Source organism: Rosa chinensis, chromosome 2 (assembly GCF_002994745.2).
Source record: "Rosa chinensis cultivar Old Blush chromosome 2, RchiOBHm-V2, whole genome shotgun sequence".
In the NCBI taxonomy this organism is placed as follows: domain Eukaryota; kingdom Viridiplantae; phylum Streptophyta; class Magnoliopsida; order Rosales; family Rosaceae; genus Rosa; species Rosa chinensis.
This window is the reverse complement of record NC_037089.1, coordinates 34,617,120-34,689,208: the sequence shown is the minus strand read 5'-3', so window position 1 is coordinate 34,689,208 and position 72,089 is coordinate 34,617,120. Positions and strand designations below refer to the sequence as shown.

The 72,089-nt window shown below is 38.8% G+C and overlaps 2 protein-coding genes and 1 long non-coding RNA gene across 9 annotated transcripts; 2 read left to right on the top strand and 1 right to left on the bottom strand.

Annotated features, from left to right (window-relative positions):
• The first annotated feature begins 10,953 nt into the window (after positions 1–10,953).
• LOC112190807 lies at positions 10,954–15,663 on the top strand. 6 transcript variants are annotated; one of them, XR_005806020.1, is made up of 10 exons: positions 10,954–11,308; positions 12,894–12,983; positions 13,070–13,117; positions 13,387–13,507; positions 13,599–13,703; positions 13,804–13,868; positions 14,116–14,162; positions 14,532–14,770; positions 14,998–15,086; positions 15,291–15,663. It is a non-coding gene; the product is annotated as an uncharacterized LOC112190807 (long non-coding RNA). The 6 variants fall into 6 exon arrangements; XR_005806023.1 differs by having other exon boundaries at positions 13,589–13,703; XR_005806018.1 differs by having other exon boundaries at positions 13,387–13,703.
• Positions 15,664–31,967: 16,304 nt separating this feature from the next.
• LOC112189691 (2-oxoisovalerate dehydrogenase subunit alpha 2, mitochondrial) lies at positions 31,968–42,870 on the top strand. Of its 2 annotated transcripts, XM_024329037.2 has the most exons (10): positions 31,968–32,336; positions 39,701–39,719; positions 40,101–40,238; positions 40,344–40,526; positions 40,681–40,838; positions 40,935–41,034; positions 41,346–41,457; positions 41,568–41,707; positions 41,802–41,987; positions 42,545–42,870. In XM_024329037.2, exons 1-10 carry the CDS (start codon positions 32,104–32,106, stop codon positions 42,710–42,712), a joined length of 1,437 nt encoding a protein of 478 aa, XP_024184805.1. In that variant the 5' UTR covers positions 31,968–32,103; the 3' UTR covers positions 42,713–42,870. The 2 variants fall into 2 exon arrangements, with proteins under 2 accessions (XP_024184805.1, XP_024184804.1); XM_024329036.2 differs by lacking the exons at positions 39,701–39,719; positions 40,101–40,238; positions 40,344–40,526; ... (4 more) ...; positions 41,802–41,987; positions 42,545–42,870 and adding exons at positions 36,489–36,626; positions 36,732–36,914; positions 37,094–37,251; ... (3 more) ...; positions 38,253–38,438; positions 39,037–39,301 and having other exon boundaries at positions 32,008–32,376.
• A 494-nt stretch (positions 42,871–43,364) lies between these two features.
• LOC112189693 (SAL1 phosphatase) lies at positions 43,365–48,194 on the bottom strand. The gene is made up of 8 exons (XM_024329045.2): positions 47,942–48,194; positions 46,716–46,791; positions 46,088–46,161; positions 45,760–45,965; positions 44,722–44,932; positions 44,534–44,632; positions 44,290–44,443; positions 43,365–43,722 (listed from the first exon to the last, which is right to left on the bottom strand). Exons 1-8 carry the CDS (start codon positions 48,143–48,145, stop codon positions 43,556–43,558), a joined length of 1,191 nt encoding a protein of 396 aa, XP_024184813.1. The 5' UTR covers positions 48,146–48,194; the 3' UTR covers positions 43,365–43,555.
• Positions 48,195–72,089: the final 23,895 nt, after the last annotated feature.

Below are 72,089 nucleotides of genomic sequence, written 5' to 3'. Positions count from 1 at the left end.
TCTAATCCAGAACCAAAGAACAATCTCATCGACAAAGTAACTAAAACATAGAAATTTATTATGAAACTTGAATCATAGGTTAGGGCTTCAAACTAGCCTCTAACACAAAAGTATTGCTACTCATTGTTCTAAGGTAAACACATAGTAACATATTGAAAATAAGAAGACAAAGTCGCAAATAAAGGGAGTAAAGAACACGGTGGATGTTGCTTGAAGATGGATGTTCACGGTAGTGGCAGATGGCGACTTTGGCGGCTTCCTTTCCTTATGCTTGTATGGAGCTTCGAAAACCAGAGAGCTAGGGGTGTTTTGAGGCGTGAAATCTGTATATTATCGTCTCCTTCTGACGCAAAGAAGCCTCCTATTTTTTATGGTTTACAAGCCCCTAGTTTTCCTCCTCAAAACAGAGTTGAGTTCTCCTAATTCTTCTTCAATTCCACTTGCTTAGCTTCCACACAATCTTCTGAACCTTCCTTAAGTCTTTCTAACCATCTCTTGATAAGTATAACGCAGCAAAAATCCAATAAAATTCGTCCCAAAATCTACCTCTTATCTTCAGAAAATATAGCCTTTAATTCACTTTCCTTTCTCAACTAGGATTGATTTTCCTCTCCATGTTTAACAAGGGTTCCCAGTAGATATGAGGGTGATATTCTGCCACATAATACTTCTGACGTCACTCTTAAAAAACGTGCAAAAACCTTCTAGAAAGCTTCCTGAAACGTGGCCCAAAAACGGTCTTGAAAATGCTTCGCAGAAAGACTTGTCAGAAATTCCAGATTTTCCTTATCCTCTGCTCATCTTTGCAGCTCATATTTGCAGCATCATAACTTATGCATTCCACCACATTTCTGGATGATTCTTGATTTTGAACTGCTCTACAACGGGTGTGTGTGTTTGGTGGGGTGGTAAGGCTTTGGTCTCATATATAAGAGGTCAAGAGTTCGAGCCCCATCAAGGGTGGGAATGGGGTGGGGTTTTTTTTTTTTTAAAAAAAAAAAAAAAAAAAATAAACTGCTCTACAACATATATTCTTCAAATCTGGGCAGAGAACTTCATTATTTTCATCCCTTAAGTCCAGTATAAAGGTCCTTGAAAAAGCTTCCTGAAAAGCTGATGGAAACAGTTTTCTTGGGGTACCGACTTTGAGCGCAGCCTCCAGCTTCCTCTTTATCATTCTGGACCAAATATAATATTTGCTTTTAGTTATAGTATAACATGTGATCTTCAAATGTTGCTAGGCCTTTCTTCATAATTTCACTAGAAAGTTCTACAAAATAGCTTCCCAAAACAGAAGAAAATAAGGCAGATTCTAATACTCTGTTTTCTGCTTCTCTGCAATTGTTTTTTTTCATGGCAACTTTCTCCATCTTCTCTTGAGTTTTAGGACCAATGAATGGTCAGAATCCATCTTTTGCATCACTACTTCATGTGAAGTGCCTTGATTGTCCCACAGTAGCTCTCTTTTCTCCTTAATTGCTTCTCAAAGTACCTAAGAAAATAACAAAGTTAATAAATTGTTCTTTTTAAGGAATAAACTAAGCAAAACTATAAAGGTTTGAACTATAAATTCATCGCACTTTATGCTCCTATAACGTTCCTCCATATTCACCTTGTCCTCCGTGAATTCCCGTAATTTATCCTCCTTTTCCATTAGTTTTTTCTGCAAATTCTCTTTCTTCATAGTCAGACATTTATCTCCTCCTCCTTTTTTGTGAAGCTGTTTCTCCCACATGTCTTTTTCTTGTTTGTTGGACCTTGTTTTTGTCATCTTAGTTGCTCCCCGTTCAGCCACCTCAGCTTCGACATTATCCTCTTCCTCTTCAGAAGTCTGATCATCATCTCCTTGTTCCTCTTGTTGCGAAGCTGTCTTCTCTTCATCAAAACTAGTCTCCTCTTCCTCAAATTCTATTTGCACTCCATCCTTCAGCTTTTCAAATATTTTCTGAAAGAAACATATTCAATATGTTAGTGACATGCTATGTGACATGACCAATGACATGTTTACAATAGTTACGAAGACCAATGACATGAAGTATGACTTGGTCATTGACATGCAGTGTGACAGTGACTTGATCAGTGACTTTTAACCAAGATAGGACATGGCCAGTGATAACTTCTTTAACAGAGAAGAACTTACAGTCAGTTTTTTCAAGCTGTTAAAGCTTGTCCAATCCTGTATCAGCCTTTGGATGTCCCATTTTCTCATTTCATGCTCTTCCTTCTCCCTTTCAGATATTAGCTTGATTTTTCCAGTCTTTTGGCAGAACCAATACTACTTGCACAAAAAAAAAAATAGTCATAACAACTTAGTCAGTGACAAGCAATTTGAAATTTGACTTGGCCAGTGACCTGCAGTATGACTTGGCCAGTGACATTTCAGTCTGACAGTAACTTACCATTATTATTACAATGCAGTCCCCCATATTAGTATATGCGCCGGTGTTTGACTGCTTCTTTTTCAAAGTCTTCATAAACTTTTTAAAGAAATTTCCAGCTTCCTTTGCCCAGTCATAAGATCCAATTTTATCCAAATTTTCGCAGGCCTTGATGTAGTCCCATGAAATTGTTCCCCCTGCATTTGGGTACAGAAACTTGATTGACAAGTCCAACAAGATTAATCTTGCCACATTTTTGTCCTTCTTCTCAATCCCTTCCTCTGTTGTTGACTTGTCTTTTGAGGGCATCTTCCAGAGCTTTCTCTACAACTCTCTTATTAATCCTCGTTGTCTTTGGAAAAAACTACTGTACAAAGTCGGACTGATATGCACCTTCAGAAGTCTTTAGGACTAACTCACCTTTTGCTGGCAGTCCTAGGATCTTTGAAATATCTCTTGTTGAGATCCTGAATTTCTTCTTTCCAAAGATGAAGATGTCATTTTCATGGTTGTAGGCTTGCAAGAGGAGGGTAATCAAATCATCAGATTTCTTGGCTGACTTCTCCTCTACGTAGCCACCATGGAATGCATCTAACAATATTTCCAAATGGTGTCTGCCTAAGCAAAGCTAATGTTCTTGGACTCAGATTCTTCTTGTTATTTTGAATTGTGTTCAAAAAACTTATTAATGTGCACCTGTGTTGCACATGTCCTGGTTTCACATGTCTCTTCCTTTTTGGCGCAGCTTCAGCTTTTTCTTTTACTTCTCCTTCCTTTTTAGAATAATCTTCTACATGGTTTACTTTCTGTTTTTTGTTTTTTACTTTTGAATTCTTCTTCGAACCATTCTTTGGTGATGGTTCTTCTTTTTCTGCGTCTGAATCTTCTATATGTTTTACTTTCTGTTTTTTTTTTTTTTGAATGTTAGCTTGTTCGAACCCTTCTTTGGTGATGGTTCTTCTTCTTCTGTGTCTAAATCTTCTACTTCTTCCTGTTTTTTTCTTTTTGGTTTCCAACTCTTCTTCGAATTCTTCTTTCTCTGCATCGTTCAATCATCTTCTGATTCCACCTCTCGGTAGTCTTCGTCATCATGGCTTGGTTCCCTTTCTTTTCTTTTTGGTCTTACAATTTCTGATGTTTAAATTTTGTTCAAAATTTTTAAAATAAGAAGGTTAGCATTGAGTTTGCAAGTTACATGACTAGTAACTTGGCCAATGAAGTCACATGCCATGTCAATGACAATATTAGTGACATAATCAGTTACATGGTCAGTGACATACATTGTAAGTGACATGGTCAATTACATAATATGTGACATGAGGTTAACACACATGTGGCCAAGGACTTGGCCTTTTCCATGACTTCTCTAGCCAATGACTGATAGGCGCATTTTAATGTGATATTTTAAATGTTAATTTCTCACATTTTGCTTAGTTATTCCTTAACGAATCGATTTTTAACTTAATTTCTATTTTTAGGTACATTGGAGTAGATGAAGAAGAAATGAGTGTTACGTCCATAATTACCTAGAAATGATGGAGAAGAATGAAAATGCACTAAAAAGTCAACCTTGAATATTTTCTTACTCCGGCTAGGAGAATCACAACCAAGCAAGGAAGAAGGAGCGGCCACCTGACCAAATGAACTCGAAATGAGCTGAAACTCTCCAGATCCATTCTAGACACCCAAAGGATCATTTCTTATGAAGAGTGCCAGAGAAAAATATGAGTGGAAGGCCTGCAAACAATCAGCCCAATTTTCTACAGAAGCAAAACCGGAAAACTGGACCTGTAAGAGGTCCAGCAGCATTTCCGGCCCAACCACATGGAATAAAGCTCTGAAAATTTGTGAGGATGATATACACTCATAGTGGAACATTTTTTATGAAGAAGTCGAAGGCTCATTCTGAAGTTTTGATGGAGAAATAATTGAAGGAATAAAGGGGAAGAAACTGACCTGAAAACAACTCAACACCACATATTCATGTTTCCCACCCATATGAAGAAAGCATTTCTTTTTCCTTGGATACAATTTTTCTACCCTAAAAGATCATCATCACTTCCACATTTCTTCACCTTCATGCTTTGCTTTCATCATTACCTCATCTTTTACATATTTTACAAACCACTCTCATACTCCACTTTCATTATTTTTCTTCATCTCATCATTTCACTCTTCTTTTTCTTCCCTATTTAAACACCTTCTCCTCTCACTCTCAATCACCAATTTCTGAATCCATAACACAAATTCCTTCATCTATTCCATCTTCTTTGTCTCTCTATTTCCCTTCCATTTTCCCATCCATCCTCTAGTCATCTCCACGAGTTCAAGCAAGGCCAAAGGAAGAAGAAGAGAAGCCGTGAGCATCACCATCCATATCCATCCTTGAAGCTTGCTTTCAAGATTCAAGAACTCACAACGTTTATCATCCATCTCATCTTCATCCACGGTGTAATCCGATTCTCCTTTGTAACCTTTGCTTTGAATTTCGTTGGTTATGAACTAGTTGACACATGTGTTTGAACAAATATTAATTTCTGGAATTTTTATGATTAATTGAGAATTTTCAGATTCATATTATTGTTCTTCGAGAGTTGCTTATGTGGGTTTGTTTAATTAAATTTGCATTATAGATATCCTTTGTGTATTAATCTTATTTGGGTCGACACTTATAGGGTTTATGCATAATTGTTGCTAGGTTTAAGAACATGAAATCGATTTTTCGTTTTGTGTAAACTTGAACCAAAGTAGTAAAGATTTTGGACAAATATCGAATTTAATTAACAAGGATTGCAATTAGGTGGACTTTTCCATACTAAGTTGTACACTTGAGTTGATAGCCTTTCTCTATGTTTATTGCATTGAACATGTTATGATTGACTAGCTTTCTAGGGCTTGAATGCATGTTTGATAGGATTGATCTAGGTGCTTTCGCTTAGGTTAATTAGCATTGAAAAGTAAAATATGGGAAATTGTTTGCTTTTAACGTTTTACATGATCAACTCCTCTCTCATGACTTTGATGAACAATATTAGGGTTTGAATCAATTTTAATCATATGTTTCGGTTTTTGATCTTTGTTCTCTCATTCCACTCGTATTTTTATGTTTTTGCATTTTAATTATTTTGTTAACTCAGTTTTATTTTCGAAACTCCAAAAACAAAATCCCCCCTTTTTTGGTAAATAATGTTTATAGTTGTGAATATATTTGTGAATATTATACTTTGTTTTAATTTTAATTGTTTAATTGTTTGACAATGACAGGTGTACCCTCAATCCCCGGAATAGAACGATCCCTACTTACTTATATTACTAACGATATTTCAGGGTTAAATTATGCGCTTGCTTTAAGCGCATCAATTTTTGGCGCCGTTGCCGGGGATTGAAAAATCACTTGCTAAATTGTGTCATTTATTGTATATATTTGTTGTATATAAATTGTTTGAAACTTAGTTTAAATTAACTAGGATGTTATTTATATTATTGAACACCAATTTTAATTGTAGGTTGTAAATTGAGAGGAATATGTGAAGTCTCTTTTGTTAATATTGGCCTAAACCCCTTACTGGTACCTAGCTCAGGTCCCTTAAGGTTGAGGGCGGTCTTTATTAACACTTGTTGAACTGTCTTCACACTTATGAACTTTTTCATCTTAGTAAGTATAGCCTATGTGGAATGGTGTCTAGGAAGGGGACAACGTTCATGACGGGTTTTTGAATCCAGAAGTGCTTGCAAATGGGCATAAACCACAATGTGGGAGTAGCTCATGCCAATGGATTTTTCCTCTCGTGTTCGCCCTCCCCCACCTGGCCATTTCAGTAAGGTTGCCCAAACGATTTGAAAGGGAGTTTGTGTCTAGGCGACTATACTTGGGCCGCACGTCCACTTGATTTACCGCTTGGAATTTGATTCGATATCAATAATGTTTATAATAAAATAAATACTTGTGAATATTCTATACGTGTAAATTATTTTGTTGTTTCACACTTTAAACTTGTAAAAATACTTTTCACGTTTTATACTCACTTGAGTACTTAACTTGTGTTTTATGTACAATATACTTGTTAATTATACTTGTAGTTTGTAATTAATATTTATACTTGTTTTTATTTTGTATTTCTTTGTTAATTATAGTTACTAACTTTATTTAATGTAGGTACTGTCTGGCTGCAAGACGTAAAATACAAGCGCTACTTGGGAGGCAACCCAATTCAGAATATAATCAGATTTGCTTTCTCTTTCCCTATTTCTTTTTATTTTTCATTTTTTCTCTATTGTTTTTATTTTAGGATTTGTTTTCGTAAATGTCTTCCCTATATGCTTACTTATTTCATTGCATGCTTTTAATTGATTACATTGAAGATAATGCAATATTTAAGTGTGGGGGAAGAGATTTATATTTTTGTCTTTCATTTTGAGTCCAATATATATTTATATTTGTCTTTTATTTTTGAGTCCTTTATATATATATATATATATAAAAAAAAAACTGCATTCATTCAGTCTTATTAAATTCAGCTATTTACAAAAAAAAAAAAATTAAAAAAAAAATAATAATAAAAATACTCTATACTAAACCATGTCTGCATCTCCGTAGGAGTTGAGGCTGAGCTCAAGGGAAATGCGAGAGTCACCGCCATAGCCGCTACCTCCCTCGGAAGTAGTCTTCATGTTGCCAAAGATGTCATCACCATGCATGGGGAATAGTGGAAGGGTTTCAATCTCCTGGTGATCTCCTCCTCGTTGTTCCATGAAAGATTGTCCTCCTGTTGTGCCAAAGGAGGTAGTACTGGTATTAGTGTTGAAGGGTGAGGAGGAATATGGGTTAACACCATAGCCGACAAGTGACCCAAAGTTTAGATCAATGGATCTACCATCATCAGTAGAACTAGTGGATCTAAAATTTAGATCGAGAGATCCACCAACCGGAACGTTCCGAAATTCCTTCAACTTCTGCCTCTCACGAGCCTTGAGGTTCTGGAACCAAAAGAAGACGTTTTTGTCCTCGATCTGCCCATACTGTTTCAGATGGAGGCAGATCTCTTGAATCTGCTCTGGAGTTGGGTACTTAAAACCCTTATCATAGTAAAGGCCCTTGAGGATTCTTAGTTGAGGCGGTGTGGGAGCCCACCGGTTATTAGTCCCGGCTGCTTGGTTGTTTCCTCCATCCTCGATTTGTTGCTGGGTCTGTTGCTCCATTAGTTGCAGAGTTTGTGGTTCCATGTTGATGAAGAAAGGATTTGAGTTTCAAAAGAAAGGCTGAAGGGTTGAGAGAGAAAGACTGGAACTCGGAAGAATTTTCTTTTGGAGTGAACAGTCGCTCAGAATGCACCTATTTATAGAACGAGTGAGCAGATCTCCACCGTTGGATCGACGATCTCTGAGATTAAATCTACGCGTTGGATTAAAGTCACCCGAAAACACGGAAAAGCTGTTGGCTAGTGAAGGACACGTGGGGGAACCAAACTGATCTCAAGGAGCTGTGACAGATAAGCTACAGCCGAAAGCAGGTTTAATTGCCGTGAATCAAGGAAAAGAAAGGACGCGTGGGGGAATCAAACGAATCTCGAGGATCCGTGACAGACAAGCTATAGCCGAAAGCATGCCATAAATCCAGGAAAAGAAAGGAATATTTACACGTGGGGGAGTTTCTTGGGCCGTGAACTATCATAACTCTTCTCCTTCCCGGAGAAGCTTTGTTAAAACCGTGTGCCTGTTGAGATTTCTACCCTATTTTGTGCTTTACATATACATCCTTTTTTGTCTCCTCCAGATTTTACTAAGGTTTGTCTAAGCGTGCAGTTTCAAATTCCTTCTATTTCCTCATGGTTCGAACCAAGGTTACCCCTCGCAGGGGCGTCAATCAACGCCGTGTTCTCTCTTTGGAAGAAGAAGGTCGTCAAGCGGCCACTAGAGCTGGGCTTACTCGTCCATGGGACCATCGTCCTATCCGTGAGCATACCCGCAGTCCCCCTCCTCTGCCTCGTCGCTCTCCCAGACTGCATCCCAAAGAGTCTTCTTCCTCACCAGCTGCTCGTGCTCCTCGGCCTATGGCCACCCTGGAGAGCTTGTCGGATTTGATTGATGATTTGCGTTCCTCTCTCCGCGATGGTATTATGGTGACAGATTGGAGAGTCAATTGCATGATCGATTACATCTCTGAGATGAACTGCTCTTTGATCCGCTGTCACATTGCAATAAACAAGCTTGCTCAGGAAGTCAATAACTTGCAGAGTTATCCTCCTGGGTTTCCTCGCAAGGACGCTACTGCATCACAACATGAGGACCCACCTCCGAAGGCTGAAACCAGCAAGAGGGCTGCCACTCGCCCGCATACCGCTCCTCCAAAGGAGTAAATGGAGGTACAAGTCTAGGCTGAAAGACTTTAAACATTAAGCGCTGCATGGGAGGCAACCCATTTCAACCGTAGCTGTGGAGGAGACATCAAACGCAGATTTGCTTTCTTGAACTCTTCCTTCTATTTTATTTTCATGAATTTTAAGTTGTTTTAGGTTTCGTTGTGTTAACTTTCTCTTCTATGCTTGATTTATGCTTTGCATGATTTATATTTGTTTGTACATTGAGGACAATGCATGAATTAAGTATGGGGGAAGGGTTATTATTTATTGTGTTTTTAGTAGTTAGTATATAAAAAAAATGAAAAATAGTTGATGTTGGATTGTGTTTTTATTGTGTTTTTAGTTGATGTTGTGATACACTAAGGTATATTGGATTAAACATAGTCTTGAAAAAGGGTAGCTGTTTCAGTCCCATTGCACATCGAGACTCCCTGTTCCCGTACCTAAGTGTTGAAATTAAATTAAATTGTAAAAAAAAAAAAAAAATTGTTGGTTTAGAGTGTTTTTGTTTGTGTGTTTGAGTCTTAGGATGCTCCTAACGTCTAGGATGAACATGTCTCCGAATTCATGGCTGAAAGTTTTCACAATCAAAATAGGACTTAATTGAATTCTGTGGTTAATCGACATTGTGATGCTTGTATGAAGATTTGAGATAGGATTGTAACTTGGTTCATTAAGCATGCTAGGATTAAGTCTGATTCATTTGACCCAAGTGAGTTTTTGTGCTAAAATACTTTCTTTTCGAGTGCTTATTGATAATTCTAGAATTTCGTGGCTGTATTTGCAAAACCTCATCATTCTTTGGAAATCCAATGATCATGTGCCATAGATTTTAATGGACTAGAGAATACTAAAACTCGACTGTTGTGACTGTCAAAACTTGTATGCCATAATATGCACTGATCCTGGATAGGATAGAAGGCATTAGGGTAACCACCAAAGCCAAACAAGCATGTGTCCCCAATTGTGCCCGTCGTGGGACTCCTTAGAATGAACCCCTTTGAGCCTACGTTGAAAACCTTTATTTCATCACCCTCACTACCCTACCATGAGCTTAGTACAGGATATCTCTACCCTTGTCTTAAGGACTTAGTAGAGCATGACATAGTATGTAGGGGTGACGATGAAAGACAAGTGTGGGGTGGGGAAAATCCAAGAAAAAAAAGAAAAAAAATTTTGCCTTGAAAAAAAAAAAAAAAAAAAAAGAAAGAAAGAAAAGCGGCAAAAGAGAAGAAAAAAATTGAAAAGAAAACTCTTGGGAAAATGTTGAAGTGTGGTTTTGGACTTGTAAATTTGTAGAAGGCTCAAAGTTGAAAATTACGCCTTTGTCCATTCCCATGTTGGTTAGAGTGAAGGTTTGGCCCAAAACAATGATATTTGGTCTACAAAAATGATGACATAAGGTGGTCCTTATATGCTCTGCTCGGTCCTTAGGATTTTTTGTATCCTTAATCTTCATTTCGAAAACCCTAGCTTAGCCCCATTACAACCTGTTTTAAGTGCTAACTTGATCCTTGAGATGGGCAATCTTTGGTTAGTGGAGTCAGTTACGCAGTCGAGCTTATGGTTTAGGTCCATTTGTGCACTTAGTCATTTCATGAGGTCTTTAAAAATTCTTCACAAAATGTGTTTATTGATGAAATATGCAAGCTGTTTGTTGCCTTACAATTTGTTCTCTTGCATATACTTGAGTGTGAAGCTTTTAAGCATAGCCATTTCTGAGAGAAAAATCGAGAGTATGCCCTGTGAGTTTGGATTGGACTTGTTCGAAACATGCTATCATTCACTGTATAACTTAAGTTCTCCATATCTTGCTTAGTCATATGAATGTCACAGGTTTATTAACCATGGAATTATCTTTGTGATTTTGATTAAGTGTTTAACGTGAAAGCCATGAGTTTGGAGTCTCTGAGACAACAGTTAGGAGCAATAGAGTCATTTACTTGCTTTTTGTCAAGTCTTTGTTCTGTTTTGGATTTTTTTTGTTTTGTTTTGCTAAGGGACTAGCAAAAGCTAAGTGTGGGGGAATTTGATAGGCGCATTTTAATGTGATATTTTAAATGTTAATTTCTCACATTTTGCTTAGTTATTCCTTAACGAATCGATTTTTAACTTAATTTCTATTTTTAGGTACATTGGAGTAGATGAAGAAGAAATGAGTGTTACGTCCATAATTACCTAGAAATGATGGAGAAGAATGAAAATTATACTATATACTAAAGCCCGGTTACTGTTACTACTGTTCATAAGAGACTGAAAAGACGGTTCTGCCCTCATTTGGATTTTTTTTACGCTCTGCCACTGACCCTTTTTTTTCTTCTCTCTTCCTCCAGAAGCCTCCTAGACCGACTTTTTTGCTCTCTCCCCTGCTTTCTAAACAGCCTCCTTCACTCCCTCAGACGACTAAATCGGCGGAAAGAGAGTGTGAAAGTTGGATCTGCTGCTGTTGGTTGCTTTAAGATACAGAGGTTGGGTTGAAAATGAGTACGAAATTTCACCGTCTACGAGTACGACATCTGGGTTCAGAGTTGAAGCTATTAACTTGCTTCTTTCATTAGTTAATCTAACGAGGTAATGGTCTTCGTTCTTAATTTGGGTTCAAGATACTGGTGTTTTGGTTTTTTGGGTTCAAAATATTGGTGTTTGGTGATTGGGTTTTGGGATTTGTTTTGTGTCTTGCAAGTATACCTTATTATGTTCGTCCTTAGTTGCTTTGCTTTCGGTTTTTCAATTAACATTCTTGGTGTTCTGTTGTGTTTGTTTTTGGGATTTTTAGTGCAAAGCTTGGAGGTTTGAGGGTGTTTCTAATTTTTCTTTAATGGGTATATCTCTGTTTTGCTAAATGATGGCTATTGACTGGTTCTTTGTTTCATATGGGTTCAGAGTTGAAGCTATTGACTTGCTTTTTTGCTTTTGTTTATGTGAATGAGCTTAGAAATGAAAAACTTTTTGTGTTCATGGGTTTTGCTCACATCTGGTTTGATTAATCAAGTTTCCTCTTTCAATTTATCTCTGTTGTTTTTTTTGGGTAAATTATATGAATATCATTGTGAGATGTCTGGGTCAATTGCATCCAATTGTTGACTGTGAAAGTGGTATTGGCTTAATTCTTCTTCGTGAGTATTTCCAAAGAGTTAAAGATGGGCAACAGAGAGAGAGAGATAGTGAGGAGCAGCGGAGAAAGAAGATGCACTTTTTTTTTCCTCTCTTTTCAATAGAAAAGGGTAGAGTGAAGATTAAAATTTTTACAGAGAATCCCTTCTCAATTTTGTTTTTTCGCTCTGTATTCAATAGAAAAGGATAGAGTGAAGATTAAATTTTTACAGAGATTAGGGGATGCGTAAACTTCTCAATGAATACTTGAACCGAAAAGTAAATCTATAGAGACTTTTGGTGTGGTTTTCTGATTTTAAACTCCATGGTTAGCTTGGAAAACTGCCAGCAGTTGAGATGCATTCATTCTTTTGGCCGCTGAGCTCACTTTTCTTCAAATTTGACTTCTTTGGATGCAATTTTTTTTTTTAGTTTGATTTTTTTCTTCATCTTTTAATTGCTGCATGTATTTATTTTGTTTTCCTTTTTCTATTTTCATTTTCAATTATTTTCAGAATGAATGAATGGATCCATTTTTTTTCTAAGTTAATAGGTGCATATATTGGTTTACGGTATTGAGTGTCATGCTTTTCATAAGTTCTCAAGCAATATATATATAAAGGGAACTTACAGTGTATGTAGGAAGCAATATATTGGTCTAAAAAAATGAGAGAAACATAAAAATCGGTTCAAAGGTTTTTGCATAAAAGGAGATGAATAATATTTTTTCCATCCTTTTGACTTTAGTATATGTTTGATTACATTTGAGGTATCAAGATTAGTGATATTTGAGAGAAGTTAGGGAGGAGTTTGTTATAGCACCTTCTTTGTTTTTAAGGCGATGCTGTTCATTAGATTGAACTCATTTGTCTGCGAAGCTTTATTTAAGTGGCAGCAGTATAGTTTTTATGGAAGAACTTATAGATTTACCGTTTCTTATTGTTTTCAATTTTTTATTTGTTGTTTTGAGGCTCTGTTTTTGAATTCATAATTATTAAATGAGTTCAAGTGATTTTAACCATGACTTTTATGATTTCATAGTTGTTAGGTCTTGCTTTTGCAGATTTTATGCAAAAAAGTATTGGTACCGTCTTTCTGCTGCTGTTCCATTGTCTGTTACTCAGTATTATCTTGCTTTCCCATTTTGATTCAGGTATAGACTAAAATTTTTTATTACAGTGTTTGTTTATTGACTTTATAGTGTCTACAACTTTAACTGTTGTTATTTTATTTTTGCAGATTTTGGGAACAGTTTGCAGTCAGATTCCTTGAATCTTTTGGATCCAGGTATAGTTTTTTTGAAAACTATGAATGATCAGTATTCTTATTGTAATAGAGGGTGTAATTAAATTTTTAAATAAACAATCTAAACTCCTGTGTTTTATTTAGATCTCTGCATTTGGAATTTATCCATGATCAATATTTTGTAACTGCGGCATTTATTGATTGTATTGGGTTTGCTTGGGCTTTCAAAAAGGTTCAGGGTTTATATCAGTTTGTCATTTGTTGTACCTAGATTTTTAAATTTCTTATCTAACTGTTTTTTTTGGGTACAGAGTGTGTAATGCCAAGAGGTATATGTAAGGGTAGGAGCAGCTCAAGTTTAGAAAATTAGTAAATATTCAATTTAAGGGCAATGAACTCGAAACTTTCCGGATCCCAAGTTGACATGCTAAGGTACAACATACTAAAATTTCAAGCAAATTGGAGTTCAGCAAACATGGCAAAAGATGGATGGAAACAGACTGAATTGTGCAGTTTTCTTCAGAGTTTTTGTAGCAACCTGGAATGTAAGAGGGAAATCTCTCCATAGTGACCTTAATCTGCACGATTTTCTGCAGCTTGATAATCCATCAGACATATATGTCTTGGGGTATGGTTTCTCTGTTCTTTTTTTTTGTCTTCCTCTCTGATTTTCTTCAGGTTAATAATCCACCTTTCCTAACTCCTTTCGAATTTTGACTTTTTGTTAGCTGACTTCGATAAGATTGGACAAGGTGGTTTTGGGGCTGTTTACTATGCCGAGCTGACAAGCAAGGTACTTGCTGACTTTTTTCTTACCATTGTGAAAATTTGGGTAGAATTTGGAGAGAGATGTATGTATGCAGTTTTCTTTTATCAGTAAGACAAGTCATGGTACTTTTGGGTTCCTTTACTGATGCTTAAGTTTATTGTTATATAATTTAATAAATCCTCCTAATAAATCTTCCCAGCTGCCATGTAACTTTTGGTCTCTGGTTTTTCTTCCTTTTTAGTGAGACCTGTCTTCATTTATTTGTGTGCAGCTACTTTGTCTATGTAATTTTTCTGATGGAGATCTTCAACATCAGTGGTAAGTTGTAACTCATTTCATATAAGAACATGTTGTAGACAATGTCTATTGGAAGCATGTTGTGCACCACATTGTAGTATGTAAGGTTGTGCTGCATGGACATGCTGAGTTTGAGGCAAGTGATGTTATCTTAAAGTTTCGTTTAAACAAATATTGTGAATATGCAAAGAGGAAAACAGAAATTCTTCAAAATTTTTGAATTTCAGGCTCTTTTTTGCCCCCTTCAAATTTTGAATTTCAGATGCTTTACTACATATTTAGTTTTACCAATGTGTAGTGGTTTTCAAGAGGAAACATTAGCTAAATGCTTTTTAAATTCATTTTCAGTTTCTCCTGTAATTCTGATTTTTTTTTCTTTCATGTTAGTAGGTTATTTGTTTGGAACAAATAAACACTACAGACTGAAAGCACACTGGAAGATCACATGATGATAGTTACTGATATTGGATTTAGAACAAATCTCCTGAACAGAATAAGGACAAGTATGATCGTAGAGTTCTACGAGTTCAGAGTCGATCAGTAAAATAGAGGCAATGTTTGAAGCTGAACTTGAGAGGTTAGGGCTAAACAGCAGTACTTCTACTTTGGAGCGAAGATTAATTTGAGAGGTATAAAGCCTATGCTGATCATTGCAATGTTAAGTTTAAGCAGCACAAGTAATTGTTATGTTTTACTTGAAACATATAGTGAAAAAAAACCCTCATTTTTGTTCTGGTTTACTTGGTATGTTTATCTTCCTTTTCCCTCAATTTCGATAGCTCTGTTCTGTAACATTTCATATGATTATAAGCATCAAATAATTGTGTTCATCATGAACTGATTGAATTTGTTGCAGCTTCCAAACAGTGTTCATCAAGTTTCTGAAGACCATTTGGGAAAACTCTAATACTTTACAGGCCAGTGTTTACATCAGAGGAAGTCAAGGTAAAAAAAAATTATTGGAAAAGAGATGAAATTTCATTTGTGGTTAGATCCCTCCCAAATATATGTGATGCTTTATTTCAGTACAACCACATGTTCATAATGCATGCTATTTTACACACACAACTTCGATTTATGGTGTCCCACCGTCCTCACTATATACCTCACTATATACCTGGTGATAGTGATTTCTCTCAGTTTTGGCAGCCATAACATCAACAACTAGAACTTGCCTGGTGGCTCCAAATGATCACAGAACACTAAGCCTAGATGCTTTACAAAAGAATGCACCAACTGTGAAGAACAGACTGCTGCTGTTTGATTTGTAGCACCATCGAGGTGGAAGCAGCTTCTCAGGATTATGCTCATGTCAAAGCGTCCTAAAATCCCCCCTTCTGGCCCAAGCCACAGGACCAACAAGACACCTAATCCCTCGAGAGATTACTAAACACTTCTATTATTTGTATACAGAGAATAGCATTTCCAACTGAAGTTTGGTTGAATTTTTTGGCAAACTTCTTCATGTGTTTCTGATTTTGTTTGATGGGTTTGATTATTCTTCTAACGTTTCTTGAACGACTATATTCCCGCAGCAAAGCGCGGGTACGCTTTCTAGTGCACTAAAAAGTCAACCTTGAATATTTTCTTACTCCGGCTAGGAGAATCAGAGCCAAGCAAGGAAGAAGGAGCGGCCACCTGACCAAATGAACTCGAAATGAGCTGAAACTCTCCAGATCCATTCTAGACACCCAAAGGATCATTTCTTATGAAGAGTGCCAGAGAAAAATATGAGTGGAAGGCCTTCAAACAATCAGCCCAATTTTCTACAGAAGCAAAACCGGAAAACTGGACCTGTAAGAGGTCCAGCAGCATTTCCGGCCCAACCACATGGAATAAAGCTCTGAAAATTTGTGAGGATGATATAAACTCATAGTGGAACATTTTTTATGAAGAAGTCGAAGGCTCATTCTGAAGTTTTGATGGAGAAATAATTGAAGGAATAAAGGGGAAGAAACTGACCTGAAAACAACTCAACACCACATATTCATGTTTCCCACCCATATGAAGAAAGCATTTCTTTTTCCTTGGATACAATTTTTCTACCCTAAAAGATCATCATCACTTCCACATTTCTTCACCTTCATGCTTTGCTTTCATCATTACCTCATCTTTTACATATTTTACAAACCACTCTCATACTCCACTTTCATTATTTTTCTTCATCTCATCATTTCACTCTTCTTTTTCTTCCCTATTTAAACACCTTCTCCTCTCACTCTCAATCACCAATTTCTGAATCCGTAACACAAATTCCTTCATCTATTCCATCTTCTTTGTCTCTCTATTTCCCTTCCATTTTCCCATCCATCCTCTAGTCATCTCCACGAGTTCAAGCAAGGCCAAAGGAAGAAGAAGAGAAGCCGTGAGCATCACCATCCATATCCATCCTTGAAGCTTGCTTTCAAGATTCAAGAACTCACAACGTTTATCATCCATCTCATCTTCATCCACGGTGTAATCCGATTCTCCTTTGTAACCTTTGCTTTGAATTTCGTTGGTTATGAACTAGTTGACACATGTGTTTGAACAAATATTAATTTCTGGAATTTTTATGATTAATTGAGAATTTTCAGATTCATATTATTGTTCTTCGAGAGTTGCTTATGTGGGTTTGTTTAATTAAATTTGCATTATAGATATCCTTTGTGTATTAATCTTATTTGGGTCGACACTTATAGGGTTTATGCATAATTGTTGCTAGGTTTAAGAACATGAAATCGATTTTTCGTTTTGTGTAAACTTGAACCAAAGTAGTAAAGATTTTGGACAAATATCGAATTTAATTAACGAGGATTGCAATTAGGTGGACTTTTCCATACTAAGTTGTACACTTGAGTGGATAGCCTTTCTCTATGTTTATTGCATTGAACATGTTATGATTGACTAGCTTTCTAGGGCTTGAATGCATGTTTGATAGGATTGATCTAGGTGCTTTCGCTTAGGTTAATTAGCATTGAAAAGTAAAATATGGGAAATTGTTTGCTTTTAACGTTTCACATGATCAACTCCTCTCTCATGACTTAGATGAACAATATTAGGGTTTGAATCAATTTTAATCATATGTTTCGGTTTTTGATCTTTGTTCTCTCATTCCACTCGTATTTTTATGTTTTTGCATTTTAATTATTTTGTTAACTCAGTTTTATTTTCGAAACTCCAAAAACAAAATCCCCCCTTTTTTGGTAAATAATGTTTATAGTTGTGAATATATTTGTGAATATTATACTTTGTTTTAATTTTAATTGTTTAATTGTTTGACAATGACAGGTGTACCCTCAATCCCCGGAATAGAACGATCCCTACTTACTTATATTACTAACGATATTTCAGGGTTAAATTACGCGCTTGCTAAAAGCGCATCAATGACCTCACTGGCCAGTTTCATTATATGATCCTATTAAGTATGTATTTGAACTATCAGCACTTTTATTTTAGTAAAGCATACAACCTAAACAATATACAATCTAAACATCATCACACACATTCATTATCTCCATATATATGCCTATATTATTGTCCACGTCTCTATATCAAACCAAAATGAAAACACAGCCACACCAAAATCAAATCACAGCCACAAAATAGCCTATGTCACTGTGCATATTACTGTATCAAACTAAAATCAAATCACAGTCATACCAAAATCAAATCATAGCCACACAGTAGTATTTGTCACTGGCCATGTTACAGTATCAAACTAAAATTAAAAGACAGCCATGTATCATTTTCACTCAAAAAAGCTTTAAATCTTCATTCAAACCAAAAATTGGAATCTAATTGTTTTGTTTCATAATCAAAGCAGAAATAATTATATCATATTCGACTTATAATTTCAAAACTAAACACTATCTCAATGTATCACAATTAAGTAAGAGAAGTTTCTGAGAATCGAGGCTGAAAGATTACCCGGTCGAGGTAGACGACTGAAGGTCTGGAATTCTTCAAAACCCTAAAATTTGGGGAGCTGCTTCACCGTGGAGAAAAACAGTCGTCGGAGAATGTATGTGTCTGAGAATGTGTGCGCCATAGGTGAAGAGGATTGAGAATCGTCTCTATTTCGGAGTAGGTTTGAGGTGGTTTGAGTTTTGAAATTCCTAATTGTAAGGTGAAGAAGATAAACAGTAATGTCGTGCTAGTTTACTGCTAGGAAACTGCCAACGAAACTAAATATGGCAATTTTTGTAATTAAATTGAACTATAGTGGTAGGTTGTGAACATGTCACCTTAATTATTATGGGGATATTTGTGGTGTTTGAATTATAATAAGGTATTTCAAAATGACATCTTTTATCATTATACCTATATAATATCAAATCAGATAATCAAGCATTAATATGTTTCTCTTTCTCGCTTTAAATTTTTCGTAATTCAAAATTCTTGATAAATACCCGTTTTGAAATATGAAATCATCATCTTGATTGTCTTCTTTTAATCTTTTATTCGTAATCACATGTATTGATGACCATTTTATCCTAATGAACAAAAATTTAAGGGTTAAATATTATTTACTTCCTGAACTTTTACTTAAAAAATACTTCAGTCGCTGTTCTTCTAATTTCACACGTTTACTCCCTGTACTCTTAATTTTTTGACCATTAGATCCATTCCGTTGCTCTCCGTCTAAAGTCTCCATTAAATTGATGACGTGGCAATTCTTATACGCCAAAATATCTATTCTAACCTTACTCTTTCTTTTTTTTGAATCTCTTCTTCTTCTTCTTCTTCCGGCTATCACTCCTCTAGCAACCTCAGCACAACCCCCTTTGTCTCCTCCACAACCTTTCCCTTCTCCTTCAAAACTTTAAACTTCAAATTAAACTTCCAAAATCAACGAACAAAAAATTCTAATTCTAGAATTGACCCTATTAGATAACCTTTCTAACCAAGATCAAACCTTGACCACTCAAATCAAACACACATCTCACTTTCAAACCAAAAACGCATTTCAAATTATGAAGCAATTCAAACTCGAAACCTAGAAAATGTCTTCCTTTGAAATCCAATCTTAGGAGCTCTTGTTCCTTCCCAAATCTCCTCTCGGCATGCTTGAATTTCATCCTCTTCATTCTCTCTATCATATCTCTAGTCCCCACTATCCTCCTCTGAAGGCCCCCAACTTCAATGGGTATGGCGTATCTCATGATTTCTGGAACCTCCCTTCTCTCTTCATTCATAGGCTCCTGTTCTCACCTCTGCTTCATAAACCACATCTCCCTTCTCCTCACCTCCTTGATCGGACAAATTCTTGGCATGTGACAGAATTCTAGCACAGAACACTACAACTAAATGAAATTAAAGCAAATTAAGCAAACCCAGAAATCAAATCAAGCAGCACAGACATAATATATCCCAAATTAAGCAAACCCAGAACTCGATCAAATCAAGCAAACTGAGATCTTAGAGCTGTGCGTGACTTGAAACTCGTCCAATTTCAGACCCAAGGCCACCACGAGGTTGACGATGAAGAGAGGATTTGAACGACAGCGGTGCGCCGCTGTATTGTCGCCGGACGGAGACTGAAAGAAGAAAGAAGGTCTCGCCGACCTTGTTACTGGTGAAGGAGAAGACCGGGATGACGGCGAGCTCGGCGGTTATGGTTAGGGGTTTGGGGGATTTGAGGGAATTAGATCCTATGGTGGCGATGGGTTTGTGGGAAGATGAAGTGATGAAGATTGAGCAAATGAAGGAGTGATGAGTTTACCTAGTGTTCGAGAGTTCGAGAGAGTGAGAGAGCTGGAAGAAGAGGTAAACAACAGGGAAAAATTAATAATAAAAAATAAAAAATAAATAAATTTAAAAAATAAAAAAATAAATAAGGTTATAATAGACATTTTATCGCAAAAAGACTACCACGTTAGCGATTTAACGAAATTTTTGAACGGAGAGTAACGGAATGGACCTATTGGTCTAAAATTGAGAGTATAAGGAGTAAACATATGAAATTAGAAAAACAGATACTGAAGTGTTTTTTGAGTAAAAGTTCAGAGAGTAAACAATATTTAACCCAAAATTTAAACAAGAAAATGCACTAAGGATATGATGAATCTTGATGCGCTCCGTGTTCTTGGTAAGGAAACGGGTGAGAACATGCTCTATCAAGGACTTCCTCTGATCGATTAAATAAAATCTTTGCAGTAGATGAGTTTCGAAGGAAAATAATTAATCCTCTCATTTGCATTCCAAATAGGAGGGAAGGAAATCAACTATCCCAAAAATCTCTGTTTCTATTCTGTCCCTCCAATAAACTTTAGCCACCTATCTTCTCTAGTAACAGAGAATTAACTCTGTTAAACAATAAACAATTTTATTTTAGTTAACGATAAATAAAAAAACAACCAAATGGTTTCCTACGTGTTCATCACGGTGTCTCTAAAGGCTTCAACCATGGTCACTATCTGACGAATCCAAACTGGTTTAATCTCCTATTTTCTTTCTCACCAAACGCAGCTAGATACCAGCTAGAACAATTGAACCAATATCTAGCTAGGTCCAAATTCAACTATTCCATCTATTTATTTATTTATTTACACTACTACAATTATGGACAAAAGCCACACACAACATGCGTGACACAAAGACATCAAAGGACACACATGTATGTGTCTAACGACCATAGCCACGCTACAACCACTTTTAATAGAGTCAGTGCCCTGTAGAGGGGTGGCTTTCCCCTTAATAGTCTCGATTTGCATGTGTGTGGCTTCATTCTGATGTACTGGGACCACTAACAACAATGGTGGGTTGGAATCATTATTATAATAATAATAATTATTATTATTTTAATTTGGTTCTGGTCCAACATCGAGTCTAGGGATGGATGGCTGATATCCATATTATTTCATCTTTCTGGGGATGAATGGGTTTAATGATGATCGATTTGGGTTTAGTCACTCCCATGGTTGCAGCCTCTACTCAGTGATGAAATTTTAGATCTTGGATTCGAGATGATAGGTCTAGACCCATAATTGACACACTGAAACCAGATTCTAATGAGGTCGATCTGGTTCAGATCTAAAAGAAAATATAAATGGAACGAACTTTAATCGTAGCAAATTGCTAGCAGTTGAAAACAAGGTCAGAAAACTCATAAGCCAACAGAGCAAGGCCATCAATCGTAGCACTGATCATATGAGGAGTTCCACAAGCTAGGCCTTCGGCAACCTGTGAAGTTCAAAATCAAAGAGGTTGTATTAACATCAAAGCAAACTGATGAAATTAGGGAAAGAGTAAAGAAGAGAAATTACCTCTATGAATTCCAATTTCACATTGATGAAATTGGGGATCTTGATTAGAGTTGATAGGCATAAACCCATAAAAAATTGAGTCACTGAAACTAGATTCTGATGAGGTCGATCTAGTTCAGCTTCTTCCGATCCGGTTTAACCATCATGGCGGCCATCCTTGCATACTGATAGGAGCATTTTAATGTGATATTTTAATAGTTAATTCCTCACATTTTGCTTAGTTAATTCCTTAACGAATGGATTTTTAACTCAATTTCTATTTTCTTAGGTACATTGGAGTAAATGATGGTGAAATGAGCATTATGTCCACACTTACCTACAAATGGTGGAGATAAAATTGAAGTAAATGAGTAGGAAATCCATCATCATCATCACCCAAAAATATTCCATGTTTTAGGGTGTAATCATCATGTTTTCTCCATCATTTCTCACACTAATCCACCATCATCATCACCCAAAAACATTCCATGTTTTAGGGTGTAATCATCATGTTTTCTCCATCATTTCTCACACTAATCCACCATCATCATCACCCAAAAACATTCCATGTTTTAGGGTGTAATCATCATTTCTCTTTCTTTTCCATATTCTACAAATCACTTTCATACTCCACTTTCATTATTTTCTTCCACTCATCATTTCACTCTTCTTTTTCTTCCCTATATAAACACCTTCTCCTCTCATTCTAACACACATTCCTTCATCCATCTCATCTTCTTTGTCTCACCATTTCCTCTCCATTTTCCTTAGTTAACCAATTCCTTCATCCATTCCATCTTCTTTGTCTCACCATTTCCTCTCCATTTTCCTTAGTCACCAATTCCTTCATCCATTTCATCTTCTTGTCTCACCATTTCCTCTCCATTTTCCTTAGTCATATCTTCCTTCATCCATCTCATCTTCTTTGTCTCTCCATTTCCTTTCCATTTTTCTCTCCATTCTCTAGTTTTAAGTTTCTGCATTTTTAAGCAAAGAGAAGAAGAGAAGAAGAAGCCATGAAGCCTCCTAACCGTCATCATCCACCTTGTGCCGTGATAGTGAAGTCTTGCTTTAAAGATTCAAGATCAATGTATCAAGCTCTTCATCATCCACTCCCTTCATGGTGTAATTCTATCTTTTTCCTTGTAATTTCTTTTGGTTTTCTTTGTTTAAATTTGTAGAACTATGAATTCTAGTTAACAAATAATATTAAGGGCAAAGTTTAAAGCCCGTTTATATGTTTTGAGATAAAGTTGTGATTTCTATATGTTGATTTTTATGTTGCTTATGTGGGTTTGTTTAATTAAATTTGCATGATAGAAAACTTTTGTATTTTAATCTTATGTGGTTGCAAACACTTAGGGTTTTGATATAATTGGTGCTAGGTTTAAGAACATGAAATCGACTTTTCGTTTTGTGTAAACTTGAATCAAAGTAGTAAAGGTTTTGTGCAAAGACCGAATTTAATTAAAGAGGATTGCAATTAGGTGGACTTTTCCATACTAAGTTGTACACTTGAGTTGATAGCCTTTCTCTATGTCTAATGCGTTGAACATGTCATGATTGACTAGCTTTCTAGGGCTTGATTGCATGTTTGATAGGATTAATCTAGGTGCTTTCGCTTAGGTTAATTAGCATTGAAAAGTAAAATATGGGAAATCATTTGCTTTTGAATGTTTCACATGATCAACTCCTCTCTCATGACATTTAAAATCAACTATATGAATTGTAATTGGATTTCTTGCATATGGATGTGGTTTTGATCCACCCCTGTATATATGTTTTTACGTTTTCTTTATTTTATTTATTTTAATTTTAATTTTAAGAATCCTAACCCCCTCCCTTATTTGTGTTTACTTGTATATATTTATTCTTTATTTTATTTTTGTAAATAATACTTTTCTTTATTTGTTTCAAAATTACAAGTGTACCCTCAATCCCCGGATAGAACGATCCCTATTTGCTTATACTACTAACGATATTTCAGGGTTAAATTGTGCGCTCCCCAAAAGCGACATCAATTTTTGGCGCCGTTGCCGGGGATTGAAAAATCACTTGCTAAATTGTGTCATTTGTTGTATATAAATTGTTTAAAACTTAGTTTAAATTTTATTTATATTATTGAACACGAATTTTAATTGTAGGTTGTAAATTGAGAGGAATAGGTGAAGTCTCTTTTGTTAATATTGGCCTAAACCCCTTACTGGTACCTAGCTCAGGTCCCTTAAGGTTGAGGGCGGCCTTTATTAACACTTGTTGAACTGTCTTCACACTTATGAACTTTTTCATCTTAGTAAGTATAGCCTATGTGGAATGGTGTCTAGGAAGGGGACAACGTTCATGACGGGTTTTTGAATCCAAAAGTGCTTGCAAATGGGCCTAAACCACTATGTGGGAGTAGCTCATGCCAAAATGGATTTTTCCTCTCGTGTTCGCCCTCCCCACCTGGCCATTTCAGTAAGGTTGCCCAAACGATTTAAAAGGGAGTTTGTGTCTAGGCGACTATACTTGGGCCGCACGTCCACTTGATTTACCGCTTGGAATTTGATTCGATATCAATAATGTTTATAATAAAAGAAATACTTGTGAATACTCTATACGTGTAAATTATTTTGTTGTTTCACACTTTAAACTTGTAAAAATACTTTTCACGTTTTATACTCACTTGAGTACTTAACTTGTGTCTTATGTACAATATACTTGTTAATTATACTTGTAGTTTGTAATTAATAGTTATACTTGTTTTTATTTTGTATTTATTTGTTAATTATAGTTACTAACTTTATTTAATGTAGGTACCGTCTGGCTGCAAGACGTAAAATACAAGCGCTACTTGGGAGGCAACCCAATTCAGAATATAATCAGATTTGCTTTCTCTTTCCCTATTTCTTTTTATTTTTCAATTTTTCTCTATTGTTTTTATTTTACTTATTTCATTGCATGCTTTTAATTGATTACATTGAAGATAATGCAATATTTAAGTGTGGGGGAAGAGATTTATATAATTGTCTTTCATTTTGAGTCCTATAAATATAATTGTCTTTCATTTTGAGTCCTATAAATATTTTTGTCTTTCATTTTGAGTCCTATATATATTTATATTTGTCTTTTATTTTTTTTGAGTCCTTTATATAAAAAAATAAAAAAATTTAAAAAAAATTTAAAAAAAAAATAAAATAAAAAAAAATAAAAAAATAAAAATTTGCATTCATTCAGTCTTATTAAATTCAGCTATTTACAAAAAAAAAAAAATTTAAAAAAAATATATATATATATAATAATAATAATAATAATAATAATACTAAGCCATGTCTGCATCTCTGTAGGAGTTGAGACTGAGCTCAAGCGAAATGTGAGAGCCACCGCCATAACCGCCACCTCCCTCGGAAGTAGTCTTCATGTTGCCCAAGATGTCCTCACCATGCATGGGGAATAGTGGAAGGGTTTCAATCTCCTGGTGATATTCTCCTCGTTGTTCCATGATCGATCCATCAGCACCATAGCCGACACGTGACCCAAAGTTTAGATCAATGGATCTACCATCATCAGTAGAACTAGTGGATCCAAAATTGAGATCGAGAGATCCACCAACCGGAACGTTCCGAAATTCCTTCAACTTCTGCTTCTCACGAGCCTTGAGGTTCTGGAACCAAAAGAAGACGTTCTTGTCCTCGATCTGCCCATACTGTTTCAGATGAAGGCAGATCTCTTGAATCTGCTCTGGAGTTGGGTACTTAAAACCCTTATCATAGTAAAGGCCCTTGAGGATTCTTAGTTGAGGCGGTGTGGGAGCCCACCGGTTACTACTCCCGGCTGCTTGGATGCTTCCTCCCTCCTCGGTTGGTTGTTGGGCTTGTAATTCCATTTGTTGCTGGGTTTGTAACTCCATTAATTGCAGAGTTCGTGGTTCCATGTTGATGAAGAAAGGATTTGAGTTTCGAAAGAAAGGCTGAAGGGTTGAGAGAGAAAGGCTGGAACTCGGAAGAATTTTCTTTTGGAGTGAACAGTCGCTTAGAATGCACCTATTTATAGAACGAGTGAGCAGATCTCCACCGTTGGATCGACGATCTCTGAGATTAAATCTACGCGTTGGATTAAAGTCACCCGAAAACACGGAAAAGCTGTTGGCTCGTGAAGGACACGTGGGGGAACCAAACGAATCTCGAGGAGCTGTGACAGACAAGCTACAGCAGAAAGCAGGTTTAATTGCCGTGAATCAAGGAAAAGAAAGGACGCGTGGGGGAATCAAACGAATCTCGAGGATCCGTGACAGACAAGCTATAGCCGAAAGCATGCCATAAATCCAGGAAAAGAAAGGAATATTTACACGTGGGGGAGTTTCTTGGGCCGTGAACTATCATAACTCTTCTCCTTCCCGGAGAAGCTTTGTTAAAACCGTGTGCCTGTTGAGATTTCTACCCTATTTTGTGCTTTACATATACATCCTTTTTTGTCTCCTCCAGATTTTACTAAGGTTTGTCTAAGCGTGCAGTTTCAAATTCCTTCTACTTCCTCATGGCTCGAACCAAGGTAACCCCTCGCATGGGCGTCAATCAACGCCGTGTTCTCTCTTTGGAAGAAGAAGGTCGTCAAGCGGCCACTAGAGCTGGGCTTACTCGTCCATGGGACCATCGTCCTATCCGTGAGCGTACCCGCAGTCCCCCTCCTCTGCCTCGTCGCTCTCCCAGACTGCATCCCAAAGAGTATTCTTCCTCACCAGCTGCTCGTGCTCCTCGGCCTATGGCCACCCTGGAAAGCTTGTCGGATTTGATTGATGATTTGCGTTCCTCTCTCCGCGATGGTATTATGGTGACAGATTGGAGAGTCAATTGCATGATCGATTATATCTCTGAGATGAACTGCTCTTTGATCCGCTGTCACACTGCAATAAACAAGCTTGCTCAGGAAGTCAATAACTTGCAGAGTTATCCTCCTGGGTTTCCTCGCAAGGACGCTACTGCATCACAACATGAGGACCCACCTCCGAAGGCTGAAACCAGCAAGAGGGCTGCCACTCGCCCGCATACCGCTCCTCCAAAGGAGTAAATGGAGGTACAAGTCTAGGCTGAAAGACTTTAAACATTAAGCGCTGCTTGGGAGGCAACCCAATTCCAACGTAGCTGTGGAGGAGACATCAAACGCAGATTTGCTTTCTTGAACTCTTCCTTCTATTTTATTTTCATGAATTTTAAGTTGTTTTAGGTTTCGTTGTGTTAACTTTCTCTTCTATGCTTGATTTATGCTTTGCATGATTTATATTTGTTTGTACATTGAGGACAATGCATGAATTAAGTATGGGGAAGGGTTATTGCTTTATTGTGTTTTAGTAGTTAGTATATAAAAAAAAAAAAAAAAAAATAGTTGATGTTGGATTGTGTTTTTATTGTGTTTTTAGTTGATGTTGTGATACACTAAGGTATATTGGATTAAACATAGTCTTGAAAAAGGGTAGCTGTTTCAGTCCCATTGCACATCGAGACTTCCTGTTCCCGTACCTAAGTGTTGAAATTAAATTAAATTGTAAAAAAAAAAAAAAAAAAAAAAATGTTGGTTTTAGAGTGTTTTTGTTTGTGTGTTTGAGTCTTAGGATGCTCCTAACGTCTAGGATGAACATGTCTCCGAATTCATGGCTGAAGGTTTTCACAATCAAAATAGGACTTAATTGAATTCTGTGGTTAATCGACATTGTGATGCTTGTATGAAGATTTGAGATAGGATTGTAACTTGGTTCATTAAGCATGCTAGGATTAAGTCTGATTCATTTGACCCAAGTGAGTTTTTGTGCTAAAATACTTTCTTTTCGAGTGCTTATTGATAATTCTAGAATTTCGTGGCTGTATTTGCAAAACCTCATCATTCTTTGGAAATCCAATGATCATGTGCCATAGATTTTAATGGACTAGAGAATACTAGAACTCGACTGTTGTGACTGTCAAAACTTGTATGCCATAATATGCACTGATCCTGGATAGGATAGAAGGCATTAGGGTAACCACCAAAGCCAAACAAGCATGTGTCCCCAATTGTGCCCGTCGTGGGACTCCTTAGAATGAACCCCTTTGAGCCTACGTTGAAAACCTTTGTTTCATCACCCTCACTACCCTACCATGAGCTTAGTACAAGATATCTCTACCCTTGTCTTAAGGACTTAGTAGAGCATGACATAGTATGTAGGGGTGACGATGAAAGACAAGTATGGGGTGGGAAAAATCCAAGAAAAAAAAAATTTTTGCCTTGAAAAAAAAAAGAAAAAGAAAGAAAAGCGGCAAAAGAGAAGAAAAATTGAAAAGAAAACTCTTGGGAAAATGTTGAAGTGTGGTTTTGGACTTGCAAATTTGTAGAAGGCTCAAAGTTGAAAATTATGCCTTTGTCCATTCCCATGTTGGTTAGAGTGAAGGTTTGGCCCAAAACAATGATATTTGGTCTACAAAAATAATGACATAAGGTGGTCCTTATATGCTCTGCGAGGTCCTTAGGATTTTTTGTATCCTTAATCTTCATTTCGAAAACCCTAGCTTAGCCCCATTACAACCTGTTTTAAGTGCTGACTTGATCCTTGAGATGGGCAGTCTTTGGTTAGTGGAGTCAGTTACGCAGTCGAGCTTATGGTTTAGGTCCATTTGTGCACTCAGTCATTTCATGAGGTCTTTAAAAATTCTTCACAAAATGTGTTTATTGATGAAATATGCAAGCTGTTTGTTGCCTTACAATTTGTTCTCTTGCATATACTTGAGTGTGAAGCTTTTAAGCATAGCCATTTCTGAGAGAAAAATCGAGAGTATGCCCTGTGAGTTTGGATTGGACTTGTTCGAAACATGCTATCATTCACTGTATAACTTAAGTTCTCCATATCTTGCTTAGTCATATGAATGTCACAGGTTTATTAACCATGGAATTATCTTTGTGATTTTGATTAAGTGTTTAACGTGAAAGCCATGAGTTTGGAGTCTCTGAGACAACAGTTAGGAGCAATAGAGTCATTTACTTGCTTTTTGTCAAGTCTTTGTTTTGTTTTGGATTTTTTTGTTTTGTTTTGCTATGGGACTAGCAAAAGCTAAGTGTGGGGGAATTTGATAGGAGCATTTTAATGTGATATTTTAATAGTTAATTCCTCACATTTTGCTTAGTTAATTCCTTAACGAATGGATTTTTAACTCAATTTCTATTTTCTTAGGTACATTGGAGTAAATGATGGTGAAATGAGCATTATGTCCACACTTACCTACAAATGGTGGAGATAAAATTGAAGTAAATGAGTAGGAAATCCATCATCATCATCACCCAAAAATATTCCATGTTTTAGGGTGTAATCATCATGTTTTCTCCATCATTTCTCACACTAATCCACCATCATCATCACCCAAAAACATTCCATGTTTTAGGGTGTAATCATCATGTTTTCTCCATCATTTCTCACACTAATCCACCATCATCATCACCCAAAAACATTCCATGTTTTAGGGTGTAATCATCATTTCTCTTTCTTTTCCATATTCTACAAATCACTTTCATACTCCACTTTCATTATTTTTCTTCCACTCATCATTTCACTCTTCTTTTTCTTCCCTATATAAACACCTTCTCCTCTCATTCTAACACACATTCCTTCATCCATCTCATCTTCTTTGTCTCACCATTTCCTCTCCATTTTCCTTAGTTAACCAATTCCTTCATCCATTCCATCTTCTTTGTCTCACCATTTCCTCTCCATTTTCCTTAGTCACCAATTCCTTCATCCATTTCATCTTCTTGTCTCACCATTTCCTCTCCATTTTCCTTAGTCATATCTTCCTTCATCCATCTCATCTTCTTTGTCTCTCCATTTCCTTTCCATTTTTCTCTCCATTCTCTAGTTTTAAGTTTCTGCATTTTTAAGCAAAGAGAAGAAGAGAAGAAGAAGCCATGAAGCCTCCTAACCGTCATCATCCACCTTGTGCCGTGATAGTGAAGTCTTGCTTTAAAGATTCAAGATCAATGTATCAAGCTCTTCATCATCCACTCCCTTCATGGTGTAATTCTATCTTTTTCCTTGTAATTTCTTTTGGTTTTCTTTGTTTAAATTTGTAGAACTATGAATTCTAGTTAACAAATAATATTAAGGGCAAAGTTTAAAGCCCGTTTATATGTTTTGAGATAAAGTTGTGATTTCTATATGTTGATTTTTATGTTGCTTATGTGGGTTTGTTTAATTAAATTTGCATGATAGAAAACTTTTGTATTTTAATCTTATGTGGTTGCAAACACTTAGGGTTTTGATATAATTGGTGCTAGGTTTAAGAACATGAAATCGACTTTTCGTTTTGTGTAAACTTGAATCAAAGTAGTAAAGGTTTTGTGCAAAGACCGAATTTAATTAAAGAGGATTGCAATTAGGTGGACTTTTCCATACTAAGTTGTACACTTGAGTTGATAGCCTTTCTCTATGTCTAATGCGTTGAACATGTCATGATTGACTAGCTTTCTAGGGCTTGATTGCATGTTTGATAGGATTAATCTAGGTGCTTTCGCTTAGGTTAATTAGCATTGAAAAGTAAAATATGGGAAATCATTTGCTTTTGAATGTTTCACATGATCAACTCCTCTCTCATGACATTTAAAATCAACTATATGAATTGTAATTGGATTTCTTGCATATGGATGTGGTTTTGATCCACCCCTGTATATATGTTTTTACGTTTTCTTTATTTTATTTATTTTAATTTTAATTTTAAGAATCCTAACCCCCTCCCTTATTTGTGTTTACTTGTATATATTTATTCTTTATTTTATTTTTGTAAATAATACTTTCTTTATTTGTTTCACAATTACAAGTGTACCCTCAATCCCCGGATAGAACGATCCCTATTTGCTTATACTACTAACGATATTTCAGGGTTAAATTGTGCGCTCCCCAAAAGCGACATCACATACATAAAAACAGAGCGAGTTAACTCGGAGCAGAGAAGTACTATGAATCTAAGAAGAAATTGGAACAAAGACCCCTTGCGTATTTGAAAAGTTTGAGCAAAATTTCCGCAGTTAGAACATACAGATTCTATAAAGAATGAAAAATGTATAAACAATGGAAAAAAAAAAAAACCGGACGACACCTTTTTCCTCAGATCCGGCTTTTCCTTCTTCACGGTGGCCATCATCATGTCGCCGATGCAAGCCGATAGCAAAGGATTGAGATGCCCCTTGATCCCCTTCACGAACAATTCATTGGATGATGGATTGATAGTTTGGGTGAGTTTAAGGACAAGCGAAGAATGGAGATGCAAGTGTGGGAGCACAGAAGAGAGAGAAGAGAACTTCTCAAAGAAAAGAGAACGGATAGAGATAGAGAGGAGATCGAGGAGAAAAAGAAATAAAGAATATAATATAAGGTTTCAATCTCATTATCAGATTCTAGTACATAATGAAAATATAAAAAATTAACTCATCCACAATTATAAGCAATCGTGGGAAAATATCATGACTACAGTACCCCTACCATCTAACTTCACCCAAACAGTGGAAGTTCCCACCCTTGTTTTAAAGTGTGGCAAGACAAATGTTGCCTTTGCCCATTATTGTAGTAGTGTTATTATCATCTAATTGATCTAATTGAGATCCATAAACCCCAATAAGACAATTGAATGTAAAAATTTCCAGGAGAATGAAAAATGGGAGAAGTATTCATGAATATGGATTAACAAACGTGGCAAAGAAGTTGAATAGAAGCCAAATTACGACCTAAATAAACTGAACAATTCAAGAAAACTTGACGGGAGGAAAAGAACTTGTGTTTCTGGATAGGTCAAGATGGAAAACAAATCTCTCTTTAGATTTTTTTTTTTTTCTCAAAGGGAAAAACCAAATCAAAGAGCCCAGATTGAAGCAAACCCCAAAATCCGACGAATCCAATCACTGCATTGAAGATTGCTTTCTGGGTTTACAAGATCACAGACAGCCCAGATTGAAGCCTGTGAACCCCAAAATCCGCCGACGACCTTTGTTCTTTGAATTTTCCTAGTCCCTTGATTTCCAGACCTCTATCTCTTTTCAATCTTTTCATAAACATCAATCTAACATAATGTCCATTCTATGAATGCAATCAAGATTGTCAGGCTGTTGAGGTTGAAAATCTTGGACTTGACGAAATCATGCGCAGGTCTTTCTCCACTTTGGGCTTGACGGTATCGACCTTCTTTGCCGGCTTGTCGGCTTCGGAAGATGATGAAAACGACGAGCGTTGGGAGCTAGTTTAACCGAGCATTGAGTATTTCATTATAATAAAACATGGATAGTGAAGATAGTTTAACCATTGCCAGAATGATTGGCTTAATTAAGACAGATTATGAATGACGAAGATGGAGATATTTGGATTCTGAGGCGGCATCATCTCAACTGTTGAATCTTGTTTCAATGGCCAGGATTAAAAGGCGGGTATAACCAGGTACCGTTTAAAAGGGGCAGAAGATGATTCTAGTCAGAGATAGAGCCAAAATCTTTGCAGTTGGGCTGGAACGCATGCTCACCATGCCAACATGTTTAAAACGGCTCTTCACTCCTAGTCTTCCGATGGTAGTGATGACAATAATTGATTTGGCAATTGGCACTCTTATCTTTTCCGTTTAATTCTGGCTACCGCTGATCTGTCGCTCTCTCTTTTCCTCTTCCTCCCATAATAAAAGGACATCCTCCCATAAAAGAACATCACATCACACGTTGCCACTCTTCACTTTCTGTTTCTTATTCTTTGAAACAAACCGTGCATGATGGCTCTTTGGGTCAGGAAATCACGAGACTTTATGATCAACCATTTCAAGTCCAAGAAAGGTTCTTTGGGTTTGATCCATTTCAGCTCTTGCGGTTCATCTTTCACTCGCAAATCTCCGGTCCTGGTTCCTTTTCCGGCTTCATTTGCTCAAAACCACAGAATCCCGGAGGGAGAGTTTGGAAACTCGCCGGCCCATTTCCGTTTCTGCTCTCGTCGTTTTGAATCCGGTAAAGCAGAAACGCTCTACGACGAGGGTGATGCCAATCAGGTATAATCAAATATGAAACTTTGTCATTCATTCTATGAATGAAGGTTCTGTGATGACTGTTATGTAGCTCTTTTTTTTCTGATGAATTTATCATTCAGTCTCACAAGATATCGTTTTTTTTTTTTTTTTTTTTTTCAGTTTTTTTGTTTTTATCAACATCACCCGTATCTTTAAAGACTTTCTAAACTTAGAGATTAATCCGTGATTCCGTGCGCGGAGTTAATATCAAAACCCTCCCTCCCTGCCTACCAAGAATAAATTTCTTTCAGTTTTGTGCAATCTTCTTTCTACAGCATTTAAGTATTTTTAGCTTTTAGTCTGGCAAAATGGTGCTGCATACGTTATGGTGCACCGATCAATTTAGGAGTTGTTCTTATGTCTGAAAGACCTAGCTATCGCTCACGGCCATCTTCGATGAATCCCTTAGCTAGAAGATGAGATATTACTTTGCATTGAATATGACAATTAAACGCGCGTACGCGGGGTAATGAGCGGCGGACGCAACGAAGACGAGTGGGGACCACTGTCACATTAAAATAATGAATTCTGTCACATGAGTTTTATTAATTTGGCCCCCCCCCCCATAGCTGTAAGTTACGTATATTCATCGTTTGTTACTTTGTTTGATGGTTATCTTGACTCTGACGCTGAAAGGACAGCCCATCTTCCAAAGCGCACAACTTCACATTGCTCAATCATACTCCATTATCCCTCTCTTGTTGGGTCACCTTTGTATTGAGGTTTGCTTGGAAGATCAAGTCTATGGAAACCCTAGCTTGCACCAAATTTTTGAATTTATCAAGTCTGTGAAATATGAATCTTAATTCAAACAACTATTGCTTCTTATCTTTCAGGTCGGTTAGTTCTTCATCGTCTGATTTGCAGATGTCAATTATCGATATATTAAATAGTACTATTTATGTTTTACAGTGGGGCATTGTTTGGTTTGCGAAAAAGAAAGTAATTCATTTGTCTTTCCTATGGAAAGAGAAATGAAATTTCCGAAGAACTTTTCCATTCTGATGTTTGGTAACATAAAGAAAGTTATCCGGAAAATTGTTAAAAAATTTGTAATTAATGCAATAAAATAATATGTTGTGAGTAATAAATGTAAGGAAAAAATGGGAGAAAGTGATTCATTTAGAGTGTGGAATGAACAACTTTCTCCCTTATTTTCCTTTGCTTCATGAAATTATTTCCTTTCATTTTGCATTCCAAACTCAGGAAATGAATAACTTTCCTTTCCTAATGCTTACTTTTGGCGAACCAAACGAGGCCTGAAAATACTGAGTTTTTTAGTGCTAGGAAATGTTTTTTTTTTTTAGAGAAAAGAGGTCAGAACTTTTATTGAACTTTAGGAAATTATAGAGGGGTTAGCAGCTGACAAAAATGAAGGGGAAGATGAAAAGTAAAAATACTCTTGCAGCTCAAAACAAGCTCTTGCAGCCATAAGGTGTGCAACCTTATTTGCGCTCCTGTTGATATGAACAATCTTCATATTATTTTGACCTTCCAAAGCTAGCCTCAGGTCCTCATAAACTCGACCCAAGATAGAAGTGTTAATCCCATCTAGCACTGTTAACTGCCTCTGCACAAGTTGAGAGTCTGTTTCCAAAATGGCTGGAAGAAAAGCATTTTCTACAGCAAAATGCACTGCCATACTACAAGCAAGCACTTCTGCATGTTCAGGTGAAAGAAGACCATGTAGTGGTCGTCCTCCACCAGCAAGTGACACACCCTAATAGCCTCTAATAACAAAACCAATGCCTCCATTCTTTGTTGTGTGATTATAAGATCCATCTACATTGATCTTGCACCAACCCAAAGGTGGTGCAGACCTTCGAACAACCCTCACAGGATGTCCAATTCCCACCTTCAAGTTATAAAATCTGTATGCATGCAACCGAGTCATAGACTTGAGCAGAACATCACATGCAGGAAGCCTTTTATTTTCCCAAACTCTATTGTTTCGTTCATTCCATACTCCCCAAAGAATATAAATCAAGTCACCCAAATCTTTCAAAGCTCGCTCATAGACACAATAGCTAAACCATTCCAGTAAATCACAGTGAGCTGTATGAGGATTAAAACACACCTGAGCCAAGACTCCATTAGCTTGAACCAACTGCTTAGTGTAAGGCCACTCCCTACATATATGCAATGTAGTCTCCAAAGAAGAAGAACATAGAACACACACTAAAGAGTCTAGTATAACCCGTTTTGAAGTAAGCATCTCCAATGAAAGTAAGATATTATGACAAACTCTCCAGATATGCACCTTGGCAGAGTTAGGTATATGAACCTTCCATAGCTTTTTCCAAAAACTCATTCCAACAGATAATTGGAAAGGCCTTCTAACGTTAGAGCTAGCAAAATCAAAGCGGTAAGCTGGCTTAACGGTAAACTTACCATTTTTCTCCAACCTCCACACAACTCTATCTTCAACAGCTCTTGTGCTTAAGGGAAGGCTCAAAATAGCTTCTGCCTTGGCTACAGGTAAAATGTTGACATTCCACAACCCTGCAGGAGCAATAAGGTCACTGACCTGTCGAACCTCATTAGCCACCACATTATTCTCCATTGGTTTGTAATCTGGCACTCCTGGCAGCCAACAATCAGACCAGATATTCACATTAGTTCCATCACCGACCTGCCAATAAGAGCCTTGCCTTAAAAGCTCTCTTGTGGAAAATAAACTTCTCCATGAAAAAGGAGTAGCATGAGAATTAGCCGACCAGAAAGAAGTATCCGGAAAATATTTGGCCTTGAAAATTCTAGCAACCAAGCAGTTTGGATTATTCATAACACGCCAAGCCTGTTTTGCAAGCATTGCAGAGTTAAAATTGGACAAACTTCTAAACCTAAACCACCTTCTTCCTTAGGATTACAGAACGCTTTCCAATTTTTCCAATGAATTTTTCTCTTGTCAAGAGAGCTTCCCCACCAAAAGCGAGCACACATCTGCTCTAAGTCATCACAGAAATTCTTAGTCAATTGGAACACACTCATGGCATAAATAGGCAATGCTTCAGCCACAACCTTAATGAGAATATCCTTACCAACACCACTCAACAATTTACCTTGCCAATTTGCTAATCTTTTTGCCAACTTATCCTTGATGTATTGAAAGGTAGAAGTCTTCTTCCTCCCCACATAAGTTGGCAACCCCAATTACTTCTCATGAGACTCCACTTCTTCAACTCCCAAAAGACTAGAAATTTCTTCCTTCATGAACTCCGACACATTCTTACTAAAAACCACAGAGCTCTTGTCAAAATTAACTAATTGACCAGAGGCCCTTATGTCTCAATAACATCTTGAATTTGATAACAATCATCTAGAGTAGCATTAGCATAGAGCATGCTATCATCTGCAAAAAGTAAATGGCTCACAGAGGAAGCATTATCACAAACCTCAATCCCGGGCAGAAGTCCCAATTCTTGTTTTTGCTACAACAAAGCTGAAAATCAGTCAGCCCCAAGAAGAAACAAATAAGGAGACAAAGGGTCACCCTGCCTCAGTCCTCTACTAGGGATAAGATAACCCCTAGGTTTACCACGTACCAAAAAAGAATACCGCACAGAGCTTACACACTGCATCACCATCTCAATCCAACTGAAAGCAAAGCCAAACCTTTCCATCACCTTCCTGAGAAAGTGCCATTCCATTCAGTCATAAGCCTTGCTAAGATCAAGCTTCAAAGCCATAACACCTTCACTGCCCTCCCTTTTATTATGAACAAAATGGGCCACCTCATTAGCCACAAGAATGTTATCTGTGATCAATCTCCCCGACAAAAAATCACTTTGAAAAGGCGAGATCAAAGTAGGAAATGTATGATTGCAAATGCAATGGATTGATAGTAAATGCTTTTGTTTTTTGAGATATGTATTGATTAGAAAAACTATCACTGTATAAAAGTTGAAACATTTGTCATAGTTTTATTTCACGTTGATGAAAAATAAAATTTCTCTCGTTTATCTATATATATTCCTGGTTCCGCTACTACGTCACTCAGGCAGACTTGCTTTGAATGCAAATGCGAATGAATAGGGGTGTGCAGATGTGTTTTATGCAACTTTGCTCAAATAAAGATTCCAATGTTTTGGCAGGTTTTGGATTTACCAGATGGGAAGGTCAAATTTACTCCTGAAATGAGGTTCATATCTGAGTCGACTAAGGAGCGCGAGTCCTGTTATCGGGTCCTTGATGACAATGGGAAGAAAATTATATCCAGCAACTATGTTGAGGTAGTAGACCTCCTCCCTTTTGCAATGGGGGTTTCAGTTATCCTTTATTGAACATAAATATATCCTATAAGAACCTTATGACCCGTGGACTACCAATTCAATTAGGTCAGCCGGGAAATTGCTGTTAAAATGTACACAGACATGGTGATGCTTCAAACTATGGACACCATTTTCTACGAAGCACAGAGGCAAGGAAGGATTTCCTTTTATCTGACTACAGTTGGTGAAGAAGCCATCAATATTGCATCTGCTGCAGCACTCACCTTTGATGACATTGTCCTTCCTCAGGTTCGATTACTTATGCTCATACAATCACTTCTGCAATATTCTTTGTGGCCGAATATTCACCCCACCCCAACCTACTAAATAAGATCTCAATTCCCTTTGCCTTATCAGATCTTTTAGTAGTTTTGCATGAGATGGGATGAGAGCGATTTGATAAAAAGTTTTCTTTAACTTTCATGCAGTACAGGGAGCCAGGAGTTTTAATATGGCGTGGTTTCACTGCACAAGAATTTGCAAACCAGTGTTTCAGTAACAAAGCTGATTATGGGAAAGGCAGGCAGATGCCAATCCATTATGGGTCTAACAAGCACAATTACATCACTGTATCATCACCCATAGCGTAAGATACAAGTATTTTCTTTAGGAGCTATGTAGAACAGTTTTAAGTCTTTTAGTAAAATCAATAGAATCACACCACAAAATAATTTTCTTTGCAGTACACAACTTCCACAGGCTGTTGGTGTTGCTTATTCTCTAAAAATGGACAGAAAAGATGCATGTGTGGTCACATATATTGGTGAAGGTGGCACAAGTGAGGTAAAATACAAAATACCAATATATATCAACCTAAACTACCTGCACATCCTGTTTTATATATTTCTTAGGCACAAATATGTAAAGGAGTTTAACATAGTTATTGAGTCCTTGGATCCTTAGTAAATGATGCACTTATCCCATTGCTACTTTGCTAGCCTAGTATGCTACCCATAAACAGCTACTAAGTAGATTGTATCCTTCCATAAATACTAGATGTAGTTAGCATCTACTTAGTCCATAGTCTAGTTAGAGAATAGATGAATCTTTCTGATGAGATCCATTTAATTAACCGGCCCTTGATTTTAGAGATTAATTATTGTTTTTGGTTGTTTTCTTCCTAATAAGTTTAATAATATTAGGGTGATTTCCATGCTGCTCTAAATTTTGCGGCTGTTACGGAGGCTCCAGTCATATTCATTTGTCGGAACAATGGATGGGCTATCAGTACACCTACTTCAGACCAGTTTCGGAGTACTTTTCCTCTCTGCTTGTATTTTTTACAGTTTCAACCAGACACAGATAACAAAACGAAGCAGTATTTTCTCATTTTTGGGATGGTATCTATTGACAGGTGATGGTGTTGTTGTCAAAGGTCGGGCTTATGGAATCCGAAGTATCCGAGTAGATGGGAATGATGCACTTGCCATGCATAGTGCAGTTTATGCTGCACGCGAAATGGCAATCAGTGAACAGAGACCAATCTTAATAGAGGTAAGAAATGGTCTCTTGTTTTGCTGATTTTCCTGCCCTTCTGTTTGGCATATTGATAAATCCACTCTAAGTTTTGATCTTTTCCATTGGCAGGCATTAACATATCGAGTTGGACACCATTCCACATCAGATGATTCAACCAAGTATCGGCCAGTTGATGAGATTGAACGGTGGAAAGTGGAACGAGACCCGGTAACTAGATTTAGAAAATGGATTGAAAGAAATGGTTGGTGGAGTGGTGAGGCAGAGAAAGAGGCTAGAAACAGTGCAAGAAAACAGGTAATTCTTTCTATGCTATCTAAAGAAAATTGAGAACAACAAACTAAAATGTGTTAGTTCACCATGTTCTTTCCATTTTAATACCTTTCAGTGATGCCACAGTTAAGGCACTGCCTGTCTGCCTTCATGTAGGAATGACCAGTTCTAGGCTAACAATCAGGAGAATAATTTTCATTAGGGATTTCTTTCATGAAAAGACTAAACTCAAAGAACCGGAGAGAAATCAAGACACTGGCACTTATTCTGCGCAGGTTGAATAATGATGGATATAAAATGCTGCTGTTAAATTGAATTTATACAAGCTAAAGACAGAGAACACCTTGTGACATATGTTTAGGCCTATCTGCAGAATCCTTTACTGTTTATATATTCTTTGCTGTTTGCTCTTTCGTATATTTTGTTCACCAGAAACCATAATATTGCTTGTATGAGTTGTAGTTTTGCCCCCTTCAACTTTAGATATAGAAGGTTTCTTTCTAAGGAAACATACTTTTGACTTGAACAGATTTTGATCGTTTACATGCATATGATAAAGATCCAAAGTTAGAATTGCTCGCAAGAATTTGGACCTTTCTCACTCATCATACTTGTGTCGCAGGTGTTACATGCAATCCAAGAAGCTGAGAAAGTTGAAAAGCCACCAGTCGTTGACATGTTCACAGATGTATATGACTGTCTTCCTTCCAATCTTGTTGAGCAGGAGAAACGGCTAAGAGAGACAATTAAGAGACACCCTCAGGATTACCCATCTGATGTTCCTGTGTAAAGTTATTCCACTGTACATAGGTGGAAGTGTACATAGCTCTTTAATAAAATATTTGGAAAACATCACAAATGGTGTATGAATTTTAGATATTTCTTCACTTTGGTGTATCAAATTTGCTCCAATATTTTATTACATTTGCTATGCTAAACTGATAACATGGAAAGAGGAAAACTTTAAAAATCTCTTCAGAATTATAGTTTTACATTTGCAAGAAGGAGGGATCCCATCCAATAAGGTTCTGAGCCTTTTTTGCGCTTTGTTCTTGAAAAAGATTCATTATGATCAACCGTTTCAAGTCCAAGATGGGTTCTTTGGGTTTGATCCATTTCAGCTCTTGGAGTTCATCTTTCACTCGCAAATCTCCGGTTCTGGTTCCTTTCCCGGCTTCATTGACTCAAAACCTCAGAATCCCGGAGAGAAAGTTTGGAAACTCGCCGGCCCATTTCCGTTTCTGCTCTCGTCGTTTTGAATCCGGCAAAGTAGAAACGCTCTCCGACGACGTTGATGCCAATCAGGTATAATCAAATTTGAAACTTGGTCATTCGTTTTTTTTTTTTTTTCATTTATTTATTTTTTTGCTGGTGAATTTATCAATCAGTATGAGAAGATAGCCCTTTTTCGTTTCAGTTTTGTGCATTCTGCTTTCTACAGCATTTAAGTATTTTTAGCTTTTAGTCTGGCCAAATGGTGTTGCAGCATATCTTGTGGTGTACTGATCAATTTAGGAGTTGTTCTTATGTCTGAAAGATGTAATGCTATAGCTCATGGGCATCTTCGACGAATTAGCTTTCGTGGGGGTCATGAAGACTTGCTTTGAGTGCAAATGAGAATGCATAGGGGTGTGGAGATGTGCTTTATGCAACTTTGCTCAAGTAAAGATTCCACTGTTTTGGCAGGTTTTGGATTTACCAGAAGGGAAGGTCAAGTTTACTCCTGAAATGAGGTTCATATCTGAGACGGCTAAGGAGCGGGAGTCCTGTTATCGGGTCCTTGATGACAATGGGAAGCAAATTATGTGCAGCAACTATGCTGAGGTAGTAGACCTCCTTCCGTTTGCAATAGGGGTTTCAGTTATCCTTCATTGAACATAAATATATCCTATAGGAGCCTTATGACCTGTGGACTACCAATTCAATTAGGTCGGCCCGGAAGTTGCTGTAAAAATGTATACAGACATGGTGGTGCTTCAAACTATGGACATCATTTTCTACGAAGCACAGAGGCAAGGAAGAATTTCATTTTATCTGACTACAGTTGGTGAAGAAGCCATCAACATTGCATCTGCTGCAGCACTCACCCTTGATGACATTGTCCTTCCTCAGGTTCAATCACTTATGCGCATACTTTGTGTCTGTATATGCACCCAACCTACTCATTAAGATATCAATTCCCTTTTCCTTGTCAGAGCTTTCAGTAGTTTTTTATGAGATGGGATGAGAGTGATTTGAGACAAAGTTTTCTTTAACTTTCATGCAGTACAGGGAGCCAGGAGTTTTAATATGGCGTGGTTTCACTGTACAAGAATTTGCAAACCAGTGTTTCAGTAACAAAGCTGATTACGGGAAAGGCAGGCAGATGCCAATCCATTATGGGTCTAACAAGCACAATTACTTCACTGTAGCATCAACCGTGGCGTAAGATACAAGTATTTCTTTAGGAGTTATGTAGAACAGTTTTAAGTCTTTTACTAAAATCATTAGAATCACACCATAAAATAATTTGCTTTGCAGTTCACAACTTCCACATGCTGTTGGTGTTGCTTATTCTCTAAAAATGGACAGAAAAGATGCATGTGTGGTCACATATGTTGGTGATGGTGGCACAAGTGAGGTGAAATATAAAATACTAATATATTTTAACATAAAACTATCTGCACCTCCTGTTTTCAATTCAAATATTGTAGTAAGTGAATGAATTTATCCCACTGCTAGCCTATTAGACTACCCATAATCAGCTACTAATTGTATCCTTGAGTTAATACTTGATGTATTTAGCATCTACTGTTCTATATTCTAGTTAGAGAATGGATGAATCTTTCTGATGATATGAAAAACAAAGGAAACCCATTCAAGTAACAGGCCCTTCAGTTAGGAGATTGTGGTTTTTGGTTGTTTTCTTCCTGATAACTCTAATAATATTAGGGTGACTTCCATGCTGCTCTAAATTTTGCGGCTGTTACGGAGGCTCCAGTTATATTCATTTGTCGGAACAACGGATGGGCTATCAGTACACCTACTTCAGACCAGTTTCGGAGTACTTTACTCTTCCTACTTGTATTTTTTACAACTTCAACCAGAGACAGTCTCTTGATGACTAGAAACAAGCATTATTTTCTCATTTTTTGGGATGGTGTCTATTGACAGGTGATGGTGTTGTTGTCAAAGGTCGGGCTTATGGTATCCGAAGTATCCGAGTAGATGGGAATGATGCACTTGCCATGTATAGTGCAGTTTATGCTGCACGCGAAATGGCAATCAGTGAACAGAGACCAATCTTAATAGAGGTAAGAAGAGATCTCTTGCTTTGCTGATTTTCCTGTCCTTCTGTTTGGCATATTGATGGATCGCGCTCTAAGTTTTGATTTTTTCCATTGGTAGGCATTAACATATCGCGTTGGGCACCATTCCACATCAGATGATTCGACCAAGTATCGCCCAGTTGATGAGATTGAATTGTGGAAAGTGGAACGAGACCCAGTAACTCGATTTAGAAAATGGATTGAAAGAAATGGTTGGTGGAGTGGTGAGGCAGAGATAGAGGCTAGAAACAGTGCGAGAAAGCAGGTAATTCTTTCTATTCTATCTGAAAGCAACTTGAGAATAACAAACTAAAATGTGTTAGTTCACCATGTTGCTTCTATTTAGATACCTTTCAGTGATGCCATCGTTAAGGCAGTGCCTTCATGTAGGAATACTAGTTCTATGCAAAAAGTATAGAGATTTCATTAGGGAGTTCTTTTATGAAAAGGCTAAACTGAAAGTAAGAACTGGAGAGAAATCAACTGTCACTTATTATGCGCAGGTTGAACGATGATGAATATAAGATGCTGCTTTTAAATTAAATTGCTACAAGCTAAAGATAGAGACATGCTGTTTAGGCTTATCGGCAGAATCCTTTTACTGTTTTTTTTTTTTTGGCTGTTTGCTCTATTGTATATGTTTATTGTGAGTTGTAGTTTTGCCCCTTTTTGACTTTAGAAGCAGAAGATTTCTTTCATTTAAAGGAAACACACTTTTGACTTGATCAGATTTTGATAATTTACGTTCATATGATAATGATCCAAAGTTAGATATGGCCGCCAGAATTTGAAACTTTCTCACTCATCATACCTTTGTCGCAGATATTACATGCAATCCAAGAAGCTGAAAAAGTAGAGAAGCCACCAGTTGCTGACATATTCACTGATGTATACGACTGTCTTCCTTCCAATCTTGTTGAGCAGGAGAAACGGCTAAGAGAGACAATTAAGAGACACCCCCAGGATTACCCATCTGATGTTCCTGTGTAAAGTGTACATAGGTGGAAGTGTACATAGCTCTTCAATAAAATATTTACCCCTTATTCCATCACACTTTGAATTTGGGTCATCTGCTGTGTTTGTTCTCTGTCATTTCATGCTTAGACATTAATAAATCTAACAGGTTTTCAACTTCTTTCAATATTAAATCCATTTTGACCTGTCGTACTATCCTAGTATCCAGCCGATAGCCATGTATGATTGACTTTGAATTTAGGCAGCAGTCTACTCTTACTAATAGTAAATCACAAATTGGTTTCTTTGTAATATCAAAGTCATGGCCATGAAGTTCAGGTCACTTCATGAGGAATTGAGTAGTCCTTCTGTTCTCCTTTTGATTTAGCCATTTAGGCATGACAGATCCCACCACATACTCAGATTACTTTGTATGGAAGTGATGAGGAATGATGCAGATGAAATATGAGAAGGCTTTTGCAAGATGTGTTTAAGCTTGCACTGCTTGCAGTTCTATAAAAGTCGTAAAGTGATGCAGATCAGATTGGAAGAACAATGAAATTGCAACGCTAACCAGAAGAGTAGTTATCTATTAGTTTATAACAAAAACGCTGTTTTGCATCTACAGTTGCTGATAATTTCAAGCTTATCTACTTGAAGAGGAGGAAGCACTCAAAACAGCACAAAGGAAAAGAACAAATGCTTCTATTGAACTCATTTCTTTCATTTTTGAATTTTTCATAGGAAAGAATCTCCTCCAGAGTTTATTTTTTTAGCACAACATGAAATTGCAAAAGGTGCTCGACTAGACAAGAAATATAATTAGACTAGTATTAAAGGTGAATCTCCAAATGCTAGGTTTAGGACCTCCAAAGAGAATCACAAAGATGAAACTCTCTCTTCCTCCAAGGATTCTTTAACTGCCTTCAAGAGTGATGGCATCAATTTCTGGTTGGTAACAATTATGCCTGTTTCAAGATCCAGATACCTCCCTTTTGAAAAGTCCAATGGATTTCCTGCAGCATCTGTGACTACACCACCAGCTTCTGTAAAATGATGACAAACATGTGTTAATTGCAGGAGCAATTTTTTTTCCCCAGTTTTAATTTATAGAATATACAGCTAAGAAACTGAGAATACATAATAGCTTTTGCCAGGGTTCTTCTGGAGAGATTCCTAAGGGGGAAGTTTCATAATCTCACCGATGCATTCCTCAAGGGTTTCCATGCGCAATAACAGAATGAAGGAAACACCATTTACCCAAACTAGACATAAAATGAATAACAGAATCCTCCAGATGTTAAGGATGGTCCGTTCAGTCGATCAAGAATTCAACATTCAAAACCACCCATCAACTTAGCAGCTATCTCATTCATACAATAAAAGAATGTAAAAACCTTTCTTCTATCTTGAAACAAATATTCGTATCTCCGGGAATGAATGATCTAAACTTTATCTGGATCCAACACAAGTTAAACATTATAATTCAAATCAAGACCCTATTAATTTCATCCTCTCCTAAGAGGAAGCTTAGATTTCAAGCTTGCAGCTTATCCTATAAAGCCCCATCCATCACAATTGGGAAGAACTGAGTATTGGAAAGAATTCGTTACCAGTAACAACAATGCACCCAGCAGCATGATCCCATATTTTCTCGCGATATCCTTTATGGGGGAAACGAAGATATATTGCTCCATCTCCTCTGGAAAGTGCCCCATACTTCGCCTGGCTGTCAATTCTAACTGGCGGTGCTTTGACTCCAAGTTTCTGTTAATTAATACATTTTTACAACTGTAATATTCGATAGACAATAAAAAAATATAAATTTTTGTAAAGAAGAAAACAAGGATGCAATACCTTGACAATGGTGCTAGACAAGCCATGCAAGGAGTGTGCTGCTTCATAAGACTCAAATAATGAGGCGTCTTCAGGATTTTCAGTAGCACTGACATGCACCTGGAGGATACCATAAAAAAATCCTAATGTTTAACTTTTTCAGTTTATTTTTTATTCTCTATTATGAATAAACTTTATCTAGTGCTGACCTTTAGCGGTGATGAACCATCCAATGGCTGCATATATGTTCCTGCACCAAGTTTTGCAAAGAAAAGGCAACCAATTTTATCATGAGAAGAATGCTGATTATCACCGCTAATGGACGCCAGGGGGAGATTTGGACAAGCCAGGACACCCAACACAACTTTTCCTTCATCCAGTAATGCTAATGCTATGGCATATTGGTCTCCTCTAAGAAACCTATGGCACAATCCAACAATAATACTCTCATCATGCCAGGTTTATAATATAGAGCACATGACAATAAAACCAGCTAAACAGAAGCAAAATAAATAAATAAATGTCAGGAAATCACACACATAGAGACACAATAAATATGTACTAAACTCTTCCATATAGGGGATTGACATCCTTGTGATGAAACCAAATGATTATTTAACTGGAGATCTTATTTCACATCATGAACTTTTCAGATTAAAAGAGTATAAATGTGTAAAAATGGTCATGAAAATAACCACATAAAAAGAACTACTGCTTGAGATCACTTTGAAAAAGCTCCTTAATATAAAAGCCCCCACGATGTCTGCAAATGGCCAAGAAAAAGACATCTGCAACATACAAAAAGAAAATGATTGCAGATTATTGTAAATGAATGCATGGACATCTGTTAGGCCTGAAACTTTGTCATGTTGACCAATACTTTCCTTTTTTTTTTTTGGGACATGATGACCAATACATTAATAGCTTTAAACAATTTCATACATGTATGTGCAGAAAATAATAAAGTCCTGAGTAAAACATCGAACAAAATGCATTTTAGACCAGATATACACTCAGCAATTCAAGTTACATGCATGCAAGACATAACATGCAGCTATCCAGCAAGGGTAATCACAAAGTTGTAAATCGACTGGGTACAAGACAAAATGTCAAACTCATAATAAAACCATCAACCAAATACCATTTCAATTGACCTGTGGTGTTCTTCCCAACCTTCAACTAATGCTTTACAATACGTTTATCTCACAGATGATAGAGGCTGTCAAATATAAAGTCCATAAGCTTACCCTTTGGTACCGTCAATGGGATCTAAAACCCAGTGCTGGCCACAAGAACCACCTTCAGATTTGCCATTGTCAATAGCCCTGAGCACATCTTCAGTGGTCAAATTAGAATCACTATAACTGTCACTGTTGGCAAGAGTATCATTAACAAGTTTTGTGATGCGTTCTAGTGTTTCCCTGCCACTGTCTATTCGAAGATCTCCCGAATCCTAGAGAGAATATGAAAGTTGAAAAAAAGATTGATTAACAATTCTAGTGAGAAGGATAATGAGAAATAAATAAATATATAAAAAAGATGCTGCATGTCTCTTTAATCTGCATTCATACTCACCTCCTCAGCTACTAGAGAGAATGATTCGGAAGGAAGTTCCCTTTCCAGAACAAAACTAACAAGAGCCTGTGAACCTTCAAAGTAACCAACAAAAAGAAGAAATGCAGTTATTGACAGTTTCCTTTTATATGAAACCTAATAGCTATACAAAGTGTAAGAAGCACAGAATCCCAAACATCACCACTTCAGTTTGGACGTTATAAGTTAATATATTTTAATATACAGTGTCATAGCTGATACAGCTTTTTTGTCATTGAATGGTTCTTGGGATAAGGAATTAGTCTCTATTTTCAAATTGAAAAGATGATCAGTCAAATAAAGGCCTGTGAGTGTCCATAAAGTGGACAGGACACACCTAGAATGAAATCTATTCAAGCAAACTTTGCCACTAAATTAAATGGGGGAATCACCTAATGCTAAGCTAATGGTATGATCTAATTGCTAGAAAATCTATAATATCAAAATTGCTAATTTAAATCCTCAATTACTAAGCTTACGGTACAATCTAATTGCTAAATTATACATCTGCTAATTTACCCTTTAAATATCAAGGTTTTAAAACTCCTCAATAGTATATAAGTAGACTGCATTTGATTGAAAGCATTCAAAGCAGAGTTTGCAAACAAACCATAATCGGCCACTGTGACAGGACTTTTATCTGATTTTGAATGAACATCTGACTGCAAAAGCGCCTGTTGTACCTTCTGAAGCAAATGAAAACAAAACTGAAATCAACTTGGAATGATCTGAGATATTGCTAAGCATGAATTATATATAAAAAGTTTAATTACAGCATAAGTAACAAACAAGTAGTCATAAAAAGGCCATAAGTTAGGACATATAATTCCCAAGGTGCCCTTTATATTATTGTAAGAGAAAGTGCACGAAGCAACTAGCAACTAATTTATCAGACTTGAACTAATATATCCTTGGCTATACACGGTCACAGACTGATACATTACACATATACATATTCATACATTCACTTTGGAAAGAAGTCACGCCCTTTTAGCAAACTGTATTTTGATGCGCCTCAACTAGACAAATTGCACTAGAACTGTTAGAAACCAAATCCTTTATTTCTGACTAAACCTGGGAGTGGCACAATAACACTCCCTTTAATGGCATGGTTTTAAAGTGTTGTAATGGAATGCAACCTTAGGCAAAAAACTATTAGTTATCTCTTTTTTGTGTGTAGCAAGAATTCAGTTCCCTTGCAGTAACCCCTCGTAACATCTTCAATTTCATTCCCTTATCCAATGGCTGTCCTCTTCCTCGCATTAAGATAGCTAAGGGGAAAGCGACATCCTCTAGCCAGCCCAAACAAGATGTTTTTGTAAAATCAATGTATGGGTACACTAATGAAACATCTATGTTCTCCAAAATGATGAGTTCCAGTCCTAAATAGTCAAACTTATCTTTCGATGATAAGAAGATACAGTATTGTACAGAGGATAAGAAAGACAATCTCCCCGCACGTATTGGGGGAAAGCCTTTCATGAGTTGAGGTTGTGTACAACATCACATGCACTGTCTAATTTTAGCAGCAAACTAAAGGCATAAACATGGTCATCGGCACACTGATATTAAACCCCATATATGCATCATACACAAATAATGGGCATATTCACAACATGGGTCTTGCTCAAACTGATATTTTGCATTTTCAGTTCCTCTAAACTCACAGTATCATGCTTCCAAACATCCTCTACTTACAATTTTGGTTCTGGGTTTTGCTCACTAACACTACCAATCTACCATCTGAACAAAAGTTCCTGAATTCCTGTTATATACACAAAAATATTACTAATTTCGAAGCAAAAAAGGTTGGAAGAGAGAAAGAGAGAGTAATGCCTGGCAGAGGCGAGCGGCGACGGAGGCAGCTTTCTTGGCAGCAGCGAGCTCCTTCTCGTAAGACATTGAAGCTCGAATTGATGAAAAGACCCTTTTGGGTTTGGAGTTGGAAGAGAAAAGGAAAGAGTTGGAGAATGAGCTGGTGATTTTGGGGTTTGAAGAATGCGGAATTTTGGGTATTGCTCTCAAGCAATTTATAGCCATCTCACTTTTGTAAGGGGACAACTATTTTAGGGGACCAGGTATGGTGTCAAACCGTCAATTGGCACCCTTTGCTCTTCTTTACGTTAAACATTTTGTTTTGGGTGGTTCTACACTTCTAGTTGGACGGGACACGGGAGACGTCCTGATGAGAATCATTAAAATGAGGATTTTATGATAACTTTCTTATGAGACTTATTTTTTTATCACATTTCTGCAAATCAACTGTTAGATGCTTAGATATTCATGTATAGATCATTTATGTAATTTTCAACTAAATTAAAAATTATTAACGCATTCATAATCGTGATTTATCATTTATGAACACAAACAGTTCAATTTGACAAATTTAGTTAGTCTATTGATTTGATCTGGTTCGATAATTGGTTTGAATAATTCATTGTTTCATTGATGGCTAACTAATCAGCATTACAAAAGGAATGTGAGTACTTGTAGGGTAGCTTATCTTAGCTAGATTTTGCAAAAATTTTGCAAGTCAAGATGCTCATGGGTTGAAGCTTGCGTCACTTGTAGTAATATCAAAGGTGCTCAATATTCCAGGGATGGGTAGACGTTACGTGTAGACGTTATGTCATCCTTGTTCTTTAGGTAGAAAGTGTCGGGGCTGACGACTTCTACAATTTGGTAAGGGCCTTCCCAAGTGGGGCGAATGGTGGTAGGAGGGGTTATGACTTCGTTCATGACCCAGTCCCCCAATTAGAGGTTCTTGGCTTTAACGCGAGCGTTATATAAATGCGAGACACGTTGTTTGCTCTACTAGTTGTGCAAGTGTGCCTTTTTATGCTTTTCTTGGAGCAAATTTTTGTCAAGGTGGATACTGTTAGTATTGGTTGTGGTGTCATAGCCTTCAACTTCGATTGGGAGGACTGCCTCAATACCAAACATCATGCCAAATGGTGTTTCGCCGTTGGCGGATGTTGGTGTTATTCTAATGGCCCATAACACTTCTAAGAGTTTTTTAGCCCATAGACCCTTGGCATCGTCGAGCTTCTTCTTGAGCAGATTCTTGATGATTTTGTTTGCTGCTTCGACCTGGTCGTTAGTCTAAGGCTACCCCACAGATGAGTAACGCATCTTAGTTCCCAATTTGGCGGTGAAGTTGAGGATTTCCTCATTGTTGCACTGTGCCCCGTTATCTATAATGATGGTGTCTGGAACCCTATAATGGCAATATATGTTCTTCCATAAGAAGTGTGTTACCTTGGCGGTAGTAATTGTTGTTAGAGGTTCAGCCTCAATCTACTTGTTGTTGTAGTCGATGGCGACGATGATGTATTTGACAAAGCTCCCTTAGCGGAAGGGAGCTTTCCTACGAGGCCAATGATAATTGACACAGGTTCTGACGGTGCATGTGGGAGATCTGCGTATTGCTGGCACTTGTGGCATGACTTTGAAATTTCCTTAGCATCGTCGCCTAGAGCGTGAGTCAAAAGTATCTCTGACGCATCGTGCGATTAGCAAGTGATCTTGTACCCAAATGATTATCACATTCTCTAGCATGGATGTTTGCTAACACTTCCCTTCCTTCTTTTGGCATTAAGCACCCTAAGTTTGGGTGAGTGAACCCCTAACGATAGAGTTTACCATTCTGGATGTTGTAACAAGTTGCTTGCTGCTTGAGCTGTTTGGCTTCCACCTTGTCGCTTGGGAGTGTTCCGTTCCGTTTGTATTCTAGTATCTTGTCCATCCAGCTAGGATTGATCTCAATTTGCAAATATCTTAACCAGGATTTTGGTGATTCTTGGTTTGTTAAGGCATTCCACCTTTGTGTCTGTTGGCTCTGGTGAGGTTAGGCCGTGGCCAGTCTTGCCAGGGAGTCAGCTTTGGCGTTCTTCTCTCTGGGATCTGTGTGATAGGGTGGAATTTGAACTTGTTAAGAAGAGTTTTAACATACCCCAGATATGTTGTTAGCTGCTTATCCTTGATCTGGAAGGTGTCATTGACCTGCTGTTGTCGACGAGCTGGGAGTCACTGAATATGTTTATATTGTCAACGCCGGAATCTATGGCGAGGAGTAGGTCTTTAATGAGTGTTTCATACTCCTCCATGTTGTTCGAAGCTTTAAAGTTAAACTTTATGGCGTATCTCCACATCGAGGCTCCCTGATCCCTTTAGGATCACTCCAGCGCCGGAAGCCTTGGCGCAAGTAGAGCCGTTAAAGTGGAGGTTCCACTCTGACTACAACTGTGTAGTTACTGAGATAGCATAAGTTGCTCTTGTCATTGTAGTGATGTTGGTTGATGCTAGGGGTGGCCTCCTCTTGCGTTCAGTGAGTTTTGCGATGAAATCTACTATTGCTTGGCCTTTCATTACTGTTCTAGGCTTATACTCAATGTCAAACTCACTGAGTTCAATCGCCCACTTGCTCAGGCAGCCAAAGTGTTTAGGGTTTTACATAACTTGCTTTAGCGGTTGATTGGTGAGGGCATGGATGTGGTGAGCCTGAAAGTACTAGCACATGCATCTAGCGGCGACAATGAGCGATAACGCCAGTTGCTCAAGAGGTGTGTACCTTATTTCTGCTCTAATCATGCTCCTACCTGTGCAGAATACATGGAGTTTTTCTTCATTTTCTCTGCACACAATTGCTCAACTGATGGCTAACGTTGAGACAACCAAGTATGAGTATAAGATCTCTCCTAGAACTGGTATGGATAGAAGTGGGATTGCCGTCATGCATTCCTTGAGACCTTGAAATGCCACCTCACAGTCTGGCATCTAGTTTACTAGCTTGTAGTAGGACCGCTTCATGGCTTTGAAGAACGGTAAGCACTTATTGGTAAGCTTGGAAATAAAGCGAGATAATGTCGTCAGCTTGCCCTAGAGGCTCTGGACATGTACCTTCTCGATAGGGGATTTCATGTTTAGGGTGGCCCGCACCTTGTTGGGATTAGACTCGATGCCTCGTTCGATGACATAACCTAAGAATTTTGTTGGCGGTAACGCTAAAGAAAAATTTCTCTAGGTTGAGGCTCATGTCGTATGCCAAACAGGATGGCGAAAATGATGCGTAGGTTAGCCACATGTCTATTAGCCTTGATGCTCTTGACGAGCATGTCATCTACATATACCTCTATGATCTTGCCGAGGTGTTGATTATGGTTCACTTGGTTTAGAAATTGGTCAATCTTGCTTTATAGCCTCTTGAACTCATGCATAGAAGGCCCGGATGATGTTCCTTGAACCTCATAGATACCACCTTGGCTATTTATACTTTCCTTGTTATGCACTTGACGTCTTCTTGTATCAAGATCATCCCATTGAACGCAGTTGAGAGAAAGCTCTTCATATGTGTCCCAAGTGGCATTAGGAAGCTTGCTTTCAATAGTTCCACCACTAAAAGTGTCAACCCTTTGTCTTTGGTCCGCCATCAATCCTCTATAGAACTTCTCCACAAGAAACCGCTTCTCTAACCCATGGTGAGGACTTGACATCTCAAGATCCTTAAAAGCGCTCCCAACACTCATGAAAACTTTCTTGTGGGAGTTGTCGGAATGCAACAAGCTCATCTCTAACATTGGAAGTTCTTGAAGGAGGAAAATATTTTCTCAATAAAGTTTCTTGCATCTCAACCCATGTGCGTATGGATCTAGGAGGCAACTTACTTAACCACTTCCTTGCATAGTCTTTGAGTGTGAAAGGGAACAATCTAAGCTTCAAGCCATCGGGATTGAGACCATGTAGTTGAACGGTGGTACACACTTCTTCAAACTCCGCAATATGATCATAGGGATTATTTGAGGGCACGCTATGGAATGTGGGTAGAATGCTTAAGGTAGTGGGCTTGATCTCAAAATGATGCTCACACGGAGGGAGTACAATTAATGCAAGAAGGGTGATCGACAATTGGGGGGGGGGGGGGGGGGGTTATTATACTCCCTCATGGTCTTGCCTTGAGAATGAGGATCTTATGCGTCTCTGACTTGGTTCATAAACTTTTCGCAAGCGTACGAATATTAAAACCTTGATTATCGTACCTCCGGGATTAGGTGTTGGACCTAACCGAGGTAATTGGCGCTAGAGTGACTCAAAAGCATACAATGAAAAAGTAAAAATAAAAATAAAATAAAGTAAAATAAAATATTCACAAGGTACCAAGCCTCGGCAATGCTCGGCTTAGCTCACACAAAGCCTAATCAAAGCCATTAACTTGTAGCCCAAATGAGTTATGCACAAAGGAAGGTAGAATTTTGTTTTGGAGTTTTTAATTGGGAATTAACTAAATTAAATGCAAACTAAAGTAAAACCAAACAACTAATTATCAAGCAAGAAATTAAATTTGGATTGTCAAATTAATGGGAATATGGGAGTATCGGGTGATTCACACTAACACTCTTGCAAATATCGGTGCCAATTTCATAAATGCATGCATTTCCTATATGTGTTAAGTCCCGTATTTAGTACCGGTCAAGGCTACTACACCAATTATCCTTTCGGTGTATCGATTATGCCGGTTAGGGCCACAATCAACTCTCTAACTTAGGCATTACGCCGGTTAAGGCCGCAATATCTAAAATTAGAGGCCTAGAGTGCAAGATAATAGAGACCCAAGCAAGCTTAGCTACAATTAAGCTAGTTAATGGTTACCACACTTAAATCTTAGATGCAACAAGACCAATAAGTTGTCAATTTATCAATCTATTCATCACAATTGCCCACAACATAATTTCAAAGGGTGACAAGGCCTAGAAACATGCTTCTAAGGACCAATACATTCGGATTTAAAGCATACACAATGGAAATTGCATTTATTAAAATTAAAGCATCAATATTTATACAAGATGAGTTAGGGCTTCACAACCCTAACTCCCAAAATTAAACTACTCACAACCCATATAAGAATTCATCAACAAAAGTATATAAAAATTATGAAATGGATAATAAGGAAGAGAGGGGAGAGTTAGCTTGGTCACTTCTAGCTATGAGCTAGTATGAATCAAGCAATTTCTTCACCCAACTACCCAAATTAAGGTGTAGTACTCTTGATGATAATTCCCTTGAGGTCTTGAGTGTCCAATCTCAAAAGATTGGAATTAACAAATGAAGAAGGGAAGAGGAGAGAGTGTGAGGTGATGGGTGAGAGAAAATGGTAAGAGATTTAAAAAAAATGGAGGAGAGAGAGAGATGGGGTGGGTTCGGCTGCTGAGAAGAAAGGAAAAAAAAAAAAAGGATCTGGGGAGAGGATTGGGGTCTGCGGCAACAGAGAAAAAGGAACAGAGGATAGGGAATGGTGCGGCCCTTCAGTCTTGTAGGGTTGGTCCATATATATATATGTGGTCTCGGTGATTGCAAGAGTGGAGAGAATAGTATGTGGTACGTGTGTGGTGGTGATGAGAGGAAAAAGAATGTGATGAGCTGCTAGTAACTACACGTGTTGAAGAGAAAGTCAGCAAGTATAATTAAGCACTCCTTGCTTAATTAATTGAAAGATGAACATGTCAGGTCTCCTTGATTTCTTCTTTCATTTTCTTATTTATTTATTTATTTTTTCTTTTCTTTTCTATTTCTTCTTTTCCACCAACACATGGGCTTCAATCTTGTTGACCTAGGTCAACCCGTTGACCGACTGTTGACTTTTTGAATTTGCTTCAATTTCGCACTCTTTTTTCTCGATTTTCGCAATTCCGTTTATTTTCTACAAAATAAATAAAAACGGATTAATTACATAATAATTGACTTCAGGATTAACTTATTTTTGTGTTTTAGATATAATTACACACATATAAATGCGTATAATCAGTCTCCCATGTTGACTTCTCATTGTGAATGTCTTAAAGGTACTCTCTTGTTGATGTTCAGAATACCGCCATATGTTGTCGGCTTCCGATAACGTGGACGAGGATCCAATCTTCCGATAGAGTTCATGAAATCTCGTTAATCTGTCAAGAAAAATACAACGACGTCAAGAGGGGAGACACCGCGGTTGGCGGTCTTCATTCCTCCGATGCTAAAGTTAGACGATGTACTTATATTGACAAATGTAGAGGTAGATGGCTATTAAATGCGTAATGAATGAAGAGAGAGAAGTGAACCTTTTATAGGTGAAATAGTGAGTTGCCTTACTCTTGTTTTTGATGTGAGACTAATATGCTTTAGTTTACTGAGTTTTGGTCCTTTCTATAGATACGACTTTGGGTGGCGCGTGTCGACGCGTCGAGGCACATTTCGATCTGGAGATGGCTTGCCGGTAAAGGTTGTCTTGCTGTGTTTCCAGGAGTCACACCGTTGAAGTCGTTCCGACAAAGTGACATGGTTAAGTATGAGTGATGATTATGGCCGGCAGATGTCATGTATGTACAAGTCCCCCAAGTCCCCAGTCAAGAAGGGATTTCTTGGTTGGGGAGTTACCACAACTAAGGCGGAACCTTTAGTTACATGTCGGGCATAATCAATGTGAGTGTGTCATCAACTATGGATTTTGTCTGAGCGAGCGCTTTTGCCCTTTCGGGTAGGCCCCTGATAAGCCCTCCAGGGAGTCCCCCACTTCCCGGCTAAGAAAGACCTCTGTTTGGTCGGTTGATTGTTTGTTGAAAGGAACTGCATGGCAGCATGAGGCGGTGGGTAGTGATCCCACTCTTTTGGTGCCTTAGTATCGGGAAGTTAACAGCCTGATCAGTGGCTACCTTAGGCTATGTTAACGGTTCCCTTGCTCTTTCTTGGAAGAGAAAAACTTAACTGCACCTCCTCGTTGAGGCCGGTGTACTGATAATAATACGTGGGATATCCCTGGTTGGGAGTGTCCCGCTAAATGAAAATTGTGTCGGGTAGAATGACTGTTGATTGTTAACCGGATTAATGATGTCGAGAGACGTGTTGGTCAGTAGTTGTCGGTTGATGAGTAGATGGTATACTTATCTTGCAAGTTTGTTGGAGACAAGATAAGTGATAGCGGTGAAATAAGGTTGTTATCGGTGAAATAACTCTGTTGGCGGTAATACTTAAGTTGTGGCGGATAGTTGATTCGTTATCTGGCGACTCGTAGCGGAGAATGAGGGTACTTAGTGGAGGATAAGGCTACTTAGCGGGGGAGAATTAGCTATGGTGGTGATTTTTTTTTTTTGAAATTTGGGGTTTATTAATTAGGCCAGATTTTGTATGATCTTCTGATGGGTGGATGACACGTGGGGATTGTTGATAGGGATGGCGTGCGCGGAAACGTCGCAGTGCAGCCATTGCGCGGAAACGTCGCAGTGCAGCCATTGTCGCTTCATCATAAATGTTGCATTTATGAGCACACCGTTTTACAGAGGCGTCGTCTCGGTTAGTGGGAGTACGTGTTGTGATCTTGGGGGGGGGGGGTGGTTATTTTGTGGCAACGGTCTTGATTTGCCGCAGGAGTTTGTATTTAAGGGGGAAACGAAGATGAGTTTCTCCCACTTTGCTGTATTCTGTGTATTTGTCTTCTTCGCTGAGTGAGAGAGAACCAGAGAGAAGAGATCTGCAAATATCGTTGGTCGAGTGGAGGAAAGGAGGAGAAGAATTCAAAGGGGAGAAAAGGGTTGGTCGGCCTCGTCGTTCTTTGGTGTTTGCTTTGGCGGATTTGAGGTATGTTCCTACTACTTCTGTGATTGTGTTCTTGTTTTGGTTTGTTCGTGTTGAGGATGCATGTGCTTCGTATGTATCTTAGAGATATGTATGTGATTTTGCATTGTTTTGTGTTTGAGGGTCTGAAGACATCTGGGTTTTTGGGATATTGGTGGGCTTCATGTTTTCTGGGTTTTTTGTTTGAACGACTGTTCTTGGATGACTCCTTGTGGTTAATGGTATGGGGCCGGTAGATTTAAATCTAACTTGACTGTTAACCTCTAGGTTTAGAGTGTTTGTGGGTCATGCCGGCCATTATCGATATCTCAAGTAGCAAAGAATCAGATGTGTTGTCGTTTAATTCGTCAGAGAGGGGTTTTATAGACTCGTTGCGTCGTCCTACTTCTGTAGGAGTTAGCTCGAAGGAACGGCTAGAAATTGTCCCTCTGCGAACCATTTCTCTGCCACCTATGGCGTCTCGTTGAAATGAGGAGCATTAATCTGTTCATCATACTCGGGCAGAAGAGGTGTCCGATAGTAGTAAAGAAAGTGTCAGGGCTTCAGGACAAAGTGATGACGAGATTGAGATTGGGGAGGAAGGTCAAAGCTCAGGACCTACTAACTTTTTGTTGGTTCTCAGTGATGGTGTCAGAGTAGTTGAACCTTCCTCCATCATGTCGTGGCGAAAGATACACAAGATGAAAGATAGGTTTCACTTGCCCGGAATTGTGAAGTTGCGGCCGTTAGAGAAGGGTGAAAAAGCTACTGACTTGTCGGAAGGCCATGCTGCTATTCATGAAGCCATATTGAACCATGGAGTGAAACTGCCGCTACTTCCGAGTTTGCAGTGATCATATATCTCTTGATCAAGAACTCGAGGTGGAGCACTCTCGGTCACTAATGGCCTTCGAATCCTCCTTTGTCTCCCTTTAGTATCTTCACTCAATACCCTTCCGCTTCTAAGAGTGATTGGTTGATATGAAGAAGATGCTACATTCATACACCTTGGAACAAAAATGAGACCACGTAATAAGTACTCAAGAATTGACAAAATAGGCAATGAGATTCCAACTTCAAGTTTTACAATCAATGAGAGGGTAATGAGAGAAGTTAAGACAACAATTAAATAAGAAAATAAAATAAGCAAGGACAAGAATAAGTGAAAAACAAACAACTCAAGAAACTAACAACTAATTAAGAAACTTAATAAAAAGACAAAAAAAAACCTGCAAACAAGTTGAGCCAAGTGACGATCGGTATCGATGCTCATGTCTTACATGTACTACAAAGTAATACAAGGCCCGTCACTTCGATAGAAATAATCACAATGTCTCAACAAACAAACACTCAAATAAGAATAATCAAAATAAGAAAAGTAAGATAAATAATCACAATTAACTTCTTCTTTTTTTTTCTTTTTTTTTAAATCTAAACAAACAAAGAAAAAATAACTAAAACTAAGAAAATAATGCAAGTGACTTAACAACCAAAAACCAAGGGATTCGAGCTATTACACTTTAATCCCCGGCAACGGCGCCATTTGATTTGGTGCTTAAATGCAACTTACACACAATAAGGGCACAGTCACCAAAGAATGGAAAATATTTGAACCCGAAATTATCGTACCACGGGGATTGAAAAGCTAACTCCAATCCTTGATTTTACCGATTACTAAGTCACTAACAATTTTGAAACATAAAAAATAAGCATCAAGCTATTTTCATGGCCTGGAACAACCAAGCCTAAAATGGGTCAAGAGAACCACAAGTGAATGCGGAAACTCACAACCAAGCGGTATTGACAATGAAAGTGGTTTGTGAAATTTGATTTTTGATTTTGAAAAGGGTAAATTTCGCAAACAGTACACCAAGTAAATGTCACTAATAATTCTTATACACAAAGTTTCAAACCAAACATTTCGGTACACAAAATCTGAAACTCGACCCACTATCAGTACACGATGTCAATTTTGACACTAAAATGTCCATTATGCCCTCAGTTCTTTTTTTTTAATAATTTTTTTTTTCTGATATTTTTTTTCCTTCATTTCTTCTTCCTTCTTCCGGGCTCACTCCCTCGCTTCCAACGCCGCCTTCCTCACCTCGCATAACAGAAAAAAATGACTCGAGTCATTTATAAATGAAGGGAAAAAAATAACAAAAAAAAAAAATTATTAAAAAAAAAGAACTGAGGGCATAATGGACATTTTGGTGTTAAAAATTGACGTCGTGTACTGAAAGTGGGTTGAGTTTCAGATTTCATGTACTGAAATGTTTGGTTTGAAACTTTGTGTATAAGAATTATTAGTGACCTTTACTTGGTGTACTGTTTGCGAAATTTTTTGAAAATAAAATTGACAATTGAAAATTAAAATTGCAACTAAAAATAAAGATACTAGAAACTAATCAAGAAATGGAAATTAGGTCACTAGGGTATCCCCTCCTAGCCAAATTCAATGCACAAATATGTTCTGACAATGGTTACTTAATTCATTATGGCATCAAGAATCGTACCCAAGGCTTTTCAAGGCTCATGATTCATTAGATTCCTTAAAGGATATTCCTACTCCGGATTAAGGGTTGTAGAAACTAAATTGGGACAATCTAGAGCCTTGTTAGGGCCTCTAGTTGCACCAAAAGGAGAAGAGTCCTAGAATCAAGGTTCCCAAGCTAACCAATACAGCAATCGAAATTGGTATTATAACTAACCATGTTCAAAACTAGTGTCCTAGCCATAAACTAGAGAAGTGATTAGGTCCCCTAATTTGTTCTAGACATGCTCATCTATACATTCAAGAGTTAATCAAGCTCCTAAGCATGCATCTAAGCCAAATATTATAGAATAGAACATATGTCAAACATGAAATTTAAAACCATGAAATCAACACATATTAATTACATTAAATCCATGCTAGAGCTCAAACCCTAGCTTCATAAATAGCATACTCACAACTCATCAACAATATACATCAATTAACAGGTAAAGATGAAGAGAAGTGAAAAGTAACAAGAATAAATCACAAATTGCTATGGTATGACAAGCCTTGATTTATGGCTGCCTACTTTACCCATTCTCAAGTCTTGATGTAGATGAGATCCATTGAAGCTCCTTGAAATCCCTTTGAGAAATTGATCAGGATTTAATGGTGGAACTGTGAGGAAAAGAAAAATGGAAATATAAAAATTGGGTTGGTGGTAATGTGTTTCGGTGAAGAAGAAAAGAAAATGGAATTGAGGTGGTCTCGGTGTTGCAGCTCTGTAGGTTAGAGAGAATAGGTATGGTGGCTCTCGGTAATGTGGCTACAAAAAGGGAGTGAATAGGGATAGAGGCCACATGGCAAGAAAAGAGAGGGAGAGAGAAAAAAAATCTTGCCGCGAGTGAAGAAGAGATGGACGTGTGGTGTCTGAGAATCATGGTTTAATTAAACCATGGGATGCCACTTGTCAAAGCTGGATTGGTTTTCAACTAATTACGCAAACCTACATGTGCATGCTGGTGGCTTAACTCCTGTATTTACATAGACATTTGCAAGCATAATTAGCTATAATGCGTCACTCTCATGCTACCACTAGCGGTACCAACTCCCGCCAAAGGAGTGACCTACCGGGAACACAGCCAAGCAGGCTACCGCCTGGGTTCCGGCTTGCCCCTAGATCATTGTTGAAGCCCCGCCACGCGCCGCGCCAAGACAGCATCAGAAGCTCCAGAAGCTGGGGACTGAAGCATATCAGTCCCACATAGAAAACATGGAGAAGATTAGCTTTCTCCTCACCTATAAAATGTTCTCTCCTCTCTCCTCATTAATTATGCATTTAATACTTACCTACTGTTACTTTGCCAACACAAATACATTGACTAACTTAGGCATTGGAGAAGAGAAGACCGCCCAGCGCGGTCTCCCTCTGACACCCTCTGTATTTCACTTGACATGTAGCCGAAACTCTGAGTATCATAGGCAGCGGTCCGCCCATCGGACCAGCGTTAACAAAGGTTTAGCTACCGCTGAACTTTAAACATTAACATTGGCGCCGTCTGTGGGAAATCCTTACACAAAATTCCATCCCACTACAACACCCACCATGACTAACGGTAGCGGGGGAAATGCTGAGGAGCAAGCAGATCAGTCCGCCAATCCCCACCCCACCAACCCCACGATCAACGTTAATCCAGCGGTTAACGTTAACCGTGCACTATTCAACACGCCTGTCAACCTCAGCGAGGAACCCTAGGCCAGTTGCCAGATCCCACCAACCTAAACTACAGCGGAGGCTCAACCGAGTGGCAGCCACCCCCCTGTGCAGGACCTCGTTGCCATGTATGAGCTGGCACTAGCAGACCTTCAAAAGGCAAATCGAGAGCGCGAGCAGGAGCACAGAGAAAAGGCCTAGGCACAAAAGCAGGTGGCCACGCTGATGTCAAGATTTGATGAGCTGAAGAGGGCGCTGGAAGCAAACGCCAACCCAGCGTAAAGCGAGCAATCGCTGAGCACCAAGCGCAGTCAGCCTAACACCGGCGGATTGGTACCCGGACCAATAATATAGATGCAGGTACCGTTGAACCCACCAGAGCTGTGAGGAATGGGACCACCTCCAGAACCCCGACTAATGTTGGAGCATGAGGCGGAGTCACAGCCACACACCAGCCGCTCAACAATCAGGGCCAGAACCCAGGGTAATATACCTGTCCCCAAGCGAGAGCTGGTTTAGTGGAACATCCAGGCAGGACCCGATGGAAACGCAATCGCCCTAATACTAGAACAGATGCAACAATTAGAGCAAAGGTTAATCCGGGCTGAGGCAGGCGCCCCAGCGCCAATACCAAATCCACTCTTTGCGTCCAGACCAGGACCACTCACCGCCAGGATCCTGCATGCCATCCATCCGGCACACGCAAAGACACCAAAGATGTCACATTACAGCGGCATGACTGACCCCTTTATCCATATGGACACCTTCAAAAAAGTCACCAATAACAAAGACTTCGACGAAGCTACCCTCAGCCATTTGTTCAGAGAAACGTTGGATAGTGAGGCAATGAGTTGTTTTTTTGAGAGTCCGCCAGGGTCCATCGACTCATTCAATGCACTATCAAATGCTTTCCTGTCTCGGTTCATCCTATTGGCAGCCGGACACCACAATACATCTCAACTATTCAACCTCAAGCAGTGGGCGGAGGAGACATTGAAGGCGTTTGTCACCAGGTGGCGAGCGGCAACGTCCCAGTGCCGCGATCTTGATAAAACAATGGCGCTTGCAGCTTTCAAGTAGGGACTCCTCAAAGGACCATTTCTCTATCACCTCAATTACAACCATCTGAATGCCACTTACTACCATGTCATGAGCGAGGCTGTCATCCATGCACAGGCAGAATTCATTACATATGGATAAGCCCCTCCACCACCACCACCAACGCCTGTAAAGTCCACCAAACCCTCCGCCAGCCATCAGGAAACAACTAGCAAAATCTCTGCTGCACTGCCAACTGATAAAAAGAGAGTGTGGCAACAGAGCAACCACCAGAGCAAGCTGCAGAAGGACCAGCATTACAATAGGGGCAACCGCACATTTCATGGGGATAACCGTAATAAACAGCCGGAGTCATCCCAGCGGTTCGTAGTGTTTACAGTCCTCACGGCCTCATACGAGGAAATATACGACTAATACAAGGACCAGGTCCCGCCACCACCCCCAAGAAAATACCCAGGGGTCGAAAAGCCCAGAAACACTGGCAAGTGGTGCAAATATCACGAGGACAGCGGCCACAACACCAACAATTGTAACGCCCTCAAAACAGCCATTGAGACTCTATACCGAGATGGTAAGATGGAACAATTCAAGGTACACCAACCACTACTGGTGATAGCTAACATTGAGCCCTTGGGCCGCATCAACATCATCGACGGTGGTGCTTCAATCACCAATATGTCTCACAGAGCAAAAAAGCGCTATGCACGTGCTAATCACACCAAGGAGGTGTGCAATATCCGCTATGAGATGTCCGCTAAACTCCCAAAATATGGTTGGGAGCCCATTACCTTCTCACAGGAGGAGGAACGCGGAGTACATCTGCCCCACGACGATCCATTCTTGATCGACGCCATACTCGATAAATGGTCAGTGGGAAGGATCCTAGGGACATGGAGGATAGCAAAAGCACAAGTGGTTAAGTTTTCTTGTTAAGCTCTGGAGCTATTTCATTTAGTTCTAAAAAGCAGCCGATTGTGACCTTGTCAACAATCGAAGCCAAGTTTGTTGCTGCAACTATGTGTGTGTGTCAGGCGATATGGTTAAAGAAGATCTTGAAGGAGCTCGGACATGATGAGGGTTATATTAGCATCAACTGTGACAACAACTCCACCATCAAACTTTCCAAGAACCCAGTGCTTCATGGTCGAAGCAAACACATCCATGTAAGGTACAATTTCCTCAAAGACCTCACTAATGAAGGTTCAATCTCTCGTGTTCATTGTGTAAGTAGCTATCAGTTGGCTGATATCATGACAAAACCATTGAAGTTCAACACCTTTCAAAGGCTAAGGAGCAAGTTAGGAATGTGTGATGTCACTGATGTAAGCTAAATTGTTACTGCATTAGCTTAAGGGAGGGAATTGAAGGGTTTTGACTTGTTCTTAAGGTTTTGTCATTCAGTTGAATAATGTTCTAGTTTCTAGGATTCAGTTTTAGTTTGAATTTGTATTTGCTTTCTGTTTTGCACGTGGTTGTATGTAGCCGAAATGTGATCGTGTTTTCAGCTTAAGTTGTTAGTGCTTGAGGCTATATATGAAGCCTGAACTGTTTGAATAAAGTAAGTTTGAGTTCGGTTTCTTTGCAATTACGTTTCCAGTCTCTACATTCTTCTTCCTCTGCACAATTCTTCATCTTCTTCCTCTTGTTCATCCTTCTAGCAAAAAAATATTCACAGTTCATCAAATTGTGATAGACTCCAGAATAGAAACTCGTCAACTAAGTTTAGTTGAACATCAGAAACTACGTAATGCCAAAAGAACCACAAAACAAAAATCCTGTTTCACACAATGGAAATACTATCCCAATAGCACCTTCATCACAAATTACACAACTACTCCCCAAAGTTCACAACTTTTCCCCAAAATTCAAAACTCTAGAAGCTATTTCAACTAGTAAAGCAGCAAAATTACCCATACCAGGCTTCTATACATCTCAAACTCCACAAGACAAATCAAGATAGCAACTTTAACCAAGAACAACACAAGTAAGAAATACCCAGAACCAAATTTGGCCAATCAATTAAATACAAGAACAACGAAATGAGATAGGTGGAATTCAAATGTACTCAATTGGGTACGTGACGAATAAAGTCTCCTCCAACTGGTTACGAATTCATGAACTGGGTACAACCTTATGCTTATTCATGTAGCTCCGCCGGTGATGACGGCCAAGTTAATGGGGCAATTAACGAGTTCTCTGGTTCAAACTTGCCCACCTCGAACCCTACCACGACTTGGCCTCCTTCGCTTCACTGGAATTGCTATGCATACTCCTCTTTCCCCACAATGGCTTTTCATTTGCTTCTTCCCAAATTTGAGAAATTGAGTGACATCGAAACCAGAACTGGTTTTTTGTTTTGGATTCGTGTTGTTCAATTTGCTGTAATGGTAGACGATCTTCATGAACGACTTGTTCTCTTCATGGATTGCTAACCCGAACATTGATAAAGTTGAAGATGCGAAGATGAAGATGATGTCGGCGCGAGTAGTGAGGTTGGATCTATGCAAGATGAGAGGCGGTGGAAGAGGGCGTGTGGTAGCCGAAATCTCAGGTTTGATGGAGGACAGAGGAGGATTAAGAAGATTGAGAAGTTGTTGGATAGATTTGGTTTTAGGCTTTGTAAAGAGAAAAAGTGAAGCAGAAAATAGAGAAAATAAAGAGAAAAAGAGGGGAAAATTAGAAATTAGATAATAAAAAAAAAGAAATTAAATTAAATTAGAGATGTCCGTTTTGCCCTTCTTAGTTTGAAAAATAGGCTCTAATGTCGATGCCAAGTCAGCACCTGACGTCAGTTTTCAAGCCAAATTTGAATTTTGGACTTGTGTGATGGAAAATGAAAGTGCAAGGACCATCATGATTATAAAAAAATGTCAGGGACCAAACTGATGTTTGCCCCAAAGTTGGAGGGGGCACACTGAATTTAGTTCTATTTTATTTTAGGTAAAGACAAAAAAACAACCAAATAGTTTCCTACGTGTTCATTGCGGTGTCTCTAAAGGCTTCAACCATGGTCACAATATGACGAATCCAAATTGGTTTCATCTCCTATTTTCTTTCTCACCAAACGCAGCTAGATACTAGCTAGAACAATTGAACCAATCTCTAGCTAGGTCCAAATTCAGCTATTCCATCTACAAATCTTTTTATTTATTATCATAATTGAGATCCACAAATCCCAATAAGATAATTGAATGTAAAAAATTGCAGGAGAATGAAAATTGGGAGAAGTGTCTCATTTAGATTCATGATTATGGATTAACAAATGTGGCAAAGAAGTGAATAGAAGCCAAATTACGACCTAAGAGTATCTTTAGCAATGCTAGCAATTTTTTAGTCAAATTTTAGCAAAAATAGCTAAAAAGTTATTTTAGCTAGCCATTTTAGAATTACGTCTGCATCAATGCTATTTATTTTAGCTAGTTTTGAATTTATATTATTTTTTAAATGAAGATTAAATAGTTTAAATGTATTTATAAATTACATAAAATAACTTAAAATAAACGTTTTAAATTATAGAGAGCCTCATCCCGCTCTCTATATTTGGGAGCGAGATAGCTAAAAGTTATAATAGAGAACCACTTAGAAGTCTGGTGTGGCTGCTAAAATAGATAAAAAAACTAAACATGCTCTCCAAAATAGCTAAGGAGCCAAAATAGAGAGTCTGCTAAAGATGCTCTAAATAAACTGAACAATTCACCAAGAAAACTTGACGGGAGTTAAAGAAAGTGTGTTTCTGGGTAGGTCCAGATGGAAAACAAATCTCTCTTAATTCAGATTTTTTTTTCTCAAAGGGAAAAGCCAAATCAAAGAGCTCAGATTAAAACAAACCCTAAAATCCGACGAATCCAATCACTTATTGAAGATTGCTTTCTAGGTTTACAAGATCATAGAGAGCCCAGATTGAAGGTTGTGAACCCCAAAATCCGCCGACGACCTGTGTTGTTTGAATTTTCTTAGTCCCTTTGATTTCCAGACCTTTTTCTCTTTTCAATCTTTTCATAAACATCAATCTAACATAATGTCCATTCTATGCATGCAATCAAGATTGTCAGGCTGCTGAGGTCAAAAATCTTGGACTTGATGAAATCATGTGCATGTCTTTCTCAACCTTGGGCTTGACGGTATCGACCTTCTTAGTCGGATTGTCGTCTTCAGAAGATGATGAAGATGACGAGCGGTGGGTGTAGATCTTCTCCATGACGACTCTGGTATCACTTCTGGTCACCGGGCGGAGAAGAAGCAGTGGAGTTTATTTTTAGTTTAATTTTTGTTATTTCTCTAAGATAATTTGACGAAGTTAAGAAACTGTTAAGCTATATATGGACAGCTATCAAAATATTAAGCAAGTGACAGGTTTGGTGTTAGGCTTTTGAGAGATTTTTAGGTAGGACTGGCGTGCCACATGGCAGTACGTCCAGCCAATGATTACCCAAGCAAGGGGGTGTTTTGAATATTTCATTATGTACATACATAACACTTGCCGGCCATAATCAGCACTCATACTTAACCATGTCACCTTGTCGGAATGACTTCAATGGTGTAACCCCTAGAAACAAAGCAAGACAACCTCCACCGGTAAGCCAACTCTAAGCCGAAATATGCCTTGACGCGCCACCCAAAGTTGTCTCTACAGAGAGGACCAAAACTCAGCAAATTGAAGTGTATCAGTCCCACATCGAAAACAAGAGTGAGGGTAACTCACTATGTCACCTATAAAAGGTCCACTTCTCTCTCTTCATTGATTACGCATTTAATAGCTATTTACTGCTACATTTTCCAGTACAAGTACATCGTCTAACTTTAGCATCGGAGGAGCGAAGACCACTAACTGCGGTCTCCCCTCTTGACGCAGTTGTATTTCTCTTGACAGATTTGTGAGATTTTGTGAACTCCACACATATATAAAAATTGGACCCTCATCCACGCAATCGGAAGCTGACATCACATGGCGATATTCTGAACATTAACTTTGGCTCCGTCTATGGGAACCTCTGAACTAAGAGTCATCCCATTAACCTACCATGGCTAGCAGAAGTGGTGAGGGCGTGGGAGACCAAGCAGATCAACCTGTCAACCCTCAACCCAACCCTACCAATCCAGCAACCTTCAACCGTGAATTGTTCACCACACCAATCAACATTAGCGGTCGAAACATAATCTATCGTGGAAAATCAGACCGGCACGAGCCATCAAGCACAAGGCTGGGATCTTGCTGCTATGTTAGCAATAGCCTTGGCAGACTTGCACAATGCAAACAGAGAGTGAGAAAAGGAACGAAAGGAGAAGGCAGAAGCTCAAAATCAAGTGGCGACGCTGTTGTCAAAATTTGACGAGCTGAAGAAAGCGCTAGGAACAAATGCACTACTGACCCAAAGTGCACACTCCCATAGCGCAAGGCTCAGTTTAGAACATAGGGACAAGAGAAGCACCGATACCAGTAATCCCAATGGGTGTCGCCTTAAACCCAGCTGAACTAGAGGGATTAGGACCGACACCACCGCCACAGTTAGCACAAGAGTAGGTAGCAGACTCACAATCGCAATACGATAGTTCATTCAGTGCCGGTCAGCACAGGGGGACAGGAAACATGCTAGCACCCAGGCAGCAAATGGAGGCGCAAACCCAAAACATACCTAGACTAAATGTTGACCCTACCACCTTGATACTCTTAAAAATGCTGGAACTAGAGGAAAGATTGCTCAGAGCTGAGGCTGGCACCCTACTGCTAGCGCAGAATCCACTCTTTGCAACACGACCAGGTCCATTTACCACCAGAATTTTGCAAACCGTCAGACCCATATATGCAAAGACGCCCAAGATAGCCCAATTTGGCGGCTCAACAGATCCATTTGTACACATGGATACGTTCAAAAAAGTAACCAATAATAAAGGATTTGATGATGCAACTCTTTGCCATCTATTCAGCGATACGTTGGATGGTGAGGCAATGAGTTGGTTTTTTGAGTGCCCGCCATGTTCCATGGATTCATTCTCAGCTCTGTCAAATGAATTTTAGTCAAGATTCATGCTCATGAAGGACGGGTATCACAACTCCAGCCAGCTATTCAGCATCAACCAAGGTACTGATGAGTCGTTAAAATCATTTGTCACAAGATGGCGTACCGCCACATCGAGATGTCGGGATCTTGACAAAACAATGGCGCTGGTAGCCTTCAAGCAGGGACTCCCAGAGGCAAGTTTTCTATACCACCTCAACTGTAATTGTCCAAATGCCACATATGACTATGTTATGAGTGAGGCAGTCCTGCATGCCCAAGCTGAATACAGCACCTATGGCGCCACACCACCACCACCACAAACTCCACTTAAAATCCCCCAACCCGCCACATTCCAACAAGGAAACACCACCACCACTCCAAACATAACCACACCGCCCAATGACAAAAAAAGGGAATGGCAGCAGGGCAACTTCCAAGACAAGCAACAAAAGGATCAACAACATCACAACAAGGGCAGTAGATCTTTTCACAATGATCGCCGCGACAATCGCGACAACCGCCACAATAATCCCGCCACAAATGCTCAAAAATTTGAGGTCTTTACAGTCTTGACGGTGTCATATGAGGAAATATATGATCAGTGCAAGGATCAAATCCCACCACCACCCCCAAGAAAATACCCCAGGGTAGGAAAACCTAGAAATACTGGCAAATGATGCAAACACCATGAAGACAGTGGTCACACCACCAAAGACTACAATGCCCTCAAAACTGCAATTGAGTCATTATACCGCGACGGAAAGTTGGAGTAGTACAAAGTCCGACAACCACAGCCGGTTGTCTCCAACATTGAACCGATGCGGCAGATTAACACCCTTGATGGCGGTGCTTTCATAGGCAGCCTATCACATAGAGCAAGAAAACGTTATGAGCGCGCTAACCACCCAAAAGAAGTATTCAACATCCGCTATTACCGATCCTCCAAAATGGCCAAAACTAGTTGCGAACCAATCACTTTCTTTGAGGAAGAGGAGCGAGGTATTGATTGACCCCATCACGACCCATTTCTAGTAGATTCAGTCCTTGACAAGTGGTCCCTAGGAAGGGTATTGGTAGACAGCGGGTCCGCTGTCAATGTCATATTCAGCTACTGTTACAAGCAACTGCAGCGCAACAATAAACTTCTGCAAGACCATGAGCGGCTACTTAGTTTATCCAGCGACGTGACCCAACCTCTGGGGTCAGATTATATGCGCTTGTCGATCGGGATAGTCCCTTGTATGGCGTAAATATATACTGAATTCATTGTGGTAGACTACTTCAGCTCATACAACGCCATTATCGGTCGCCCAGCTCTTAACAAACTCAAATGCATTATAGTCGGGAACATGCTAGTCATGAAGTTCCCAACACCTAACGACTCTAGGTCCGTCAGGGGAAGCCATTCAATTGCACAAAAGTGTTACTCAACAATGGTATTGGGGTCAAGAGGCCGCCATGAAATTTTAATGATAGCCAATACACCACAGTTGACAGACAAAATTGATGACCCCAGAGATGACGAGGAAAAATACTACAAAAAAGAACCTGTCAACCCAAAAACATCGCTCCACATTGTAAGCATCTTCGATGAGCACCCAGAGAGAACTGTGAGTATCGGAGCCCAACTCTTCCCAGATATAGTGGCTGAACTCACCCAGTTTCTCAAAGTGAACGCTGCAGTCTTTGCATGGTCATACGCCGACATGCCAGGAATCTCTCTCGACATAATTCAACATAATCTTAACATCAAGCCATCCTTTTACCCCGTCAAGCAGAAGCCGCAGGCATTTGATGAAGAAAGATATCGGGCCATCAGGGAAGAAGTAACCAAGTTGCGGGACATAGACTTCATTCGTCAGGTTCATTATCCACAATGGATCTCCAACGTGATAATGGTAAAGAAACCTAACGGGAAGTGGCAGATGTATGTCAACTTCAAAGGTCTGAACAAGGCATGCCCCAAGGATAGCTTCCAGCTACCGCGCATAGACCAGTTGGTTAGCGCAACAGTAGGGCATGAGCTACTTAGCATGATGGATGCCTTCTCTGGCTACAACCAGATAAAGATGCATCTCGGCGACCAGGAATGCACAACATTTACCACCGACAAGGGTTTATATTGCTACAATGTCATGCCCTTTGGCCTGAAGAATGCCGGAGCTACATACCAAAGGTTAATGAACGTAATGTTTGCAGAACACTTGGGTAAGATCATTGAGATATATGTCGACGACATGCTTGTTAAAAGTGTAAAAGCTAGCGATCATGTAGCCAACCTCCGCATCATATTTGCCATATTGCTAGCATATGGAATGCGCCTGAATCCAAAAAAATGTTTCTTTGGCGTCATCGCTAGCAAGCTCCTCGGATATATAGTTAGTGAGCGGGGAATAGAGGCTAACCCCGACAAGATACAGGAGGTCATAAACATGAAATCTCCGGAGAAAAAAGTTGAGGTACAAAGTTTGCAGGGAAAGTTAACGGCTCTCTCCCGGTGCATTTCCAGACTTACCGACAAATGTCTGCCCTTTTTCAAGGCAGTGAAGCAATCCCATTGTAATGTGGTAGATTGGACGCCTGATTGTGAAGCGGCATTATAGGGCCTCAAGGAATACTTGGACTCCGTTCTGCTACTCTCAACTCCAGTACCGAGCGAAACATTAGACATCTATCTCGTAGTATCCAAGTCCGCCATCAGTTGCGCAATTGTCCGCAGAGAGGCATCAGAAGAATTGTCGGTATTCTACACCGGCAAAGGCATGAATGGCACGGAAACAAGGTACCCGCCACTTGAGCAACTTGCACTAACACTCATAATGGCCGCTAGGAGTTTGCGTCAATATTTCCAAGCACATACAATCCTTGTTCTCACAAATCAACCGCTAAAGCAAGTTCTCCAAAGTCCGGAACACTCAGGACACCTTTGCAAATGGGCAATAGAACTCAGTGAGTTCGACATCGATTACAAGCCAACAACCCCCATCAGGGGACAGGCTGTTGCTGATTTCATAACAGAGCTGACGGAACCACAGCCGGAACATACCACCAATGCAATGTCGGAGGGCAGCATTCAGCACCCTGAAACCACTTGAGTGAAGATTCAATCGCAGTGGGATCTCTATGTAGATGGTTCCGCATGCTCCAAGGCTTGCAACGCCGGTATCATCCTCACAGGACCAGGGAGATTTAACGTAGAGTAAGCCCTCAAGTTTGCTTTCAAGGCCTCTAACAATATGGCTGAATACGAGGCACTTATCGCAAGATTATTGTTGGCCATCGATTGTGGAGCAAAAAGTGTCAACATCTTCAGTGACTCACAGCTGGTAGTCAATCAAGTCAACGACATTTTTTAGGTCAAAGACAAACAACTGGTGGCATACCTGGGGTAAGCCAAGACCTTGCTCGGCAAGTTTAGTTTCTTCAACATCACACAAATACCCCGCGAAAAGAACGCAAAAGCTAACTCCCTAGCACGCCTGGCAACAACTCAACCACATCAGAGTCCCACCGACACTAGGGTGGAGACTCTTGATAAACCCAACATCACTAAAACTCTGGCGGAAATTTAGACCATCGAAGTAAGCCCAAATTGGATGGATGAGAAACTCAATTACAAACGTGACGGCACACTGCCATCCGACAAAGTCGAAGCAAGACGACTGGTACGAAGGGCAACACGTTATAACATTCAAAGTGGCAAGCTCTACCGCAGGGTTCACACATCCCAACTTAAAATGCTTAATGCCAGAAGAGGGAAAACAAGTCCTAGCAAAAATTCACGCTTGAAAGTGCGGCAATCACTCAGGAGCTAGATCATTAGCTAACCGCACCATGCGCCAAGGCTATTTTTGGCCGACATTGGGAGATGACGCCAAGGAAACATCACGATCATGTCACAAGTGTTAGCAGTACGCAGACCTTTAGTATGCACCAGCAAAACCGTTATCCATCAATATTGCACCCTGGATTCACTCCATGTAGGGGTTGGACATTGTCAGAAAACTCCCAACCTCCAAAGGTAAGTTCAAATACATAATCGTAGCCATCGATTATGACAGCAAATGGATTGAGGCTAAACCATTAACGGCCATCACCACCGCTAAAGGCCCAGCATTTCTTATGGGAAAATATCTACTGTCGTTATGGAGTGCCCGACACAATCATCACCGATAACAGAACCCAGTTCAACAACGAAGAACTCATCAGCTTCACCACCAAACTAGGCACCAAAATGCGTTTTGCTTCAGTGGCACACCCCCAGACCAATGGCCAGGTTGAATTCGCCAACAAAATCATCAAGAAGCTGCTAAAAAATAAATTGGAAGACAAGAAAGTCTTATGGGCTGAAAAACTCCCGAAAGTTCTTTGGGCCATCCGGACAACACCAACATCCGCCAACAGCGAAACTCCATTATGCATGATGTTTGGCACAGAAGCATTCCTCCCCATTGAGGTAACCCAACCAACAGCTAGGATTGACGGACATGACGCCACAACAAATGTTGCCTGCGTCAATCTCGACAAGGACCTATTGGAGGAAAAACGAGACAGAGCCCACATGCACAACTTTCAAAACAAGCAGTGGGTGTCGCTTTTTTACAACAATCGTGTGTAGGCCAGAAACCTACAACTTGGTGATTGGGTCATGAAAGAAGTCATACCACCACCAAAAGCACTCCGCCCAACTTGGGAATGACCTTATCAAATTGTAGAAGTAGTGAGCCCCAGAACATTTTACTTGAAAAGCAAGGAATGCGTCACATCCACTCACCCGTGGAACACTCAACATCTCCGCTACTACTATAAGTAGCGCCGCAACATGCCCACGAGCATCTTCACTTAGCTAATTTTTGCAAAGTTTAGCTAAGAAAAGCTACCCTACGGGTACATATTTTTGTAAGAAGCTGGGTCCGCCTAGTTGTCAATGAAACGAGAAATTATTCAAAACATTGTCCCACACTTGCACAAAAAAAAAACCAACCTAATAACAATTCAAATATATCAAGTCTGGCCAGGCCAACACCTTTGCTCCTCAAAAGGAAAAAGGTGATATATGTGCAGTTAACAGGCCAATCTTAATCCCTTTCATGTTTCATTGACGTGCAAAAATACTTCCGCCACAATCCCAAGGGAATTAGCGGACAAACATCCAAC

Excerpts from the sequence above, each read along its gene's own strand:
- LOC112189691 (XM_024329036.2), top strand. The coding sequence starts at position 32,104 with ATGATGGCTCTTTGGGTCAGGAAATCACGAGACTTTATGATCAACCAT. Across the intron at positions 36,627-36,731 it reads TATCCAGCAACTATGTTGAG|GTCAGCCGGGAAATTGCTGT; the intron begins GTAGTAGACCTC and ends CAATTCAATTAG. Across the intron at positions 36,915-37,093 it reads ATGACATTGTCCTTCCTCAG|TACAGGGAGCCAGGAGTTTT; the intron begins GTTCGATTACTT and ends ACTTTCATGCAG.
- LOC112189693 (XM_024329045.2), bottom strand. The coding sequence starts at position 48,145 with ATGGCTATAAATTGCTTGAGAGCAATACCCAAAATTCCGCATTCTTCA. Across the intron at positions 46,162-46,715 it reads TGTCACAGTGGCCGATTATG|GTTCACAGGCTCTTGTTAGT; the intron begins GTTTGTTTGCAA and ends GTTACTTTGAAG. Across the intron at positions 44,633-44,721 it reads ATGGTTCATCACCGCTAAAG|GTGCATGTCAGTGCTACTGA; the intron begins GTCAGCACTAGA and ends GGTATCCTCCAG.